Source organism: Cibotium barometz, chromosome 17 (assembly GCF_041138505.1).
Source record: "Cibotium barometz isolate CiBa-2024 chromosome 17, ASM4113850v1, whole genome shotgun sequence".
NCBI classification, from domain to species: Eukaryota; Viridiplantae; Streptophyta; class Polypodiopsida; order Cyatheales; family Cibotiaceae; genus Cibotium; species Cibotium barometz.
The window spans coordinates 22,283,237-22,355,325 of NC_141062.1; the positions used below are offsets into that span (position 1 = coordinate 22,283,237).

The window sequence follows — 72,089 nt, forward strand, 5'->3', positions numbered from 1 at the left end:
TCATCAACAAAGCCAATTGCTCCCCATCCCCTTCAACCTCAACCCAGTCACCAGCCCTCTTCTACAAGCATAATCCAGAGCCACAATCAAGGGGGGAGAAGCAATGGCAAATAGCAAGGGGACCACAGGACATCTTGCCTCACATATCTTTTAATTTCAAATCCCTCCAACTGAGTGAGAGTGTATATGCAGGTGGCCATCTTGCTTCCAAATCCCAACTTTTCCATGACCCTGGCTACAAAAGAGTTGTGAATCCTATCATAGGCTTTCTCTCCAAGTCCAACTGTAGAATTACACACTTCTGACATGTTCTCTGAGCCACTTCCTTACCCATCAAGGTAGAGAAAATGTTGTCATATATGGACCTTCCTTTGATAAACCCATACTGCTTCCTCGAAACCATCACTTGCAAAATAGGGATGATCCTCATAGCAATGACTTTTGCTAGAATCTCATAGACCACAATAAGAAGAGTGATAGTTTTCTAGTGGTTGAACCTCCAACAAGCAGCATGTTGAGGGATTAGCTTCATAATCCCCTCCTTTAGATCCTTATCCAACCTTCATGTGGTAAAGGCTTTCTTACATGTACTCTCCACACTAGGTCCTTAAGAGAGGGCCAAAAGGCAATGAAGAGTTCTATAGACAACCCATCCCACCCAGGAGACTTCTCCCTCCCAAGCTTCTGTAGAGCCAACCAACACTCCTCTATCTCCACCTCTCTCTCCAATCATCTAGCTCTATCAGTCTCCACACTCTTACACATGCCATGTTGAGTACTAAGAAAGTCTCGCTTGCACTTGTGGTGGTTTACTCTGCATTGGACAGCTTGTGTGATGCATGGTCGTTGCCCATATTTTTGCTTAGATATTGTATTCATTGGATGTCAATGTTTGTGAAGTTTGTGAAGGTACCTCATAGATTATTATTGTACCAGACAGATCTCATTTCAAGGGCATATGGTCAGATAAGGTAGTGCAAGAATCCACTTTAGAGAAGAAGGTATGGGGTAGCCAAGAGGCTTGATGATTGAAGAAGACTCTATCAATTCTTGATGATGATCCAAAGAATTGAAGACTAAAGTACATATGTCCAGGTTCAGATCCCCAAACTCCCAGCTCCCTCCCATCAACAAGACGCATCTTATATCTAAGACTTTCCCACTTCCTTTTTGCTTGACCCATCAACACCGTTCTCCCCCCAACACCTATCAACATGTTTCTCTACCATGTTAAAATCCCCCATAATGATGCAAGGGCTTTGAATGTCATGTTTAGTAATTCACTCCCATAATGATGCAAGGGCTTTGAATGTCATGTTTAGTAATTCACTCCCACATCTCACCTCTTATCTTATGGTTGTGAGCTCCATATACATTGACTATCCACACCCTCTCCTCATCCACTTGGATTTCAACTACCATAATTCTATCGTTGGGATGATTAGGTATAATGCTGCTAGGCTTTAAATCCTTCCTAACAATAGTTAAAACCCCACTAAAGCCTGATTTCACTAAACCATCCAATCCAAGAAACTATCTTTTCTCCAACACTTTGAGCCGAATAGAATATGTTTTCCTGAAGCACATCCCCCAAAAGGTTGAGGTCTTCTTCTTGTCTGTGTGTGAGGGTCAAAAAAAACCACGGGAGCCTTAAATGTGCTTTTCTACGTTTTAGATTTATTAGTCGTAATCTGTTATGGATGGCAAGCATGAGCATACCCGCCATAGCCACTGCTGTTGCAGCGGCGACGGCAGCAGCAGGTGGGGGGTGGGGGAAACTTTGAAGGAGCTAGATTTCCACAAGAGCCTGGCGGCAGCAGCGCAGTCCAATGATGTGCGCAGGATGCAGCAGCTCATGAGGCGAGGGAGCCCCGTGGACGGAGACGACCCAAGCGGCTACACTCCTCTTCACTACGCCGCCCGTAACGGCCACTTGGAGGTTTGCCTCCTCCTCCTCCAGGTCAAATCAGATCAAGCCCTTCTGTTCTTTTTTTGTTGATCCTTTGTTCTTGCTGTGGCTCACAAAAGGGTCGGCTGACAAGGATGAACCTGTGGTTACCTGGACGCCGGTGATGGTGTTAATCTGGGCCTAGCAGCCATAAGTGATGAGGAAACGGTGAACACGACGAGGTGGAGGACTACAGAAAGGACGCTGGGATGGCGTTTCCCAATGCCGGGAGCTTTTTCTTGAAAAACGGCGGTGGTTGTCTTTTCCGGGACGTCATGGCTGGAGGGATCGCCAGATATGAGTGCTGCTCTTGACACGTTACAAACTTAGATGCCAGAATCTCCATTTTTGGAATGCTAGTAGAGTCAGGCACGACAAGGAGCGTTGCCTCAGTCAACGTGCCACTTGCAGAGACTGTTGGCGCATAGGATTGGACGCTGACTGTGCCTCCACTGCTCACAAGCCGCCTGCAGAATGTGAGCTGGATTGCCAGCAAGAACCTTGTGTGAGGGCTCAGTTAGGGTTATCTGAGCAGGCCAAGATGGATCAATTCATTCGTGGATTAGATCCTAACATCCGGTTCATAGTTCGTAACTTTGAACCTAGCACATATGACCGGGTTTTGACTCTTGCTCAAAATGAAGAAATGAGAATGAACGGAGACAAGCCTAAACAACCGCAGTCTAGTACCAAACCCCAACGGGGGAAGGGTACTCTGTCTTCTAAAGACGCTAAGATAGACAACAGTCCTAGCTCTAGTTCAGGGGTTAAGGAACCTAAGCCTAAGAAAATCCTTGAGGAAAAGGCTAAAGCAGGCATCACTGGAGGATATCTTTCTGCAGAGGAGCAAAGGAAGTACCAGTCAGACAACAGATGTTTTTTTTGTCATACCATTGGGCATGGTAAGAAGGATTATCAAAAATGGCAAACGGAGCAAGTCTCCAAAGAGCCTTCTGCCACAGTTGTCTCGCAGTATCCCCCGCTCCTCTAGACCCGCATGCTACCACCAATGCGGTTTAGATCTTACCTTCTATGCATTGCATGCCATCCATGGTGCTTGATGCTAAGCAGGAGGGTGAGGCTACAACCACACAGAAAAGCCTGATCCGAGCTTATGGCTCTGCCAAGGGCCGCCAGCTCATAGTCCTTTTTGACACGGGCAGTTCTGAGGATGCCATCTCTTCCGAGTTGGCTACCAACATGAGCTGTATCTTAGTGTCCTATCATGTGGAAGTGGATGGGTTTACACCTGGTCTCCGCACCCACATATCTCAACGGGCACAACAATTTTCTTTTCAGGTTCAAAAGGCCTTATTCCAACGAGATTTCATTGTCTCTCCTCTTTTGGGGTGTGACATGATCTTAGGAATCTAGTGGTTTTGTCAGTATGAATCTATTCCCAATTGGGGACAGGTGTCACCAGCCTGGACATTTCCCAGTCTGAAAGGGGTCTGGTGGACTCCAGGATGTTTAAATATTTGGAAAGTACAAGCTTTGGGAATGGGGGATTATCCTAGAATACAAAGGACCACACTCCTAAAATTTAGGAGAGTTGCTATTTTTGGCCCGACTCGGAAATTCTGTTCGCGTCATTACATCTGGAATTGACAGATACCAAGAGTTGGCAAAGTGCCTATGACAGAATGTCTACCAGTTGGGATATTTTTAGAGGTAAAGATTATGGAAGGACCCATCTCTTAGATTGGGACATGTGGCAAGAAAGTGGACCAAAGTGAGACAAGTGGCCTGACACTTGTTAGAAAAAGGATCAAAGTGAGACAAGTGGCCTCACACTTGTCACTTCAGCTATTGTGTGGCTCTCCACTTGTCATCGTAACCTTCTCTTGCCATTTTAGCTCATGGGAGGCCCAAATCTATAAATTGGAGCCCTCTCTCTTCATTAATGGAGGCTCTCTTGCTCCACACTAGCCTCTACCACCGTTACAGGTTGCCCTAATGATGGCTACTCTCTTTCTCTCTCACTTGAAGGCTGCCCATGAAGAATACCGGCTGTTGGGGACTGTCTTGGAGGCTTCCATCGCGAAGAAATACTGAAGGCAAGGGTATTTAATCATTTATTATGATTTCTAGCCATTGTACTTGTTACACCAGCATTTGTACTTGCTGTACCTGCTGTACCAGCCATCGTACCGGCTGTACTAGCCACTATACCTGCTGTACCAGCCACCGTACCGGCTGGACCAGCCATCGTACCTGCTGTACTAGTCATTTTACTTGTTGTACCAGCATTTGTACTTGCTGTACCTGCTGTACCTGCTACCATACCGGTTGTACCAGCCACTATACCTGCTGTACCAGCCACTATACTTGTTGTACCAGCCATTGTACCTACTGTACCGGCTGAATGGAGAGTTGTACTTGCTGTACCAGCTCTATTGCATGAAGACCCGTGGTTTTTGGGGAAGAATCAGTACCCACACGGAGGTATATGGATTATATTGTTGGCTCGGCATTTCTACAACCTATGTTCCGGCTTGGTAGCCTTGTGTTGGGCTGTGTTATGGCATTTGTGTAGGGATAATCCGGCATCTCCCGTGGGGAGAGTAAGGCCCTCAAAGCTTGTACATGATATTATTCTCCTTGGGTAATAAAATACTCCAAGGGGGGGGTCGGCCCATTCCGGCCTCTATGCGGTGTCACACGTACAAGCTCCATTTTCAGCATTTGTGGATGTTTTGTCCAGCTTTATGTTTTATTCAAAGTGATGATGGATATGTGTTAAGGCTGTGGCCATGTTTAAATGTTTTAATATGCATTGATGGTATCAACAAGTGTGTCAAAGGCCCTAGTTCCCCGGGCACTCACCGCCGCGAGTTTCATTGGTATCAGAGCATAGGCTTTCTTGGAAGCGGAGGCTTCCTTCTATCAATAAGGAAGAGAAAAGATCTCAAGTGGGAACCACACTTACCATCATTGCTGTTAAGCATGGCTAGCCGCTTCATAGCTTATGAAGCAAGAGCATGAGCAGTAGACAGCTTGTTGATCTAAGGATTTATGAATTCACAAAATTTATCTTGGCAGTGTGGAGTTGGCTTTATGTGCACACGTTTAGCACTCTTTCCATATGGATATTGTGGATTATATTATCAAGCTTACAGGCAAGCTATATGGAGATACTCAGGATATCTTAAGGATATGGTGACGAGATATTTCTTTTGGCTTCATGATCAACTTGGCAAAGAAAAGCTAAGTATACTTTGAATTTGCAAAGTTGGTGCTTTTGCTATTTACTATGAAGTGTTGATGTTCACTAACCCTTGTATAGCCATGCAAGGAGAAAGGTGGTGTTGTTTGCCTTGAGATGGTTTCAGGGAAACATTGTTTATGGCTCCCTTTAATGGGATGAATTCTTTTCATGGCTCTCTTTATTGGGATGGAATATATCTATGGAGATTTCTTTCTTGGACGAGATTTATATAGATATTGGGCTTAACAGGCAATTTCTATGGACGAATCTGTCCGAGTTTATAGAGAAGAAATCTTTGGTTATCTCATGGATATGATGCTTTTATGGATAAAGTCCACCTCTACTCCAAGGTGTGTGGTTAGCACGGAGTATGTGGTAAGAGTTTTGGTATACAAAGATTATGGTATACAGGTGTATGGATTCCTGGACTTCTTTTCTAGGAATTTGGATCCATCCTCAGGTTTATGGATTATGTTTATGGCTCCCTTTTACTGGGATGGATTATTCTTTTTGGCTCCCTTTATTTGGGATGCATTGGACTTATGGAACTCATGATTCATATACCCTGTGCAGTGTTCTCTTGTCCTACGTGCTCTCTTGAAGATTGTTTCTATCATGTGTGGGTGGAACAATAGAGAGCAGATGGAAGGGAACATGGGCACTTGAGAGGGTAGTGTGAGTTGGTGGCCGAAATGCCTATAAACTATGTGTAGCAGAAATGCGTATGGAACACCAGGTTATCTATGCCTGCGAGTGATTGTTTTCAGGACTCCTTGTTTAGCCGCCCTGTGTAGTATTTCTCTTGACCTAAGTGCTCTTCAAGATGTTGCTACCTTGCTTGGTAGAACATAGAGCCAATGGTAGAGAATATGGGCACTGAAGTCGGGCCGGGCGTCAAGGCAGCTCCTTAGTGATCTACATCGACATACCATTGTTTTCTAAATGCTGAATTTCATATGCATTGGCATGGAGGATTTGGCAATGGATGCCCGTGAAGCTATCTATTGAATTTCTCCAATAGTAATACAATTTACTTAAGGGAGGGGTCGGCCGTTTTGGCTCATTGTGTGTCTCTTGTAAGCCCACCTCTCATCCAAGGTGTGTGGTCAGAGTACCAACACGGAGTGCAAGTGGTAAAGTGGACATGACGGGACATATATCTATGCCAAGGGTCATGTGGACCGATGTCTTGTTGGCAGGAGACTTATTTTGTCTCGCCCATTTACTTGGGACATGGATTATGATATCTGGACTTATGGGACTGATTTGTCTCGCCCATTTACTTGGGACATGGATTATGATATCTGGACTTATGGGACTGTTTGTTCTCGCCCATTTACTTGGGACATGATTATGATATCTGGACTTATGGGATTGTTTTTGTCTCGCCCATTTATTTTGGGACATGATTTTGATATTGGTATTATGGAGACTTATTTAGTCTCACCCATTTCTTTGGGACATGGATTCTTCAGTTATATTCGATTTTTGAGACTGTCCCGTCTCGCCTACTCGATGGGACATGATTATATCTTGAATATATCGCTTGAAGCTCAAAGTTGCGGACAACTTTTAAGAAGTTGGGGAGGATGTCACCAGCCTGGACATTTCCCAGTCTGAAAGGGGTCTGGTGGACTCCAGGATGTTTAAATATTTGGAAAGTACAAGCTTTGGGAATGGGAGATTATCCTAGAATACAAAGGACCTCACTCCTAAAATTTAGGAGAGTTGCTATTTTTGGCCCGACTCCGATGGAAATTCTGTTCGCGTCATTACATCTGGAATTGAGCAGATACCAAGAGTTGGCAAAGTGCCTATGACAGAATGTCTACCAGTTGGGATATTTTTAGAGGTAAAGATTATGGAAGGACCCATCTCTTAGATTGGGACATGTGGCAAGAAAGTGGACCAAAGTGAGACAAGTGGCCTGACACTTGTTAGAAAAAGGATCAAAGTGAGACAAGTGGCCTCACACTTGTCACTTCAGCTATTGTGTGGCTCTCCACTTGTCATCGTAACCTTCTCTTGCCATTTTAGCTCATGGGAGGCCCAAATCTATAAATTGGAGCCCTCTCTCTTCATTAATGGAGGCTCTCTTGCTCCACACTAGCCTCTACCACCGTTACAGGTTGCCCTAATGATGGCTACTCTCTTTCTCTCTCACTTGAAGGCTGCCCATGAAGAATACCGGCTGTTGGGGACTGTCTTGGAGGCTTCCATCGCGAAGAAATACTGAAGGCAAGGGTATTTAATCATTTATTATGATTTCTAGCCATTGTACTTGTTGCACCAGCATTTGTACTTGCTGTACCTGTTGTACCAGCCATCGTACCGGCTGTACTAGCCACTATACTTGATGTACTAGCCACCGTAACGGCTGGACCAGCCACCGTACCTGCTGTACTAGTCATTTTACTTGCTGTACCAGCATTTGTACTTGCTGTACTTGCTGTACCAGCCACCATACCGGCTGTACCAGCCACTGTACCTGCTGTACCAGCCACTATACTTGTTGTACCAGCCATTGTACCTACTGTACCGGCTGAATGGAGAGTTGTACTTGCTGTACCAGCTCTATTGCATGAAGACCCGTGGTTTTTGGGGAAGAATCAGTACCCACACGGAGGTATATGGATTATATTGTTGGCTCGGCATTTCTACAGCCTATGTTCCGGCTTGGTAGCCTTGTGTTGGGCTGTGTTATGGCATTTGTGTAGGGATAATCCGGCATCTCCCGTGGGGAGAGTAAGGCCCTCAAAGCTTGTACATGATATTATTCTCCTTGGGTAATAAAATACTCCAAGGGGGGGGTCGGCCCATTCCGGCCTCTATGCGGTGTCACACGTACAAGCTCCATTTTCAGCATTTGTGGATGTTTTGTCCAGCTTTATGTTTTATTCAAAGTGATGATGGATATGTGTTAAGGCTGTGGCCATGTTTAAATGTTTTAATATGCATTGATGGTATCAACAAGTGTGTCAAAGGCCCTAGTTCCCCGGGCACTCACCGCCGCGAGTTTCAGCAGGACATCTTTATTATCTCTAAAGGTTTTCCTGAGCCTATCATGATTCATGGGGATAGGCGCATTCTTGGCATTCCTATGATTTCTCATCTCTAGGCTTGACGAGTTGTCCGCAAGGGAGCAGAAGGAGCGTTGATTTATGCTCCGGCAGCTTCTATCTCATCGATAATAAATGTCTCATCTTCTTCTTCAGTCCCTCAGTTGGCATATCTCCTTTCTCATTTAGACATTTTGCTTAAGGATGATCTCCCACCCTCTTGTCTTGAGGATCATCGCCCAGCAAGTTTTCTTATCGTCTTTCCAATACTTTCAAGGGCAAGCTAGAACAACAGTTAGTACTCAAACATTTGAAACCTGTTCCTTATGGACACATTTTCATAGTCAACATAGACCACCAAGCACTTAAGTGGCTCCCGACGATGCCAAGTGCCCAGTGGAGTGATCGGCACACGAGATGGAGTCAACTCTTCCACCAGTTTGGAGGACTAAACAAGTACATCCTTGGTAAGCATTACCTAGTGGCCGATGCTCTTAGTAGAAAGACCTGCATCCAGACCATTCAGGAGTCTTACCATTCTTAACATCTTTGGAAAAGACTTGGAAGAGCAGTATATCGATTCCGCAGAGTTTGGCCCTCAATTTTGAGCATGGCTATTATTCAGTTCACAGATAGGCACATAAGCTAAACGAGATGTCCACTTCAAGGAAGGGGATAGGGTCTATTTGCATATCACGAAACAGAGATTGAAACAAGTGGATAAATGTTGTCCCAAGCTTTCTTTCCGTAGTTTTGGACCCTTTCCTATAGTTAAAAAGATAAGTGATGTCTCCATAAAGTTGAAGTTGCCTAACAGTTGGATGATGCATGATGTTTTCCATGTTTCTTGGCTAAAACCATATGTTGGCATAAGTTTTTGATGTTTCAGATGAATAGCAGCCGGATGTGGTAGACGAATCAGAAGTCATTGAGCTTGAGCAGATCCTTCTTCATCGTTGGAAGCATGGTTCCCATCAAAGACTCCGTCAGTTCTATAAGAAGTTTTGAGATCGAGGTATCTACGAAGCAGTTTGGCTAGACGAAGAGTTCTTTCAAGAGTACCCCCAAATGTTGGCGGATTACTTGGAAGCCATGAACTTGCCGCCAAGCTAAGCCACATGCACTCTGCACTGTAGTGGATGGTGACAAGATGGCTCATCATCAGTGCAACATTGTACAGCAGAAGAACCCTTTAGGATTTGATATTTGTCGTGCGTCGTGACCCCATTGTAATCCTCAGTTCCGGATATGTCAGTCGCGAGCTATGTAGGTCATTCCTCAGCCTTAGACAGTCAGTCAGTTAGTCGAAGTCCCTTAACCCACTTGGAGAGAATCATTCATGCATATAGAAGTCATAGAAGCCTTAGGGTTTGCATCAGGACATGTTGCATTTTGCATAGTATTCATCCCATGTGCATTTAGACCTCCTAGATCATTGCAGAAGCCTCAGATTATTATCCAGTATTTTTTTCATATTTTATATTATTTATATGGCATTTTTTCACATTATTATCACCATTATTTATTTTATGCAGGATATGAAGCAGTCGGCCAGCAGCTTTCAGGCAGCCGACTTGCGCATGAAGAGCATATGAATAGCATCACTTGCTCATCCCATCATTCATTCATATCTCATAATTCAGCCATCAAGCCTTCAAGCATTTGATCCTTCAGCACAAGAAGCATAAACGATTGAGCATCTAGCCCTCATCACCAAAAACGAAGCATCATTTAGCATTCAGTCCCTTAAGGGTTCAGGGTTTTCAGCATCTACACAGTTTTCAGCATCCATACACGCATCGTTTTGCTACAGCCCTTCCGGTGAAGGTAAAATGCATTCATATATTCATTTTCAGCATTAATTCACAGCCTAGAAACAGTCCCAATCAGCCCATATCTTAGCCTCAGATTTACAGTCTTCCTACATTCCATTGGAAGAGTGCATAGGCTTGGGATCGGTCATCATTGATGCTTCTACAGCTGTGTACAGCTCAACCCGACTCTTGGTCTTTCAGAGATCTTGCGTTTGGCTTATCTACAGTCCAAAGTCATTCTCTTCAAAGATAATAAAGCAAATACTCCTAGCAATAGGAGGGAGCCCTTCAGTGGGTAATTTGGGACCCAATCCGGTGTACAGTTCTCTCTCTCTCTCTCTCTCTCTCTCTCTCTCTCTCTCAGACACAGGGAGATCGATCTTCAGACACCCGCACATCGTAGCGGAGGAAGACAGTCCCAGTTGACTGACTTCTTCCAGAGATTGGCACCAGTAGCCCAGCCACACACATTGGGAGTGACATCTCAGCGGAGCGGAGGAGATTCGAGCTAGGCGATGACCTAGACTAGTCGGCTATCAGACACCACGGCTACACCACAGAGAGATCGCGGCCATCCGGTCCCGACACCAGCAGGAGGTCCAGGAGCAGCTGGCACATTTTCGCTCTGATCCAGGACGCATGTTCCAGACATTTACGGCATCCTCAGATCGGATGTATGACATATTGTACCCAGACTATGGGACTGGATGGAGTTAGGAGTAGATAACATATCATACTTGTATCACCCCTTCAGCATATAGAGATGCATTAGTAGCCCTAGTACTCCATCCACACCCTCTCGTTTGTACACCACCATTGAGTCCCCTATGGTTGTGTTGTCATACTTGTACATTTTATTCTCACTCCACATTTTCCTCTTGGTGACTGGAGGAACATCATTGTACTACTTGTTTGTCTCATAGGCCAATTTTGGCCTTTTACAGACGTAAATATATCTTTCTTTCTTTCTTTCTTTCTCTCTAATCTCTTAAGGTTTGAAGTGGATTGCTAAAGACTCGCGGAACTCAGGATAAAGAAGGCGGTGTGAGACTTGTGTGACAAAATCCCTGATCAGGCACAATTCCACTGTATGTTACACAGAGTATGGACTGGCACTGCTTCATGTGCAGGACAATGCACACCTGACCAAGACCGTGTATGGGACTCGTACACTTGACCTTGGAGGCTTAGAGTGGAATCTTGGCTGACTCGTCCCGGACTGGGGCAGAGCAGCCATCATCCTTGCCTCAATCTCCATCTTCAACAAGACCGATCGAGAGAGAGAGAGAGAGAGAGAGAGAGAGAGAGAGAGAGAAAAGAAAGGCTTCAGCCCTGTGCCTCCTTCCAAGGGAGAGAAGGCGTGAGAAAATCTTGCAACTGCTTTGTCTGCCTCCTGTAGCCCTCTGTGTGCCTGCGCATGAAAGAACCCTGCAGCCTGCCACTTGTGGGGAGAGAAAGCGAGAAAACAGCCCAGCCCTCGTGCCGTCCAGCCTGCCTCCTGTCCTGCAGCCCAACAGTCGCCAGACACAGAGAGAGAGAAAAGCACGTGTTGCTGCCAGTCCATCCCGCCTCCTGTCCTGCAGCCGCCGGCTTGCCCCTGTAGACTTGCGCAGCCTTTCACCGGGAGAGAGTCCCATGTGCAGTCCAGCCCTACGCTTTTCTGCAGCCCGCGAGTCGCCTACCTTCCCAGCCCGCCAAAAAGCACATACGCCTCCAGTTGCAGCCGACTACTACTCCAAAAAGAGTGTCCCCGCCAGTAATAGCGTAAACTCCCCTCAAAGGGCCACGATTCTATCCAAAGGGGTTCTTTGTTTTTATTGGTTTTAAAACCTTTGTCCTCTCAAAACATTTGTCCCCCTCCACATGGGGTAATAAAAAGAACCTTTAATAAGTGTCCCCAAGTGTGAACATATAACCAATGTCCTACACACTTGTGTCTTGCACATTGTCCACCATGCTCACGCCTACGCTGCAGAAATTCACAGGGTAATGACAGATGGTCTAGTAATGCCCTCGGCCTTCTCCTCAGGTGTCTTTTGAGGCTGGCCTTTCTGTTTTTCTTTCCACCCGAGTTTCTTTGAGACTCATTGTCCGAATTGTATTTATTGTTATGAGTACCCTTATCCGGCTGGGATGAAGACTGCTGCTGTTGCTAAGGTTTGGGACATGACTGGACTTGCTTGGGCTTACCTGCGCTCAATATCATTTCTTGATTTTGCGCTAGGGTCAAAGCCCAGTCATAAGACTGAGGCTCGAAATTCTTGACAAAAGACCTAATGTTCGTATCTAACCCCCTGGAAACTGTTTCAGCTTCTTGTCTTTTGACTTCCCCAGCTGCTAGTTTGAATAGGTGAGCACACGGGTGGTCCATACTTGGAGAGTTTGTAAAACTCATCCTTTGAATTGGTCATGTATTGGGGTGGAAGGAATCTTGCTTTGAGGCTAGACACAAAAGTCTCCTATACATAATGGGGGACCCCTTGGGCACTACGCGAAAAAATAGCGGGTGGCAACACACCGTACTGCCCATCCGGCATCCAATACCTGCCTTTAATCTGGGCTGTTTACTACCCCAAAACGTGCCTAGTCACAGCGTAAAACTGGGGATTAAGCATGTCTACATGTTGCGCATGTGACACCTTTAATCTTAAAACTAACAAAGCTGAAAATTTGAGGGGCGTTTACATGAAAAGCATGCAACATTGACTGGATTTTTTTCTCATCAATTGGGTCTCTGTGCTTACAACACAATTACTTTGCAACACTTAAGTTGAGCTTGTTTACCGATCTTGATACTCAACTAAACTTTGTGTGTGTAATTAAAGCAGAAACTATTGCTTTGGATGCATTAAGTGCATGCATCCAATTCACATCAGTCTTCGCATTATAAGGCTCTTTGATGTCAAGGCAGTCCTGGGCTGATGCTCTCCTGGTGATTTGCAGAATGGAGCCAAAGTTGATAAATGCACTAGAGCAGGCAAGGCAACGAGCCTTCATCGGGCTGCATATGCAGGCCACATTGAAGTGGTGAAAGCTCTTCTACGAGCAGGTGCTGATGCTGTTAAAGAAGATTCAGATGGTTGCACTCCATTACAGAAAGCAGGTACTTTTTTCACAATCATGCAGACTTGAGGATGTTTCTCTGAAGTATGGCTTCATTTGTTCAAACTTCACCTGATTCTATCTGCCCTCTGATGATGATCAACAGAAGCTCAAGGACATGCTGAAGTTGTGCAGTTGCTTGTAGATGCAGCTAGTAGACATGGTGACAATCAGGGAAATATTTAAGGATATATATGCATGAAATGCACATTCTCATAGTCACATCAGCTGATCAGAATTTTGATGTTTGTCCTCACACCTCAGATCTGTCGTGGGCCTTTGGCCAGTGTTCAAGGTAACCTTTATGCAGTCCTTGTCTTTCCCTTCTCCCTTCCTTCCCTTGGGTGCTGGGAAGCTCTTCTGCCTGCATCTGCGCTAAGCAGAGCACAAGGTGGCCTTCTAGCCATAGGTATGAACGAGGATGGCTACTGGGCTGATCCTTGTCAGTAGGCATTGCTGACCCTTTCTATGTTTACCTACATTAGCCTTTATGACGTTAGTGAAATCCTGCGAAAAGTATTACTATGACTTTAAGGTGTTTCCTGTCAGGAAGAGTTTTCGCATTCTTGAAGAGACTCCTTTGAAAATGGCTCTGATCACACTGACAACGATTCTATGGTTGGCATAATTCTTAGCACATTGATCGGATTTCTTCCATAACGAGTCTCGATGATGCTAGTATTGCCTTTTGACTGAATTCAAGACTTTTTTCCCCTCAAGGTGAGGACAATATTGCCCCTCCCTTTTGGCCGTCTTGGATCCTTTGATTTTTATTGTACCAATTATCTTCTTGCGGTTCATTGTTGTATTTGCAACATCAAATCCTTCCTACAAGAGAATTATCTATATTGGAGATATCATCTGTAAGTGCATTGGGGGGTTGGCTATCAGTGTCGGGGTGAGAACAATGGATGCAATTGAGCCCTAAATGTGGTAATTTGGTTTTTTTTTTCTTTCAATCTGGCCGAGCTTCTATTTTCATTCACCTAAACCTGCTTTAATCTCCAGCTCCGCATCTCAACCCAATTTGGTTCACTCAAGCAGTTCCACTTGGCTCTAGTTCAATGAGGTGTCAGCGCAGTTCTTACCCAGTTTTTAGACACTATGGGCCTGAACACTTCCTTTACAATATGACCCTTCAGCGACAACAAGAGAACTTGAGCTCAAATCATGGTGCAAGAGCTTGAAACTTAGTTTGGGTAAGTCAGCACTGGAGATTTATAAAGAGCTAAAAGCATAAGGAGCTTAAACAAGTGTGATTTTGTTTAACCTACTAAGAGTTATAAAGTCTCAGAAAGATTTTGAGAATCTAGGTAGGGCGATTTCAATAGTTGGCGTTATCACACGCAGCTTGAGAAGCAAAAGTAGAGGGAAGCACTTGCCTTAATAGATTTAAGGAGGGTTTTGTAGTGTGTGATTAAGTATACAATCAAGACTTGAGTAGTTAATACAACACTTGAAGTCACACCAACAATCACTCGGAATGCGAATGACATGTGTCATCACATGAATCGATATTTACAACTTATAGCCTCAAGATCGATAACATATATATAGTTACAGCTTATGGTCTCAAGATCAGAAGAGGAGACGATTGTGAGTTTTCAGGTTGCATTGCATATTCACCTTGCCAAAGGGTAGTATAATCTTCTGTTTTGGGAAATCGCTTGCTGTCAACGGAATCTCCTCTTGTTGGGCTGAAATATTGGGTGCTCTAGTGAAGTTAACAGTATCTGTAACTCGAACCGGGGTTTTACACACTCAACTATTAATGCAAATAAAACACTTATGGATATTGTTTGAGCCTTAGATTTTAGGAGTATAAGGTTGGGTTTGTAGTATGAAGTATCTATCTGGGTTCTCTTCTCATTGGTTCCTAGCTACTTGTCATGGATTCACAACTCACTGATCTGCTCTTTGGTATGAAGGCAAGTTTGGATTTAGAGTCTACCCAAGTTTGTGCTTCATCTCAGTAGGAACTAGATGACTCCAAGAATGAAGTGGCATGATATCGTGGTCTAGAGTTTTTTTTTTTGGAATATTTTTATGCCATAAACTTCTCTGAGTTACTTTGCGGAAAGTGTAACATCAGAAGGGCAAGAAGATTCCTAAAGAAGGAGCCATAGAGGATGACAATACTTATAGTGAAGGAGTATTGCGGACACGGCTCTCTCGGGAGTAGTTTCGAGCCAAGCAATTGGCCACTCAATGTGTTAAGTGTGACACCATCAAGAGCACATCATGAAGGATTGCTTAAGGACATTGAAGGCGTAGTTCAATGAGGAGGCTTTTTTGGGATCAAATAGTGTGGCTATTATGTACTTGAGGCAACCTTGAGGGTTTGATTGGCCAATCGATGGGTTAGGGGGGTCTCAAAGATTAGTAAGCAGGCTAATTATAGTGGCTAAAGCTCATAAAGTTAACAATCCCATAAGTTTATAACTCACAAGTGACTATATTAGTGGGGTGAGCCTATAGACTAGATATATTGTATTGTTAGGGGACAAGATGGTATGTACCTAGATCATGGGTCAAGATTGTGCATCCTTGACGTAGACACTCTACCTATGACTCCTCAAGGAAGGTCTTGTGGTATGGGACGTCAGGTGATTGGTGTGAGTCTGTATGGGTAGACCCTTAAACCTTGTATGCTCAAGGGATATCTTGTGTGTACAAGATTTATGGTTGGGTGGCGAGGTAGCCTACGGAACTCTTATCTGGATTAATCTTGTGCTTGTCTTGTGTTTAGGAGATTTTGGATGGATTATGTTGCAAGAATGTTGATAGTGAAGGAAATACGTGCACCCATCTCAGCTTTTTTCATTTCTCGCACCTAGGGTGTGACAAAGTGATAGCCCATAGTAGACCTCCGGGTATTTGGATCACCTGCCTAGTCAGAATCTGAATATCCAACCAAATGAAGACTAGAGCCATATGAAATCCCATGTGTCAAGGTGTGCTGTATATATTTGAGAACACGAACAACAGCCTGCCAATGAGAAGTATGTGGTGTAGAAAGAAATTGACTTCACGTTGTAAGCAAGATTAGGTCTAGTAATGGTGAGATAAGTGAGCCGACAAGCTCTTTGTACTGAGTAGGATCATGATGGGGTGGAGAGTCATCGTTTTTACTCAACTTTTGATTTGGGTCCATAGGGCAAGATAATGAGCGACAATCCTTCATACCAAACCTCTCCAAAATCTAAGAAGCGTTCTTTTGTTGAGAGAAATATCCTTGTGGGCATGGCCAAACCTCCATGCCAAGAAAGTAGTGAAGTAGACCAATAGCAGTCATCTCAAAGGTATAACTCAAAAGATCCATAATTGTAGAGCAGTGCGGTCGGGGCCTGATCCAGTGAGAATAAGATCATCAACATGCAAAATGATGATCACAATGTGATCCTCCTCTATCAAAACATAAAGGTTAATGTCTGCAGGAGTTCTCTCAAAGGAATGAGAGAGAAAGAAAGCATCAATCTTTTGGTACCACGCCTTGGGAGCCTTTTTAAGGCCATAAAGAGCTTTCCGTAGAAGATAAACATGGTCCTCAAACCCATTATTACGGATGAAGCCAGGGGGTTGTTCAACATATATTTCCTCCTGAAGGTCCCCATTGAGAAAGGTGGACTTGACGTCCATCTAAAAGATGGGCCAAGAGAAGTGAGTAGCAATGGCAAGAACAATGCGAATAGTGGTATACTTGGCGGTGGGAGCAAAAGTCTCCAATAAGTCCTTGCCTTCCTTTTGGGCATAGCCCTTAGCCACCAAGCGAGCTTTATATTTGTTGAGTGAACCATCGGCAAGAAACTTCACTATATAAGTACATTTGATGCTAATAACCTTCCTGTGAGAAGGGTGGGGAACAAGTTCCCATGTGTGATTTCTGTTAATAGCATCCATTTCTGCCTCCATCGCAAGCCGCCACTCAGGAATTTGTGGGGCCTCCTTTGGTGTAGAAGGCTATGCACGATGCATCAAGGAAGTCATCAATGCAAAATTAATTGCAAGCGTGCCGGCTCTCTAGGGTTGTAATCTGGCAGATCTCCTCAATCTGGATGGAGCAATCCCAGATTGATAAATGGTCAGAGAAGGGACTTGAGAATCCCACAATGTAGAGTGGGGCCACTGCGAAGGGAGAGAGGTACCCGGTAGAGGTGGAGGAGAGGTAAGAACCAATGGTGAGGGTGGAACCAAGGAAGGAGTGGATGACATTGTTGGTGATTCCAGAGATTTGGTAGTCTCAGGGGTTTCATCAAAGTGCACGTCTTGAGATAATGTAACTTCTCTTTGTCGGGATCCCAAAGTCGGAAGGCTTTGGACGAAGATCATTTTGGTGAATTTGGGGTCAAACTTCATCCGATGAGAGGTTGGGAGCACAAACATGAGTATCACACCCAAAGACATGGAAATGAGAAACTGATGGATTTCTCCCAGAATAGACCTTCTCTGGAGTCTTTCCATCGATTGCCTTTGTGGGGGAATGGTTGATGATGTACACATCAGTGTCAACTGCTTCAGTCCAAAACTTTTGAGGAAGCTGAGAATGAGAAAGAAGAGATTGAGCCATCTCAACCACGGTCTTGTTCTTCCGTTCTACTATCCCATTCTGCTTAGAAGTGTGGGGAGTAGAAAATTGTCTGTGTATGCCGTGAAAAGTATGAATGCTCAAGAAGTAAACTCACCACCATTGTCGGAGCGCAGTTTGACTACTTTGAGGCTAGTGTCAGTCTCCACCATGGCAACCCATTCTTTGAACTTTGTAAATGTCTGTGATTTTTGGGATAGGAAAAAGACCCAGACCTTCTTGGAAAAATCATCCACCAATAGGAAAAAGTATATGGCTCCTTCATGTGTGATCGTAGTCATAGGTCTGCTCAAATCCATATGGACAAGTTGAAGAGCGGTGGAAGTCCTAAAAGAGGCCTCCTATGGAAATGAATCTCGATGTTGCTTGCCTTGAAGACAAGCTTAGCAGATGCTAGACATCCGAGGTAGTCGAGGCAAGCCTTCCACCATGTGGTGGGAGACAAGAAGCTCTAGTGAAGAGAAGGGAAGATGCCCATAACGGGCATGCCAAAGAGTAGTACTGTTCTTTGTAAGAAGAGCCTGATGAGAGGCTAGAAGTTGGAACAGGTGAGAGTGATCAAGATTGGGTTCCTCCTGAAAACTGGTGATCTTGTAAAGACCACCCTCTTGAATTCCCCGAGTAATAATCCTTGAGAATCTCTGTGAATGATGTCCAAAACCTGATCATCGAAGTATAATCCATTTCCTTTCTAGGTTATGTTAGAGACAAAAAGTAAGTTTTTGGATAACTGTGGAACATAAAGAACATTCTCCAGGTACTGGGTCTCCCTGAGGGAGTAACTAGAGGAATATTACCCATAATTGGTGTATCAACAGGTTGATTGTTTGCAAGTCGGACCTGCATAGAGACAGAGTGAGAGTCCTCCAAGATATCCTTGTTGTGAGTCATGTGAGAAGTAGCCTCGGAATCCACAATCCAGTCCTCAAGAGAGGTAGTAGTCCGCGCCTCAGTGGAAAACTTGAATGTTTTGGAAGATGACAAATAGCATGATGGTAGAGACCTTGCTTTCGGCCCATGATGGTACAAGAAGAGTATGAAACATGGAAAACTTGAATGTTTTGGAAGATGACAAATAGCATGATGGTAGAGACCTTGCTTTCGGCCCAGGATCTTTTTGACCTCCAAGCACCACGAGTGGTTGCTGGCTTTAATCTCCCGAATCTCTCTTGTTGTCACCATCAAGAACTTAGCTGCACTTCCTTGCAAGGACTCACCTCTCTTACACTTGCTCACTCTTTGTTCAAGACAAGAGCTTACCTTAGCCTTACTGAAGCATGTGCCGTTGGGTCTTACCTTTGAGCTACAAATGCAACTTCCATTGTGGGTGTGCTAGCTCATCCATGGTGTCCTCACTTCATTGTCACACCAGAATGCTCCTTGCCAAATTATGTATTGCTTATTGTCAAAAATGACTTATATACAAGTGACTAGTTTTCACTCTAGGCTGAACAAACTAAAAAATAGTCCCACCTCTATCACTAATCTTAGGCAACTATGTACACTAAGTCCGTAGACTTTCCCTATTTAACATTAAGCGCATGTGGTAATGTTGCTTTATATGTTCTAGCCCCATCTTACATTTGCTATCTTACCTGTTTGTGCGGCGGGTAAGATGGCTAAGCGCCTTATGGTAGGTCAAGTGGACGAAACCATGTTAACCAATAAAGTGGTTAACACTCTCACACACATGTGCATGTACCAAGAATCATACACTCTACTCTCTACTCTCTCTCTCACACATGACTAGAGTACAAGAGAGCAAGTTGATAAGCAAGAATCAATTAGAACAAATGAGAGTAGCCCAATAAGTTCCATTATATTATGAGAAATTTACTTATATACAGTTAGTCCTTATTCAAAATTGGGTGCCTAAGCTTAAACCCCAACTTATTAAGCTTGGTAATTTGCTAGCTTTCTCATAATATGTAAAATGTTTATAGTGTCGTTACGTGACACTTATTGTGCTACTCTCGTTTATAACCTTTGTTGAGTCCAAAATGGGGTTAGCATCCCCCTCTACTTGATGTACGTTCCGCCCTTGGAAATTCTTTATGGCCTGAACGCCTTGTTGTCAAGCTTGAATTTGTATTGACTTCTGTGTGATTGTGGCTTCTGCAATGTTCTTCTGAAGTACGGATGTGGCGTCCAAAAGGATATATCATATCTTCAAAGGTTATGTGCATATATCCTGGCAAAAGCACCTAAGACAATGATAATAGTATGAAATTTGTTGCTCCTCTAGACCCCTGTTCATATCAAAACATAGAACATCCTTGTCAAAATTTTCAAGTGCTTTCTTTTTCTAGTCGAGTAATACCACGATCAACTTCATAAATCGACATGGCACTACTATTGTTGGATTAGGGTATCCTTCGCGAGGTTGTGATCCACAAAAGGAGGCCTTGTCTTTGACTGTTGATGGTGTGAAAATGAGCTAGATTAAATAATGGAAAGTTATAGCATGCATGAGAGTCTTTCCTTTGATCAGTTGTAAATTTCGCTAGGGTGAACCTCCTTTTGATTGGCATTGTTGCATTGCCAAAGCCCATATATAATTGTGCCCATACTCATGCATTGTAAGAACCTCCTTGCGCCATTTGGCACGTATATCAAAGTATTTGATCTTTGGGTTGGCCATTTGTCTGTATATTCAAATAGCCACCTCGTGTTTGCACGAGAAGCTCTTTCTTCGCACTTGTAACTCTATGCAATCATGTATGTACCAAGTCAAATCTCAAGCAAATCCTATAATTGAGGGTTTGTGAGCTTTGTACTTACGGCCACATTCTCCCACAGTTCCTTCTCCTACCATTGGCATGAGCTCTTCCCACTTCGGCATAGGTTCCCTTATTAGATAAGGTGTGTATGGGGGTTTTTCGGGAGCTATATTGTAAGCTTCAGGGACTAACTTTGGTGTTGGGTTAAAGGGTGTCACCTGCATCAACACCTTGTAAAAAATCTTGGGTCGCAACATTGGATTTACATAATCTTCTGGTAAAGCAACAGGTTGTGCTGTTACCTCAGTGTGGTGGTAGGCTTTGGTGCCAGCAGTGACTCCTTGGCGGTGAGAGTGTTAGTAAGAAAGTCAAATTGTAGAGAAGAAGCAGCTACATTAGTAGGGGGTTGATTGTTAGTTTTTGGGGGTAGGTTCATGAGATGGGATGAGTTTAGAAGTGAAAGGCCTATGAAGAAGTAAGTATAATGCTATACATTCTCACCCTCCCTATCCTCTTCAGATGTTGAGGGTGGTGGGGACTTTGTGCTATTAAACAACATATCTAGATTTGTTTGACCTTCTGGGGTAATAATACGTTCAATAAAAGAATCATATCTTCTAGGGTAATAATACGTTCAATAAAAGAATCATATTAATGTTTTCTCTAAATAATTCTAGATTTTTTGGTAGAGCTTAAGTATTCCGTAAGGATGCTAAATGTCCATATCTCTTTAATTTTAAATTTAAAAAATATCCCCCCTCCAAAAAGAAAAATTCGTATTTCCCACTACTAGACTAAAAAAAAAATCGAATTTAATTTTTCCATGAAGCGGATCTAGTTCACGCGTGAACCATTTCTGTAACTTCACGGCCTAAGGATTCACGCCCTTGGAACCCGTGTCAAAAAAAAGAATTTAATTTTTTCGTGAAGTTCGCGAAGTTCACGCGTGAATCATTTCTGTAACTTCATGGCCTAAGGGTTCATGCCCTCGGAACCTGTGCAAAAAAAAATCGAATTTACTTTTTTCGTGAAGTCTGGTTCATGCGTGAAACATTTCTACCACTTCGTGGCCTAAGGGTTCATGCCCTCGAAACCTGTGCCCAAAAATAATCGAATTTAATTTTTTCGTGAAGTCCGGTTCACGCGTGAACCATTTCTGCAACTTCACGGCCTAATGTTTCACGTTCTTGAAACCTGTGCAAAAAAATTAATTTTTTTTCGTGAAGTCTGGTTCACGCGCGTGAACCATTTCTGCAACTTCATGGCCTAAAGGTTCATACCCTCGGAACCCGTGCAAAAAAAAAACGAATTTAATTTTTTCGTGAAGTTCGATTCACGGTGAATCGATAAGGTTCACGACGTGAGACCCTTCATTCACGACGTGAGACCCTTCATTCACGTGTAAAAAAAGGAAGCAAATGTAACCTTTTCGTGAAGTCCGGTTCACGACGTGAACCGATAAGGCTTCACGGATTGAGACCCTTTGTTCATATCGGCAAAAAAAACTCTAGAAAACACTCCTGTTTGGAGACCCGTATCTTCTAAATCGTATATCCAATGAAGGCGCTCTAGGGCTCATCGAAAAGCTGACATCGAGCTCTTCGACTTTGGACGTGGTTGTCCGAAGTCAAAATCGATCATTTTGGCCTCTGACCAGAAGTCTCAAAATTCGACCCGAAAATTGAGAGGCAAAAAACGGTCCAAAAACTACGAAAAATCACAACAAACACTGCGAAAATGACGACGAGCCATATTCAGGCTACTTTTTGAGGGTCTAAATGACAAAATCACGGATGACTCAGGGAAACAAAGTTGTAGTACTCCAAAAATACTACAACTCTCTTATACAGAGTTTTTCAAAATTCCTTTTGAAACACCCTAGAAAATGTTACGGAACGGAAAAAATTTTCAGAAAATTTTATCGTCTTGAGAAAGTGATGGAAAATAGGTTTTAGGATCTCCTTTTCTATCTGGGAAGCTACTAGCATACTCTTTTTTCAAAAAATTATATCTAAGAGGTCGTTCGTATGTGTATACCGCCTAAGCTAATTAGGGCGAACGGACACCCGTTTGACCCAATGAAGAGAACGCTAAGCCTCTTGAGGCTGTAACGCGCTGTGAGAGAATATAAAAAGCAAAAAGAAAATACTGTGTTTACTCATTAAGGAGTATTTACGCAATCAGACATGGCCACGATAGAGGGATTGCTAGGGATGAAACAAGGACTGAACCCAATGGTGGCTGACATCTTCGAGCCATTGAGATCTATGCCGCAAATGCACCTCCTAATACCATTGGCTATGCTTATAACAAGCGTGTCATTGGGTTTTACACCCCTTATCACTTTGATCCCACCGGGCTTTGGTCCCTTACCTATTGTTCCCACAAATCCTATAGGTACCAACCCTTTCTTGGATGCCTACACCGTGGACATACTGACTAGTCTAGGAAGGGGGTTAGCCCAAGGACTCAGTGAGTCTCTCCCAACAAAAGCACTCACATACGGTCTCAGTGTGATTGATATAGAAATACGGCCGTACAAATTTCTAAAATTATGGGCAAATACGACGGAACAACAGACCCTGTTCAATTCATTTAAATGTTTGAATAGAGATGTGAAGCCTTTGGAAATCCTAACTGCCCCACTAAGGTACATGCGTTGAACCTATGCTTAGAGGAAAAATATAGTCGATGGTTCATCACATTGATGCCAACGATCAAGACCAGCTTCAAAACCTTGAAATCAGCCTTTGGCTTTTCCAGACAAGGTGATCGGTGGAGTGCAGCAACATAACTCTATTCAATTGAGCGTCAACCAAATGAATCCATTAGAGATTTTATCCTTCGGATAAAACTCTTGGACTCACGATGTGAGTCATGGGAAAATTTAAACGATTCTTAATTGAAGAGATGTTTCATGATGGGCTTGATGAATAACAGCTTACACAACTTGATCATTGTATCCAATCCACCAAAAACATTCGATCAATGTTGTAAAGAAGCAATACGTTTAGATGACAACATGCTAGAAGATGATCATGCTACGAGGTGTTCCTCATCTAAACCAAGTGAAGCAATGGCAAAAGAAAGATCAATCTCAGAATTGACATTCCCCGAATTCTATGCAGCCTTGCTTAAAATCTTCCAATCGACATCTCTAAGAGAGGATGAGAACCTTAAAAACCAGACATCCTTAATGCCTCTACAACTAAGGAACGAAATGCCTTGTGTTGAGTGCAATCACTACGACCATCCCAATTCCCATTGTGCATACAAGGCACTTGTTCTTCTATACTATATATATTGTAAAACTTTTGACCATGATACTAAAAAGTGTCCCGCTTCATTTACAATAGACTTAAGACCTCCATCTCCCGTGCACCAAATAGAAATAGTCCAAAGGGTAGAAACTGCTCAGGAAGCAGTTAATCGAACACTTCAGTGTTTCTATTGTCGTGGACCTCACAAGGTGGTAGACTGCATAGTTTGGAATACTTCCATGCCCATAGTCACAGACACCTTGCGACCCATGTGTGAACAATGTGGCATTGATCACATGTTCCAAGATTAGCCAAGGCGAGTTGCTTCAATGTAACATGCCTCACAAAATACAACTCTTAATATCTTAAGTGTACAAAACAGGCAATTGTCCACGGTACCCTTGAATGTCCTTACACGTTTACAAGCCAAGGCACAAGAAATAATAAAAAAGAATGCAAAAGACAATACCTTAACATGGGTAGAAGAACATGCTTTAAATCAGAATCCAAAATAGAAAACAAAACCTTCTAAACCCAAGAAAGATAAGGAGCTACAAACTATCAAAACCAAGGTGGAATTAAAAGACAGGGAAAAGAAGCCTGTAGAGGACATAAACCCAAAAGGGAAGATAAACCCAAAAGGGAAAAGAAGCCTGTAGAGGACATAAACCCAAAAGGGAAGATAAACCCAAAAGAGCCAAAAACTATACATGATGTAGTAGCATCCACATCAAAGGCCACCACACAAATTATAAAACCCATATGTGCGACACAGGGCACAAAAGCCCAAAAGAAAATTCGTTCTCGTCGCATGGGCAAACATAATGAAAAACTGACAATCGAAAGAAAGTCAAAAAATGAAATAAGTTCTAGTACGTCACTAAGTGAGGATGAAACAAGTTCTAATTCGTCACTCAATACACCTCATAGACCAATCAAGAAACTAGAACCCACCCAACCACCCCAAATTGAGAATAATGATTATATGACATATGCGGATCGCAAAAAGCAAGCTTAGGAGAGCATGCTTAGCTTGGTTGAATGTCTTACAGGATCACCGGTTGTGATTGAGCCTCATAATGCCAATCCCAAGAAAGCAACAAAAAAAAGCCCAGAGGAGTACCGCTTCCCCTTTTTCAAGAGGAAGACATACTCTCTATAGAAGAGTCATTTGAGGACAGATTCCACGAATTATACACTTGAGAAAGCACGTGAGGAATTTGCTTACGAGACTAAAACAGTCCCTCAAAACCTCATTTGGAGGAATGCTCTTCTCTCTTGATGAAGCCACTGGCATCACATCAGCACTTGCACCTTTAAGGGCTCAACATGAGTTATACCAAGACATAAAGAACTCCGTAAAACAGGACTGTGAGGATTCACAAGTTTCCAAACAGACCTCATTAAGAATTGTCAGAGGGCCAAGTGTGCCAGTGTATGCATTGGGTACTCTTGAAAAAGCTGAGAGAGCCAAACACCAGAGGATGAAAGTGAATGGGAATATGAAATAAAAATAGGATCTGAAGCTGAAACATCCATGGTTCCTTTGGAAGATTATATCATGGTATGGTTGGATTTCCCTATAGGCAATGATGTTAAGTGCAAATGCGCATTGATTAGCCCTCGAGCTAGTCATAACATCATGATAGTAGACACTTGGGTGTCATTGGGACAACCTAAACTCATCCCTATAGACAATAGTCTTGCAAGAGGAGCCAATGGACAAAACATTGAAGTTCCAAGTTACTTTAACTACACTACTTAAACAATCGGTGTGGAGATATGAAATTTACATTCCATGTTACCCTAGATTCCCTTGAGTATGATGTCGTTCTTGGTGGAACTTGGATAGGTGAATCATTGTATTTAATAGATGAATCCATGCAAATAGTCACCTTGAACACTCCTGCTTAGGCAATGTACAATTGCTATTATGGGAGGAAGAGACCTTGGAGAGGAGCTGGAATTTTCAACATATCTTATTGAAAAGATTCATAGGATTTTGGTTGGATTGGAAATTTCAAATAAAATCACCACAGCTCAAGCACAGCTTTATCCAAACACGAGAACACAATCTCATGACCCTTGAGCTTGTTAGTATACACTCAATGCCCACCTCTCAGCATGTATCTCACTTTGATATATAATGCACATTTGTTAGGCCTCCATTATGAGGAGTAGCCATGGTGCATATGTCTTTAGTGGGAACCCGGCTTAAACGCTGATGGGGTCATTATTGTGACTTGGTGGGGGTTCGGGGAGCGGGAGCCCCCGAGGCGACGGTATGAGGAATATTTCCTAAAATATTCCCTCAGATACTAGGTGTCAGTAGTGGGCATGGGGGCAACACCTCGTACATACTCCATCCAGAGTCTGTCTAGATCGCCCATCTAAGCTCTACTTGAGAGCGCACGGGGAGACAACACCCACTTGCACCTCTTTGGTATAATCAGAATTTTAAATTCTCTCCATTGTGTATCTATTGCATTGTCTATTGTGCTTTGTCTTGCTATCTCTTTTTGCTGTGCCATATTCTTATATGGTATCAAAGCTTAGGTGTTCTTAGCAGGAATAGTGTATAAAGTTTAGTCTTTCTTTGCATAGAATCCTAGAAGTGATGGCTTCTACCTCTACTGCTGCTGTTATTGCTGCACCTATCTTGCACATTCGTCCACCTGCCTTCATGGAAGGCAAGCTTGATGGCATGAACTATGCTCTTTGGAAATTCAAAATTAATGCCATTCTAGACTCTTATGAGCTCCTAGAAACTGTTCTGGGAATGGATGCAGAACCAGTTTGGGAAGTCTCGACCCCAACAACCCTACAAACATGCTTCCGCCAAATGCTACACTTCTTCGGGCATGGAGAAGGCACAATGCTTACGCACTTTGTGCCATCGTCACCAGCGTAAGTGATTCTGTTCTCACTCTGATTCAACATACTACCAAGGCTACAAAGGCTTGGATCATATTGAGAAATTAGTATGAGACTCATAATCAGACCAAGATTTTGAACTTGGAGAATCATCTTGTTGCTGAAAAGTTTGCTGAAGGAGAAGCTGCTGAAGCATTTATCTCGCGGATCAAAAATCTTATTGCTGAAAAGTTTGCTGAAGGAGAAACTGCTGAAGCATTTATCTCGCGGATCAAAAATCTGCGAGATCAAATGGCTGTTGTAGGGATTACACACACTAGTGAGGAGTTGGCCCCGGAGGTGCATCTGAATTCTTCCACAGAAGTATGACGGCTTGGCTACATCACTAAACACTCAGGTTAGAGTACCATCTTTATTATTTGGCTATGCTACTTGAGGAGAAGATGCGGCTGAAGACCCGGTGGTAGTGATGCTGTATTTTCGGCCAATGCTAAAGGTAAAGGCACGACATCTTCTGATGAGAAGAAGAAGAAGCCAAAAAAGAAGAAGTTTCAAGGGAGCTATTATTACTATGACAAGAAGGGTCACACTGTCAAAGACTGTAGAAAGAAGCAGGTTGATGAGAAGAACATCACCTTGAAGTCTTCATGGAAGGGAAAGGAGTCAGTCAACAAAGGACTGAGCTTGAACTTTGGGTTGCCATTGAAGAGGTATGTTCATCTGCTCAGGCTCCAGTTGATGATTCATCGATGTTGGATAGTGGAGTATCCCGACACATGACTAGTAAGAAGGGCTGGTATAGTTCTTGGAAGCCTCTACAGGAACCCATCAGTGTTGTTGGGAATAATGCTAAATGTCCAGCCAAAGGGTTTGGAACCATATCTTTTGTGGCAGCTATAGGTGAAGAGAAGAAGCTATCAAATGTGCTCTATGTACCCGAGATAAAGAGAAATCTACTATCAATTGCTGCGATGTGACGGATCATGAGCTTGAAGTACGCTTCAAGAAAACTGAAGCAAAAATTCTAGATGCTGTTGGCAAGGTAGTTGGCACAGGAGTAAGGCACAACAATCTCTACGAGCTGATGAGTGCCCTTACAATGTCTGCAGATAAGAGTACAAGGAAGCTTTGGCATGAGCGATTTGGTCACATTGGATTTGTCGTGCTAAAGGAGATGTAGAAAAAGGGTATGGTAGCTAATTTGCCTGCATTTTTAGAATTTCAAGAACCATATGAAGCTTATATGATGGGCAAGCAACAACGCAAGGCATTTCCACAGGAAAGCAGCAATCGGGCAGACTCCTCTAGAGCTGGTACATGCTGATCTTTGTGGTAAAATTCTACTACTGCGTTAGGGGGATCTTCTTACTTTATGCTGTTAGTCGATGATCACAGTAGGAAGATGGGGTTTATTTCCTTTGGGATAAGGCTGAAGCTTTTGGCAAGTTCAAACAGTGGCATAAGCTTGTGGTGGAAAATGAGACAGGAAAGAAGGTGAAGAAGTTTCATACAGATCGAGGAGGAGAATTCGACAGCTATACTGCAAGGAGAATGGCATCAAGTGCCAACTCACCATTGCTTACACACCTCAGTAAAATGGTATTGTAGAACGTTGTAATCGAACTGTCATGGAGATGGCTCGATGCATGTTGAAGGCAAAGGGTTTGCCCAATACATTTTGGGCTCAAGCAGTCAACATAGCAGTGTATGTCCTCAATCGGAGATACACAAAGGCACTCAAGGATGTTACACCTCAAGAGGCCTACTAAGAAACCTTCAGTTTCTCATTTCAGAACATTTGGCTGTGAATGTTATGTGCATATTCCAGATGCATCCAAGACCAAACTAGATGCCAAAAGCAAGAAGTGTATCTTTCTTGGATATAGTCAAGAGTCGAAGGCATATCGGCTCTATGATACAGAGGCAAAGAAGATTGTGGCGAGCCGAGATGTGGTATTTGCAGAACAACCACACTCAGTGGAGGAAGGAGGTCCATCCACTCTATCGTCAGCAGCAGCCGGAGAAATAGTCCAACCATGAGCCCAACCCACCAGTCAGATTTCCTCTCAAGGAGGAGTTTTTAGATGATGAAGACTCACACATCACAACAGCCTGCTGCTACACCACAAGGAAAGCCACTTCCAAAGTGGGCACAGTAGCTCTTTGATGTGGGTAATCCAGTACCTGAGAAGCCAGAATCTTCAGCAGATGGACCACGTAGATCATAGAGAATAGAGGAGCAGAGAAGAGCATCTGATCTCATTGTCAATATGGCCTTGATGCTGAGATATGGGAACAGTGAAGGAGCCAACCACCTTGGATGAAGCCTTAGCAAATCCAAAGTGGAAAGCTGTGATGCAATCTGAGTATGATAGCATCATAAAGAACAACACTTGAGAGCTAGTTGACCGACCCCACCAGGTCCGGTTTTTTCTCTTAGACCAGCAAAAAGCAACCTATAGTGGCACTTTCTTCCATAGAGACTGAGTATAAGGCAACTTGCTTTGTTGCATATGAGGTAGTATGGTTGAGGAGAATCTTGGTTGACATGTGAGTTCAGATCAGGGGGCGGCTACAGTCTTGAGGTGCGATAATCAGAGTTGCATGGCTATCTACAAGAACCTTGTGTTTCATGCTCGCACGAAGCACATTGAGATTTAGTATCATTATGTGCGGGAGCTTATAGAGGATGAGATAGTGGAGCTGGAGTATTGCTCTACAGAGAAAAACTGCGACATCTTCACCAAGGCTCTTGGGAAGGACCAGCTCATTCGGCATCTTCATCGACTTGGCGTTGGACCAAAAACCTAGTTCATCTTTGGGTGGACATTGAGGGGGGGTGTTAGTATACACTCAATGCCCACCTCTCAGCATGTATCTCACTTTGATGTATAATGCACATTTGTTAGGCCCCCATTATGAGGAGTATCCATGGTGCATATGTCTTTAGTAGGAACCCCGACTTAGATGCCAATAGGGTCATTATTATGACCATTGATGACGGTTTGGAGATGGTAAGAGGTACGAGCGTTAGATAGGGTCCACGGAATATCCCCTAGAATATTCCATCGGATACTAGGTCCATCATCGCGTTCTTGATACGCGGGCGGTGACCGTGTCTATGCAGTGTAACCGCCCTCGTTGTATACACATCTACCCCACCGGTTACAATACTATATATGGACATGGTTACCATGAGCTAAGGTATCCAATGCTTGTGAGTATCCACCCCCTTCTACACCTCGTACATACTCCATCCAGAGTCTGTCTAGATTGCCATCTAAGCTCTACTTGAGAGCGCACGGGTGGACAGCACCATCACTTGTACCTCTTTGGTATAATCAAAATTTGAAATTCTCTCCATTGTGTATCTATTGCATTGTTTATTGTGCTTTGTCTTGCTATCTCTTTCTGTTGTGCCATATTCTTATAGAGCTATGGGATTTGTTAGGTCAACCAACACTCACAGCACATCATCCTGAAAGAATTCCCTTACACCAGACTTGAACATGCCATGTTTGGGGTACTTTGAACATATAATGTATATTGAAACTAACCCCCTTACATGCAAGTTTTTTGTGGTTGAGTATGTGTTGGAAGCAGATTTGATCTCTTGGGGCATAAATGGACTATTGCTGCCCAAACACCACTCTGCTTTGCTGATGTTAGAGTCATCATGATGGTCAACGATAAAAATTTGACAATACCATACTGCAAGGAAGAGGATCCAACTTTAATGGATTTCTATGATGCTGAACGCAAAAGGTTACAAGCCTCTTCCACATAAGCCCCTCTACACAATGACCTACCAAGACAACAACAATCAAGGTGTCTTAATAGTATCAAGATGTGGGTGGAGAAGCAGCTACTTGTAGCTCAAGGCTACTATAAAGGTGCCAATCAAATTTGGGTGCCCCGACAGTCAAAGCCTCTTCCTCAATGCAGCACTCAGAGGCCAAGGAAAAAGAAAAGTACTCAAAGGCCAAGGAAAAAGTACTCCACAACACCGTCCACAAAAGCCTATGCGAGTTCCTCAAGAACTCCACCAAGTCAACAAATGTGGGTACCAAAAACACTACTGCAAGCACAAGGGTACTACCAAAGAAATACCAAAGCTTGGATCCCCAAGCGCATCACAAAGTCCCCTAAGCTTGCACAAAGAAGGAAGCCTCAGCACTAAGCACATCTGCCACCTGTTTATAATGTTCATCAAAGATGGGTGCCTCTGCATGTGCTTCAACAACAAGGATACTATGATGGTAATCCTATCATATGGTTGCCAAAATCAAACAATGTGAAGAAAGCCTCACCCCCACTGACTTCAACCTCAACAGCTTCACTTAAAGTTCGATGAGAATGGAGGCCCAAGCAACAACAAGCAAAATCACTCAACCACTCCCATGCATTCAACACATACACAAGAGCTTGTGTGTTCAAGCAAGCAACCAGCAGTCTTACCTACTGCCTTGACAACAATTAAGCAACAAATTCAAGAATCAATACCCACGTCTGCAACACGGACTTTTGAGCGCATTAAGGACAAAATAACAATGCTCTTCCCCTCTCTGGATGTGAGAAATAAGTGCACAAGAACTTGTTGCTCACAAGTCATGACCTAGCTGACCCATAAAATCAATTAAAATAAAAAAACCATCGAGGTCATAAAAAAAACATATGGATAGAAGAAACCAGGAACAGGTTCTACTCGACAACATTTGACAAGAATCCTGCCACACAAAGGGACATCATCGAAGGCCAATTTCTTCAAATGATGAATGTGGCTTCAATGAATCAAATGAGGAACTGAGAATCACTATCTCGTTTTGATGATTAAGTCTACGTTCCTCCAGATCCTTCCCTCTCTTCTCTCCCATTATTAACATCTCTTAGTGTCCCCACTAACACCGACCACATGTAACATTGCTTATGATTGCCAAAAGCAAAGTGAGCAAACAAAAAAAAAAAAAAGACTCACATAAATATAAAAATGCAATCATTCGCAAAAAACCCCACCCTCCGCCCCGTTAGGAATTCCCAATAAACCACTAACCTTTTCATTCACTAACTAGCTTTTCTTATTCCTTCTGGAGAAACAAAGACCATTGAACGTCACTCAACATCAAAGCTATTGACAAAGCTTGTTCATTCTCCCCACACAAAGGTCTTCAACGCAATCACGAGGACGCGATTGCCATCAGGAAGGGGGAGATGTTAATCCAATTCTAGGGTTAACAAGAGCTACCGCCATTATCTTATATCAAGGAGTCATGATAGATACACCAAAGGGTCATACATTCAAGATATGAAGCAATAGTGTCCAAAGCTACAACTTGGACAGGCACCCGTAATGGTGTGACGGAGTATTTATGGCGATTTCCACTTCAAGAGTGTGCAGTAGCAAGTTAGGATGAAGTCCTAAGTGATGTACTTCATGGATATATTATGAGAGTAGTCATTGTAATAGCATTAGGCCTCTTATGAGCCTAAAGTGTTTCGACCGGCCATAGTTTAAGTGAGTATGAACACTTATGGCCATGTATATAAGTGAATTTCTCTCATTATACAACATACTCTTCTATTATGCAATTGAGTCTTGCTCTTGCTAATCTCTCTCCCCTAATGCATGCTAGTGAGTGTGTGTGAGTGAAGTGAGATGAGAGGAGGGACGAGTACCCGTAGTGCAACTTGGCGGTGTGACAACACTCGCGGGAGGCGCAGTGGAATTGCTTCTCAAGGAGTTGTCGAGCTTAGAGACCTCAAGGGTTACGAGCTTGGCCATTGGAAAGATCCTCCCACGACAGTTGTGGTTCACCAAGTAATCTCTTTTTGGATGTGTTTCAAAGAGGGTTAGGGTGAGCCTTAACAACATCTATGTTATATTGAAAGAATGACAGGGTTAGTGATAGAATAGGTTAAGAGCTTGTGGAGGGGCCCTTGGAATACTGGCAAGGCATGCTCCATCAATTTCTTTATTTCATTAGTGGGCTCCTATGCTTGGGGATTTTTCTCTCGATTCAATGGTTTCTCTAATTTTGCAATTTGTGCATCTTTCCGAATGAGTATTGCTGTGATGGAGACTTCATGTGTTTCTCTTGCTTATAAGAGTTGGGCATACCTCTTGGCATCATAAGCTTATTTTGTCAAGTCTTCGAGCTATGATATGGCTTGTTGAACTAGCTCCTTCTTTGATTGCATTTCTACTTTCACCTCCTAGAGGGAGTTTGTTAAATGGGTTACAACTTATCGGTGGCTATGGATAGTTAACTCTAGCTTCTCCTTTCTTGATTAGATATCTGCATTTAATGAGCGGATAGTGTGTGCATGTGTTCTATTCATTTTCTCTCTTTCCTTCTCCAGATGGTCTATATCCATTGCTTTTTGATCTCCTCAGCCTTGTGTAGCTCTATTATTTGGTCCTCAACCAATTTCTTACTAGCTTAAAAATCTGCTTCAGTTTGGTGAAGCTGTGCCTTTAGCTCACTAGAGTGATCTGTGTCCTTTTGCAATTTCTTTTCATAATCCTCTTTGATGTCTTGCATTTTCTTTTCATTCTAGCTTACCTATTCTTGTAGCCTTCTAGATTCTGTCCTCTTTCCTTGTAGGGCTTTTAGAGTGGCATCAAAACTTGATTCATTACATTGAGATGGACATTTATCTCATTCAATCAACTTTTTTCTTCCTCTTTACAAGCCGCGAGCCTTTTCTTGTGTAAGAACTGATTGTGATCCAGTATGTAACTGGTCAATATGTGGCAATTAGAAACTAAATCTTCATTGTCATCATCCTCGTTTGTTGGAGTTGCAATGTAGGTGCCTGCATTTCGGTATTTCTTACCAAGCCAGTGCTCTATTATAGTAATATAGTTCACAAAGGTTGGCATGGATATAATAATGGAAGTTGTGTAAGACAACCCAGTTCCGGTATTTGCATGCTGAGATCTTTCAGTAGTAGGAACCTTCTCTTGCTTGGCCACTCCTCTGAGCCTTTTGCATCGTTATCTCTCTCATGCTTCCCGGATGGCCCTGTTGTATCGACTTCAGATAGAGTGCGAGAGTAAGGGAGCAAGATAGAGTGCAAGGAAAGCTAAATAGTGGGGAAAGCAAGTGAAGGTAATGTGAAAATGAATGAACTCACTAGTACTTATACTCATACTTATATCTATATTATTACTTATGCTTATATTTATACATATAGTTATAGCTATACTTATATTTATACTTACACATATTTTATACCTAAACTTATATATAAAGTAACTAACTTATATATACAAATACTTATATATAATAACAACTCTCATGTCACGAATATATACTTATATTTATACTTACACATATTTATGCCTAAACTTATATATAAAGTAACTAACTTATATATACAAATACTTATATATAATAACAACTCTCATGTCACGAATATGGATTTGACTTCTACTCATTTTTGATGAACTTAAAAATAAAAAATAAACACAAATACAAATTCATATTTTATTTTCAAAAACTAGTAAACACAAATTTGAGAGAAAGCTGAAATATTTTTCATTAATTTGAGGTGGTGAATGTTACAATGACTCCACAATCTCCAAGATTTGGGGGGCAGGGGGGGTTAATAAATTGCTTGCAGGTTATAGAACTTTAACATATAGTTGTAACCTTTCTACCATCTAGCTTGAAATAGAAGTTTGAAGGAGGATCATTTAATATTAGAGAAATATCTTGCCTAAGAAAGACAAGAGACCAATCACTCTCTATGTTAGGCTGTAACTGCTGTGTCATGACCTTCCCAAAGGACAACCACATCCATCATAGTAGAATATGTGGGATCCCATATATCTTGATCCAAGCTAAGCCAATCACTTCATAAGAGCCTCTATCTTCTATACTTGAAACGCATACACGACATTTGCTGAGAAATGAAGTACTTGTTCATTAAATCAAATAGCTTTATACTCATCATGTTTTTGGTAGTCACATTATTTGCAATCATAATATTTGTAGTCACGTTCGTTTGTCATTTGAAGTTAACATCTGACTTTGACTTTATACCTCGGTACTCAATTGTATCATCATGATTGGTTCTCTTTATATCCCATTGTTCACCCAAGAAATGGGTCATCCAATTCTCATTTAGACTTTTGTTGGCATAGGTGAATCCGTCCCTACCTCCTACAAAGAGCATATTCCACTCGACTTGATTGAACGTGATATTGCTTTTGTAATTTAGAGTTCATCATATAGAGACATTCATGTAGAGCGCTTGACAATGATGATCCTATCATCACAAAGATTCCGTGCATATGCTTGACATAGCCAGATCAAGAGCTCTCCCCCTTATGGCCCACCACTTGCATCCGTGACTCCTATCATCATAGTACCTGCTCTTTGCAAGACGTCTTGGAGATTTTAGAGATCTTTTGCATAGCAACAACCTTAGAGCATCGTTAGAGGTAAATTTATAATATTTTTTAATAAAACTTATATTTTTTTTTAAAAAAATCGAACACAAAACTTGACGCGCGGGCTCTCTGGGGCCTATAAATTTAGGCCCCACACGTGAACCTTCAGCTCTGGGCCCTGTAGGGCTCTGATCAGCCCTGAAATTTATATGGGGTCTCCACAAGCCCCAGAGAGCCCGTATGTCAAGCTTGGTTGCATCATGATAAAAAAGTTTGCCTATCCTTTTTTTTTTTTGCATGTAACTGTTATTTCTTCATGTGCATGCATTTGTTCTTGCATATGTTATCATATATGGTTTGTAGTATGTTCTGTACCTTGATGAGTTCTCATCTAGGCAAGTCAATAGATTTGGAAGGAAAGGAAGAGTTCAAGACTCGGCCCTAAAAGAGTATATTGGTTGGATGGTGGACAATGGATGGTGGACAACATTGTTGTATTCGACAAGGTATGCTCCCCGGTTGGCTCCGACAATTTTTTGAAGCTAAAGGCACTAACCAAGGTTGTTGCCTTCAAGACTATCCCCATAACAACTCGCTTGGAGAAGGTTATACTCATGTGGTGCTCTAAGGTATTATATCTCTTCTCAAAGCAGCGGGGAGGTGCTTTACAAACACTTGTGGTAGTTGGCCAGATTGTCGGGATAGATGATCCCTATGTTATGGAGCTTGAGGGTGAGATAATTTTGCTTCATGCTAATCAAAGCCCCTCCTCCATCTTCTAGCGAGTCAAGTAGCAAGAGGTGTAGGACATAGCCTCTTTGATGTACTTAGCAAGTTGGGATTTCATGTGATTTTTGATGTAATAAAAATCTTACTTCTTGATTTTCTTTGTATTATATGCTTAGATGTATTTATTCAGCATTATGATTGTTTGAATCAATTTTTCATGTGTTCAAAAATCCACTTGTGCACTTGATGTGTTTGTTTCACAATTGATAAAGTACCATTTAATTCAACACAATTTGAAAAAACAATTAAAACAAAGTAAGTAAACAACATAATTAAAATATTAAAATAAACTTATTAAAAAACACAATCAAAATAAATAATTAAGGAGTAGATAAGAGATTTTTATATTCATCATAATCACGGATATACATATCATTTTTTACATAGGTACATAATTACATATACGTGATGTATCTACTACATGCCGGTGTCATCTCCTCCTGGAGTATCCCTCTATCTTCACATACATCAAACCAATTGTATGTCCTTGTCAAAGATGGTCACCCTGTTTGCATGGATAGTAGCTATAACAAACTGTCACTAAACATATCCGCTAAGTATGCTTGTGCTGCTACTTGTAAAGCCTCAAATGCTTGTGCGGACCAACGATATGGCAGTTTTGGCAGTTGTTGTTGGCAGTCGGCCTAGCAAGAGCTTGAAATATCATGTTCCTTCTCAACCTAACATCATCATTGACCTCTCGTCATACAAGTCGGTGGAATGGGGTTGTAGGGATAAGATTGTGTACTGTCTTCTGATAAAACCTTATCTAGCACAAGCCTACAATGCCTGGTCTCCACTGGCACTTACGATGTCGCTGTGGCTAGGGCTCGGGCTCGAGCTAGGGCACGCTCGACCTCATCTTTAGGAGCTGGTGAAGGCATTAGTCTTCTCACCTTTGGAGGTATCATCCTCTTTGCCATTTGCTTTGTGCAAGTCGTACTTAAAAATGAAAAATGAGAAATGAATTGAAATGAGGCTAGCTTTTGTTTATAATGTTTGTAAAGTCAACTTAAGAAATTTTAATTGCTTTAATTAAATGCCAAATTAAGTCTAAATTTTTTGAAGTTCTTAGAATTGCATGGAACTTGAGGTGTGGGTGTAGACCAGACACTAAAGAACCCCCAAACAAGGGTTGACCTAAGGCCTATGAGGCCCCCCAATTGGCTGCTATTGTGTAGGCTCGCATGTGGGAGCCTATATCTAAGCCCCCACACGCATGCCTTCGACTGGGGGCCTCAAAGGCCTCACATCAGCTCAATTTATTTTATGGGTTGTCTCTAGGTCTTGGTCTACTCACATGTCAAGTTCATTGCATTCTAGCAACGTTTGAATTCTAGGATATTCTGGTGCCTGATCAGATGTCCACATGCAATTTTGGCTATGCAAGTGATAATTTTTTGAAAAATTTACATAATGTTCAAGTGTGTCAAGTTTTGGTAATATAGATGCCTAGATCTATTACTAAAGATAAACTTAGAAGCATTATAGGCAGATTAGCATACTTTAAATCTTTTATAAAGAATTTCTCATGACATTTGGTAGCTTTGTTAAATTAAGGAAAACCTTCAATATCTCATGGTATTCTTTTGGCACCTCAAATGTAACAAGACACCATGTTTCATTCTAAGATTGTACACTAGCATAATCTAGATGATTCGAGCATATATTAGAATTCAATGCTCTATTCATGAGAGGCAAGCTAACTCGTTCTAGTTTCCGACCCTTAACAATTTCACTTTCATCTAGCTTAAATGTTTTTTTTTAGCACACCACCACATTCTCTAACTGTACCATTGCAGATTGTACACCTCACACATCTATACAAAGTTATTGTTTGCATTTCATGTGAATATTATCTCCTTTGAGCCTAATTTATAAATGTGCATGTGACATAAATGCATAGGTCACCGACGATGAGCTCTAAGATCTTTCCATTCAATAATTTTTGTGCTTGTGATACATGTTAGGGTCTTGGGAGAGGAAAAACCCTTTTTCTCTTTAAGAGTGTCTTAAATCCTTTATCCAAATGCTTGTAGATTATAGCATATGTACACCTTAAGCATCACTAAGCATCACTAAGTGTGAAAGCCTTATTCATGATATAACAAACAATCTCTTGCTATATCCTCAAAGAGTGATTTAAAATTTGAAGATTGGAGTGCAGACTTTACTATGTATATTGTGAGAATTCTTGCAATTATGCTATCCACTTTGTTATTTGGATTGGTGAATATTTCTTTGATACTTTTGCATGCTCTGATTCGACACTTCCATTGTCCACCTCCAATGACTAGCTTATCGATTTTTTAATCTCCTTGAGGCGGAATCCTTAGGCGCTTGCGCGGAAAGAAGACAACAACAAGCAACAAAACAAGTTCCTTTGTAATAGCAAGCCACAGGAGGAGGTAAGACAATATGACATATGGGAGGATATGAAGGGCTAACACTGGACATATCCCTTGATTAACTCCTGTCATTAGTGCCCAACTATAGGAGGAAATTGCTAAGCAAACTGCTTGCTTGTGAAAAGAAGACAATAGCAAGCAACAAAACAAGTTCCTCCGTAAAACAGCAAGCCACAGGAGGAGGTAGGACAATATGACATATGGGAGGATATGAAGGGCTAACACTGGACATATCCCTTGATTAACTCCTGTCATTAGTGCCCAACTACAGGAGGAAATTGCTAAGCAATCTGCTTGGTCCCAAGGAAGAACACAGAGCAGCTTGTCTGATTCCTCCAGCAATGAGTTAGAAGCCGACTGCAAGTTAGTTGAAACAACAAAAATCACAGTTAAATAGACAATGATGTACCCTAGATAACAGTAATGGTAAAAGGGAAGCAGATCCATGGAGCGATACTGGATGGAGGCTCAGTAGTGAACATACTTTCAAAATCCATAGCAAAAGAACTTGGCCTCACAAACTATGACCATGCTCCTTTTGCTGTGAAGATCAACGTAAATTCCAAACCTTAGGATTAGTCCGAGGGGAACACATTCAAATCACTGGATATGATTTCCCTATCATTTTTCTTGTTCTCTAAATGGAAAATGAGGGATCGTACGCAATGCTACTAGGAAGACCATGGCTCTGACAAGGCAAGATCAAACACGATTGGCACAAGGAACAAATCACAATCAGAAAAGGGAAAAAGAAGGTGAAGACCTCCACAAATCCCAAGAGGGAAGCCAATCTTGCTATCATGTCATTGTATACAAAAGGACTAAACTTGCTGGAAGTCAATCTTGCTTTGCTTCACCACCACTCTCGAGAGTACGTGGAAGCTCAATTGAGAAACCAATATACCGTGGTCTAACATGCAATACACCGTGGTCAGGGTGTGTCACTCACCTTGTGAATGCTTGTGGCACATTGATCCTTGTAGGTAGCGTCACGTAAGAAGCACTCGAGAGCTCGACCTTCATTGTCGCACACCAATGGAAGCTCTAACCTCCTCACAGCTTCATCTCACACACTCACTCTCTCACATACATGCAAGCAAGCACACAAGAGCTCAAACAAGCAAGAGGCAAGCAAGAAAGCAATAGCATAGCATAGGAGAGTAGAGGAGAAGAGCACTCTATTGAATTAGCATAAGAGAATACAAGATACTGAGAGGTTGGCTTTCCTTTTGCCTTATCTCCTTCATTTCTAGAGTTTACACCATTTGGGCAGATAAACTAAAAAATAAGGTTCTCGGGCTCTCTAGCCTACCTAGGCTAGTGTTAAACACTTATCCAAAGGTAGTAACCTAAACTCCTCGATCCTATGGTGTGCCTTTCATAGAGAAGCGGTGGAGCACACACAAAAAATATACAATACACGGCTTTTAAGTGAATTCTGAGCATTCCGACGCTTGTGGCCCAAAGAAGGTGAAAATGATACGGTGGTTGGCCGACATCGATGCCATAAGGCACAACCTACAGAGACTAAGGAATGGTCGAGAGATCTCTACCAAGAGTATCTAAGGACCACTAGGAATCTCTTGATTATGGGCGATGGCTTAGCCTTTTCCTTTTTTTTAGCTTATTGGCCACACGAGGTCCTATCCCATGAGAACCAAGAGTAGATAATTATCTTCTTGGCCTCTTTTGTTTCTTTTTTTAATATTGTTATTTTTTAAACCTACAACTCACTCACTAAAGATTGAGTGGGAGTACTTGGCATAATCCATCGGCATATTATAATGTCAGTTATTGTTAGATAAGCATATTACTAAGTCTAATAAATAATATGGCCTTATAAAGAAGTTCATTCTAGTCTCAGAAGGTCATATCAATTCCATAAATGCAAGTTTGTGACGTAAAGAAATAATTTTGAAGTTGAAGTTAAGGTAGGGTACACCTAAGGAAGTGGAAGAACTTGTCCCATATCGAGGTTGCACGTCTACTACATGGGTTCTTCAAGTTATAAAATCTGAAACTACATCTCAATAACCTGTAAAACAATTCTATTTGGAAATATCATTATTAGACTACCATAGTGAATAAGCAAGCTCTCATTCAACGCCACTAGGTTGAACTTCCCTCTCATTTGATTTCCTAAGACATAACCTTCTCTTGGATGAGTAGGCAATGGTCTTAGTGTATCATGGCTATGGAAGGGCATAGATACTACAGGTAAGTTGGTCAAGCATCTCACTCTCTAAAAATCATGGATGAACTCACCTACTGCTACCCATAATGGACATGGTGTGGGTAATAGCATCTGTTAAAGTGGTGGGGTGAGTGCAAGGTAACGCTCTTGCATCCATTGCTTAACTGCCTCCTCATGGGGTGTTCTTACTTGGTTAGGTCCATTGACTATGTAATGAACATTTAGGTCCTCATGCCTTTGAGGCATCACACTCCTACCATGGATTGGAGTAATGTAGTTCCATAGCATCAAAAATATGTTCTACATTGTCAACAAAGATGGGACGCGACAAAGAACATACATCGATTACATGCATGGCATGGAGCAACGGGATGGAATTGCAATAAAAATAAATTAATGAAAGTATTGCCACACAATAAGTCGCTCCTAAAGATGCATAAAAGTAGGTCTGGAAAGGTGGTATAGTGGGACATTTCCTTATAATACCATTCTTAATAGTTTGGATCCAGAATGGGTGCACTGGTGGTGTTGTGCCAAGTGAAAATCATTGCTCAAGTCCTAAAGGTCATACAAAGAAGTTATGAAAACTTCATTTGCCATATTTTAAGCATTCTTTTTTTGTGCTCAGCTTCTTGCCTCTTTTATGGTTTTTTTAAAAGTTCATTAAATGTTATTTATTTGTTGGTATAAGTTTATTTTAGTATACATGTGGGAAATTAAGTTGTTAGGGAACAAAATAGTATTGGGGGTATAAATATAGAAGTTGGTTGTACACCCCCCTTCTTGCTTCCCATCATCCATGGATTTCTCAAAGGGTATTGTATGCCTTTTGAAGCCAAATTTTACATTTTTCTTGATGATGAGGTAGGTGCGATGAAGAACAATTTAGCACCATAGGAATGTTGACATCGAGTCGTAAGGGATTCTCATAATACCGAATTGGGCTTATTGGTTCTTCCTTCAAGGGAGATGTGGGAAGTGTAATTTTGGGTGAGACATCAAGCAGCTCCAACATAGCCAGCTTGTTGAGATAAGGGTGATCTTGATGAAGAAACTCCATGAAAAGCCTCTTTTATTGAAGTTGAAGCGAGTGAAGTACAAGTGTGCTATGTTTCCCTCCTTGCGGTAGTGTGAAGTATAAGTGTGCTCTATTTCCCCCCTTCCTGAGGTAGAGTCCAATGTTCGAAGGTTTTTGGGCATCAAAAATTTTTGAGGGAGGGATGAAAAACATTCCATCATGACCTACTTTCCCTTGTTTTCTTTTGAAATGTTGGCTTTGGTAGCTAATGGCGAGGCTTGTACATTGGAGTCTCTTGGAATGACTGGATTGAAAATGCATTTTGGGCGAAGAACTTTTAGCCTCTTGGTGTATTGGGAAATTTATTCGGTAGGATTACTCCCTTGCTAATGCAAGTGGAGAATGTTTCTCAGCATCATCACTTTTATCTCTTTGGTATAATTAGAATTTTAAATTCTCTCCATTGTGTATCTATTGCATTGTCTATTGTGCTTTGTCTTGCTATCTCTTTCTGCTGATACCATATTCTTATATGGTATCAGAGCTTAGGTGCTCTTAGGGGATGGTATAAGAAATATTCCCTAGAATATTGCATCGGATACCAGATCCATCATTAGCGGGTAGTGGTTGGTAGTCGGTGGGCCGCGTTCTTGATACGTAGTCGATGACCGTGTCTATGCAGTGTAACCACCCTCATTGTATACGCATCTACCACACCGCCTACAGTACTATATATGGATATGGTTGCCATGAGATAAGGCATCCAATGCTTGTGTGAAAGATCCCTACCCCCTCCGCGCAACGGATTCGAGGGTGCTAGCAGCGAAAGTAGTACTTCTTGCAGGGGGCAGGATCCCTCACTTGGGGCCTCGCCCACCACGGATATCGGACAAGAGACTAATCCCTTGGTTCTTCAAAAATCGAACCCGAAAAAACTTCCCCCTACCAGAAAGCACAGGCGATTCCTCCAGGATATTTGTACTCTAACATAGTCAGGGTCATTACTGACCAAACTGATCCGACCAACATGTGAGTCACTTGATCAGATCAAGGAAGAAACTTGCACTTGGATCATAGAAACCAACGCTTTTTTCCCCATCGAGAGAGGCACAGCCGTTGATTCTTTTTCCATAGAACAATTACTATCTGGGATTTATTTCATCTATCGTACTATAACAGAATTGAGTCTCATTTTATGGATCCATCAGTCTAGCCTAACCCCATCCAGTCCCCCATGGGTTAGCCAACCACCCAACCACTGTAGTGATGGGATCCAATTAGGAATTTGGTTAGGTTTTGTCCCGAGTACCAGGAAAAAGAGTTCCCAGGCTCTCTAGCCGGATATTCATGCAAATTTAACGCCCGTCAGCTGTTGCAACTTTATTAGTTAGGTCTCCACGACCTCATTCTCAAGACGGTCAAAATGCTTCCCCAACATTATTGACATAAAACGGTCATTTAAAAACAGGTCATAAATACAGTTTCTATAATGAACTCTCGTCTTTCACATTGTTCCACATCTGTCCACACTACTTAATCCATATCCAATTCATATGTATTCCTATTCTCATCCAATCACATCATTTTTCATCTCATCACATCTTTCCTCATTTATCCTCATCACATCTCATCCACTCGCATCTACCCATATTCACATCCCATCACACCTCATCCACTCCCATCTACCCATATTCACATCCCATCACACCTCATTCATTTACATCACATATCATTCATTCACATCTATCGCAATTTACATCACATCGCATCACATTCATTTCACATCTCATCTCATTCATTCTTATCCCGATTCACATCACATCATATCTCATCCATTCACATCCCATATCATTCATTTATTGTTCGTAAAACTCTTCATAGATCACAGCCTGGACCTTTCAAGGAGGGTGAAGAGAAAAACTTGGGCGAGACTATGGAGAAGTGGATCAAAGTAATGGAAGTGTACTTCGATGTCACCGGGTACAATGAGAAGAGCAAAATGGCTCTTGCAAGGTTGAAGATAGTAGAAACAGCCAGAGTAGCATGGAGAAACCACTATCGAAACACTCAGACATGGAATGATCTCAAAATTTACCTAAGGAAGAGATTTTGTCCTCTCGGCTTTTTGGAAACAAAGATGAACGAATTCTTAGAGTTAACCTAGGGGAGCAGAACTATTGAAGTATATCACCAAGTGTTCGCTCTCCTCCTCAAATACTCGCCACCGTTGGATGAAGAACAGCTGATGGCTAGGTTCATTTGGGGGCTGAACAAACCTTTGAATATCCTAGTGAAAAATGCCAAGCCAGTTTCTATGGCCGAAGCAGTGTGGATAGCGAAGGATTTCGCCAAGGCCTTTGATGTCAAGGTCCTGCCAAAGCCAACACCATGACTTTTCAAAAGGTTTTTAGCTCCAGAAGGTGATTCCAACCTTCCACCGTCTAAGAGATACAAGGGTCAAGCCCAAGATATGGGAAGTTCCAAAATGGAAGAAATGTCATTTTCTCGAAACTCAATCCCTTGGAATTCAACTTCAGAAGTTCCACCCTTGAACAAGGGAGTGAAATGCTATAATTGTCAAGGATTTGGACATCGCAGTATGGATTGCCCAACTTCTTTTGGAACAAGGTTTTCAGGGCGAGAAAATCAAGGATCAAGATTCCAGACTCTAGCTCCTTCCTTCTAGAGTAATCAGGTTTCTTTTCGCCAAAATCAGAGAAATTCTAGAGGTAGACCCTCTAACCAACCCACAGTTTTAATCCAAAGTAATGCAAGACCTCCGCCTCAGAATAGGGGAAGTCAATGAGAGATGTTCCCAAATCGGCCGTCCACTTCCAAGGCAATAACGCTGGAAGTGATTAAAGAAGAAGAAGAAGATGAAAGAGATCATACTCCACCTACGAGATAAGGACATCTCGCGTTTTTTAAGTAGGGTAGGATGTAAGATTCCTCCCTCCACCTTTTAAGGTGTATAGGTGTAAGAACCTCCCCTTCTGATCTTGTAATTATTCCCCTCTTTGAAATAAAAGAAATATTCTGTTTTACCCTGTTTTGACCTAGAGAGAGAAAATATCTAGAGAGAGGTAATCCAAAATTGAGATATTTTTGGATATAAAAATCCTCCTAGTGTCTAAAATGGTTTCCCCTGAAACAGAAATTCAAAAATAACTTTCCAATGTGCATTTGGAATTAATTGAAAATAAGTATAAAGGACCTTAGCCTAAGGGTCTAGATTTTCAGAAATTTTTGGATTATGGTCCAATTAAGGTTCCTATGGGGCCAATAGGATCAATCCAAGTGTGGGGAGGAGATAAATCCAATTTATAAAAGAAAAATACCCAAAAATGAGTAAATGCCCACTTAAGATGAAGAGTTGACTGGGTACAAGGTTTATTAGTAAAAAACTATGAATATTACTTTAAAAAAATGAGATATTTTGGGTATAATGATTCAATTTTAACACCTTGGTAAGAAGAAGGGGGCTCTTCAAGGAGGCGCCTATTTCACATGTGTGGTGGAGTTTTAAACTAAAAAATATTCTGATATTTTTATCTCTCCTCTCTCCTGGATCAAACCAAATCAAAAGGGAGCCAAACTAGGTCCAAATCTTGTCCAAATTCAGCCAAACTGAACCTGAAAAATTCTAGAAACTAGTTGGACTTGAATAGAGGCCTCCCTCACCTATAAATAGACCCTTAGCCCTTTGTAAAAATATATGAGAACTATACCATGCCAGTATTATACTGAAATAAAAATCCTCTACAAATTGGAGAGATTGGAGTTTCTCTCTCTCTTCAATCTTCCTTGGAGTCTTCCATCAACATACCAAACCAATTGATTGGTTGGGGGCCTCTACATTGATTAAAGAATCAAGCAATCTAGGAGGTAAAGTGTGGTTTATGGTCTTTTTTTCAAATCTCCAAATGTTCTCTCTTCACAACCCCTCTCAAGCTTAAGAAGCATTCAATTGAATGGCTTTTTAATACAATTGAAGTTCTTTAATGAATTGTAATGATAAAACACATAAATTTTCATTTATGCTTAAATTAAATGTTTTTTTAAAAGCATGTCTCTCTCTCCCCCAAAGAATGGTCATTCCTACAACCTATCCTATATTCAAATGAACCTTCTCATGAAGCAATTCTCTAATCTAAAAGTAATTTCTATGCTTGACAAATTGAGGCCAAGTAAGTGGCTTTTTAATGCTTTTATGCTATTTAATTCATGGAAAAATTAGGAATCAAGCCCATAATTGGATATTGATCCAATTAATGGTTATTTTATCATATGATATTACTAAACTTTATGTTTTTAAAATAATTGAGAATTATCAGTAATAGCAGCGAAGCTATGGTAAAATTTTTGAAAAATTAACACATAAATCATTTTCATTCATAATATTAAAAGAGGACTTCCTACCATATTCTAGGATTAACCATCCTAGATTAATTGAATGATTCTCATTATAATCATGAAAAATTTAATTTTATGTTTATGCATAAATAGTTAATTAGAAAAAAGAGGAATTTCTAGTAATTTATTTTTATGTTAAAAGTGTAATTTCCATGACAATGGAAATCCATGTATTCCAATGAAGTAAGAGAAAAATTGGGATGCTAAAATAATGTATATTTTATTTAAAAATTAAAGAAGAATTTTAGTTAAATTTATCTCTTTGCATATATAAATTTAAATGATGAAAGAGGAATTTCCACCATATTGGAATTCAAATATTTAAATGAGAAAAGTGTACTTTTTAGCATATTTAAATTAATAAAAATTTTATTTAAATTCAAAGATAAATTTGAGATAAATTGATTTTATCTATGAGAAATATTTAAATGATAAAAGAGGAATTCCTATGACATTTGGAATTCCATCATTTAGATGGGAAAAGAAAAATTCCTAGCATATTGAAATTAATGGGTATTTTATTTAAATCAAAGATAAATTTTAGATAAATTTATTTTATCTATGAGAAATATTTAAATGGTAAAAGAGGATTTCCTATGACATTTGGAATTCTATCATTTAGATGGGAAAAGAGAAATTCCTAGCATATTCAAATTAATGTATATTTTATTTAAATTCAAAAATAAATTTAAGATAAATTTATTTTATCTATGAGAAATATTTGAATGGTAAAAGAGGAATTCCTATGACATTTGGAATTCCATCATTTAGATGGGAAAGGAGAAATTCCTAGCATATTGAATTAATAGGTATTTTATTATGAGAAATATTGATGATAAAAGAGAAATTTCCATGACATTTGGAATGCAAATAATTAAATGCAAAAAAGAGAAATTCCTAGCATATTGAATTAATGGGTATTTTATTATGAAAAATATTGATGATAAAAGAGAAATTCCCATGACATTGGAATGCAAATAATTAAATGCAAAAAAGAGAAATTCCCATGGTATTTGAGATCCAAGAAATTAAATGAAAAGAAGAGAAATTTTTAGTATAATTCAATTTATGATTATTTATCAAAAGTGAAAATATAGGTAGAATTGATTTCTGTAAATCCCATGAATTCTTTTATTCAAAAGAGGAATATTGAATATAATTCAATTGAGGAATTGAGAAGGAATATAGAAATAGTCATTTGAGAAAAGGAACCTTTAATTAGGCCAAGAAATTGGTAGAAATTTAGAAAAAGTCCCATTATCGGAATTAAACTAGAAAAAGCTACTAAATGGGAATATCATGTGAAATGGATGTGATACGATGTAAATAGGATACGATAAGATGTGAATGGATGCAAAAAGGTGAAAATAGAATGTGATAAGATGTAAATAGGATGTAAAAAGGTGAAAATAGAATGTGATAAGATGTAAATAGGATGTGAAAAGGTGAAAATAGAATGTGATAAGATGTAAATAGGATGTGATAAGATGTAAATAGAATGTGATAAGATGAAAATAGAATGTGATAAGATGTAAATAGAATGTGATAAGATGTAAATGGGATGCGATAAGATGTGTATGAGATGTGATAGGATGTGAATGGATGTGATAAGATGAAAATAAGATGTGATAAGATGTGATGTAATGGAAATGGATGTAGATGTGTATGTGAAAGAATGGATGTGGATGTGTATGTGGAAGAATGGATGTGGTTGTGTATATGAAAGAATGGATGTGGATGTGTATGTGGAAGAATGGATGTGGATGTGTATGTGGAAGAATGGATCTGAATGTGTATGTGAAAGGATGTGATGTTGATGTGAGTGAATGGATGAGATGTAATGTGATGTGAATCAGGATGTGAATGAATGAGATGTGATGTCATGTGAATCGGATGTAAATGAATGATATGGGGGATGAGTGGATGGATGTGGATGTGTATGTGTATGTGAAAAAAATGATAATGAAAATGGATGTGGATGTGTATATGAAAAAAATGGATGTGGATGTGTATGTGAAAGAATGGATGTGGATGTGTATGTGGAAGAATGGATGTGAATGTGAATGTGAAAGGATGTGATGTCGATGTGAGTGAATGGATGAGATGTAATGTGATGTGAATCAGGATGTGAATGAATGAGATGTGATATCATGTGAATCGGATGTAAATGAATGATATGGGATGTGAATGGATGAGATGTGATGTGATGTGAATCGGGATAAGAATGAATGAGATGAGATGTGAAATGAATGTGATGTAAATTTAGATAGATGTGAATGAATGATATGTGATGTAAATGAATGAGGTGTGATGGGATGTGAATATGGGTAGATGAGAGTGGATGAGATGAGTCACTTGATCAGATCAAGGAAGAAACTTGCACTTGGATCATAGAAACCAATGCTTTTTTCCCCATCGAGAGGCATAACCGTTGATTCTTTTTCCATAGAACAATTACTATCCGAGATTTACTTCATCTATCGTACTATAATAGAATTGAGTCTCATTTTACGGATCCATCAGTCCAGCCTAGTCCCATGGGTTAGCCAACCACCCAACCACTGTAGTGATGGGATCCAATTAGGAATTTGGTTAGGTTTTGTCCCGGGTACCAGGGAAAAGAGTTCCCAGGCTCCCTAGCTGGATATTCATGCAAATTTAATGCCAGTCACACCACTTACACACTCAATATGAAATTGCCTTTTTCACAGATTCAACTATCTTTAAAATAATCATTTAATGAAACCATAGTGTCACTGATCATAATCCTCCAAAATATCTGGTTGAATCCTAATTTCCAATCATTTCTTCATCGGTGTACCTATGGCATCATTGGCAACCAGAACGCTCACCACCTGTCCCTCAAGGGCCTTTTCGATAGTTCTTAGCTCATAGTACCCGACAATATATTCACTTATAAAAATCAAGATGGAATCTCCGTTGAAGATTAGCGAGATCAACCAACAGATCCATATAAAAGAGCCACGGACTCATTCGTTGAGGACCAGCAAGGTCAATCAACCAGATCCATGCCCGGTTCCAGAAAACAACTCTTACTCCTTGTTCCAATATCGTCCGCGATGCACGTGTGGGTATCTTTGGCGACCCAGAGCCCGAGCACCGTATGGTCAGCACCCTCTAGGATCCTTTGCAGGTCACCTAGCGCTTCACTCATAGGCCGCTTCCTTGGTCCCTCATCCACCGTACAGGAAGCTCACCATTTAAATTGAACCAAGGCTGGTCAAGACCTCGACCGACCTTGCTATACGAGACGTCCTCCGTTGACTCTCCGTCAGCTGTTGCAACTTTATCAGTTAGGTCTCCACGATCTCATTCTCAAGACGAACAAAATGCTTCCCCAGCATTATTGACATAAAAAAGTCATTTAAAAATAGGTCATAAATACAGTTTCTATAATGAACTCTCGTCTTTCACATTGTTCCACATCTGTCCACACTACTTAATCCATATCCAATTCATATGTATTCTCATCCAATCACATCATTTTTCATCTCATCCAATCACACCATTTTTCATCTCATCACATCTTTCCTCATTTATCCTCATCACATCTCATCCACTCCCATCTACCCATATTCACATCCCATCATACCTCATTCATTTACATCACATATCATTCATTCACATCTATCTCAATTTACATCACATCTCATCACATTCATTTCACATCTCATCTCATTCATTCTAATCCCGATTCACATCACATCACATCTCATCCATTCACATCCCATATCATTCATTTACATCCGATTCACATGACATCACATCTCATTCATTCACATCCTGATTCACATCGACATCACATCCTTTCACATACACATTCACATCCATTCTTCCACATACACATCCACATCCATTCTTTCACATACACATCCACATCCATTCTTTCACATACACATCCACATCCATTCTTCTCTCTTTCACATATACATCCACATCTATTTTTTCACATACACATCCACATCCATTTCCATTACATCACATCGTATCACATCTTATTTTCATCTTATCACATCCATTCACATCCTATCACATCTCATACACATCTTATCGCATCCCATTTACATCTTATCACATTCTATTTTCATCTTATTACATCCATTCACATCTTATCGCATCCTATTTACATCTTATCACATTCTATTTTCATCTTATTACATCCATTAACATCTTATCGCATCCTATTTACATCTTATCACATCCATTTCACATGCTATTCCCATTTAGTAGCTTTTTCTAGTTTAATTCCGATATAATGGGACTTTTTCTAAATTTCTACCAATTGCTTGGTCTAATTAAAGGTTCCTTTTCTCGAACGACTATTTCTATATTCCTTCTCAATTCCTCAATTGAATTATATCCAATATTCCTCTTTTGAATAAAAGAATTCATGGGATTTACAGAAATCAATTCTACTCATATTTCCACTTTTGATAAATAATCATAAATTGAATTATACTAAAAATTTCTCTTCTTTCCATTTAATTTCTTGGATCTCAAATACCATGGAATTTTCTCTTTTTTGCATTTAATTATTTGCATTCCAATGTCACGAAAATTTCTCTTTTATCATCAATATTTCTCATAATAAAAATACCCATTAATTCAATATGCTAGGAATTTCTCTTTTTTCATCTAAATGATGGAATTCAAAATGTCATAGGAATTCCTCTTTTACCATTTAAATATTTCTCATAGATAGAATTCCTCTTTTACCATTTAAATATTTCTCATAGATAAAATAATTTTATCTAAAATTCATCTTTGAATTTAAATAAAATACCCATTAGTTTCAATATGCTAGGAATATCTCTTTTTCCATCTAAATGATGGAATTCCAAATGTTAAAGGAATTCCTCTTTTACCATTTAAATATTTATCATAGATAAAATTTTTATATCTACTAAAACTGATCTTTGAATTTAAATAAAATACCCATTAATTTCAATATGCTAGGAATTTCTCTTTTCCCATCTAAATGATGGAATTCCCAATGTCATAGGAATTCCTCTTTTACCATTTAAATATTTCTCATAGATAAAATAAAATTATCTAAAATTTATCTTTGAATTTAAATAAAATTTCCATTAATTTAAATATGCTAAAAATTACACTTTTCTCATTTAAATATTTGAATTCCAATATGGTGAGAATTCCTCTTTCATCATTTAAATTTATCTATGTAAAAAGATAAATTTAACTAAAATCCTTCTTTAATTTTTAAATAAAATATACGTTATTTTAGCATCCCAATTTTTCTCTTACTTCATTGGAATACATGGATTTCCATTGTCATGGGGATTACTCTTTTAACATAAAAATGAATTACTAGAAATTTTTCTCTTACTTCATTGGAATACATGGATTTCCATTGTCATGGGGATTACTCTTTTAACATAAAAATGAATTACTAGAAATTTCTCTTTTTTGCAATTAACTATTTATGCATAAACATAAAAATCAAATTTTCCATGATTATAATGAGAATCATTCAATTAATCTAGGATGGTTAATCCTAGAATATGGTAGGAAGTCCTCTTTTTATATTATGAATGAAAATGATTTATGTGTTAATTTTTTAAAAATTTTGCCATAGCTTCGCTGCTATTACTGATATTTCTCAATAATTTTGAAAACATGAAGTTTAGTAATATCATATGATAGAATAACCATTAATTGGATCAATATCCAATTATGGACTTGATTCCTAATTTTTCCATGAATTAAATAGCATAAAAGCATTAAAAAGCCACTTATTTGGCCTCAATTTGTCAAGCATAGAAATTACTTTTAGATTAGAGAATTGCTTCATGAGAATCTTCATTTGAATATAGAATAGGTCATAGGAATGACCATTCTTTGGGGGAGAGAGAGATGTGCTTTAAAAAAATATTTAATTTAAGCATAAATGAAAATTTATGTGTTTTATCACTATAATTCATTAAAGAGCTTCAATTGTATTAAAAAGCCATTCAATTGAATGCTTCTCAAGCTTGAGAGGGGTTGAGAACATTTGGAGATTTAAAAAAAGACCATAAACCACACTTTACCTCCTAGATTGCTTGATTCTTTAATCAATGTAGAGGCCCCCAACCAATCAATTGGTTTGGTATGTTGATGAAGACTCCAAGGAAGATTGAAGAGAGAGAGAGAAACTCCAATCTCTTCAATTTGTAGAGGATTTTTAGAGGATAATAGAAAATATCATTATTTCAATATAATACTAGCATGGTATAGTTCTCATATTTTTTTACAAAGGGCTAAGGATCTATTTATAGGTGAGGGAGGCCTCTAACCAAGTCCAACTAGTTTTTAGAATTTTCCAAGTTCAGTTTGGTTGAATTTGGACAAGATGTGGACCTAGTTTGGCTCCCTTTTGATTTGGTTTGATCCAGGAGAGAGGAGAGATAAAAATATCACGATATTTTTGAGTTTAAAACTCCACCACACATGTGAAATAGGCGCCTCCTTGAAGAGCCCCCTTATGCTTACCAAGGTGTCAAAATTGAATCATTATACCCAAAATATCTCTTTTTTTTTGTAATATTCATAGTTTTTTACTAATAAACCTTGTACTTAGTCAACTCTTCATCTTAAGTGGGCATTTACTCATTTTTGGGTGTTTTTCTTTTATAAATTGTATTTATCTCCTCCCCACACTTGGATTGATCCTATTGGCCCATAGGAACCTTAATTGGACATAATCCAAAAATTTCTAAAAATCTAGACCCTTAGGCTAAGGTCCTTTATATTTATTTTCAACTAATTCCAAATGCACATTGGAAAGTTCTTTTTGAATTTCTGTTTTAGGGGAAACCATTTTAGACACTAGGAGGATTTTTATATCCAAAAATATCTCAATTTTAGATTACCTCTCTCTAGACATTTTCTCTCTAGGTCAAAACAAGGTAAAACAGAATCTTTCTTTTATTTCAAAGAGGAGAATAATTACAAGATCAGAAGGGGAGGTTCTTACACCTGTACACCTCAAAAGCTAGAGGGAGGAATCTTACATCCTACCCTACTTAAAAAACGCGAGATGTCTCATAGGTGGAGTATGATCTCTTTCATACTCTTCTTCTTCTTTAATCACTTCCAGCATTACTGCCTTGGAAGTGGACGGCCGATTTGGGAACATCTCTCTTTGACTTCCCCTATTTTGAGGCGGAGGTCTTGCATTACTTTGGATTAAAACTGTGGGTTGGTTAGAGGGTCTACCTCTCGGATTTCTCTGTTTTTGTCGGAAAGAAACCTGATTACTCTGGAAAGAAACCTGATTACTCTGAAAGGAAGGAGCTGGAGTCTGGAATCTTGATCCCTAATTTTCCTACCCTGAAAACCTTGTTCCAAAAGGAGTTGGGCAATCCATACTGCGATGTCCAAATCCTTGACAGTTATAGCATCTCACTCCCTTGTTCAAGGGTGGAACTTCTGAAGTTGAATTCCAAGGGATTGAGTTCCGGGAAAATGACATTTCTTCCATTCTGGAACTTCCCATATCTTGGGCTTGACCCTTATATCTCTTAGACGGTGGAAGGTTGGAATCACCTTCTAGAGCTAAAAACCTTTTGAAAGGTGATGGTGCTGGCTTTGGCGGGACCTTGACATCAAAGGCCTTGGTGAAATCCTTCGCCATCCGCACTACTTCGGCCATGGAAATTGGCTTGGCATTCTTCACACTAGGATATTCAAAGATTCGTTCAGTCCCCGAATTAACCTGGCTATCAGCTGTTCTTTATCCAGCGGTGGTGAGTATTTGAGGAGGAGAGCGAACGCTTGGTGATATACTTCAATAGTTCTGCTCCCCTGGGTTAACTCTAAGAATTCGTTCATCTTTGTTTCCAAAAAGTCGAGAGGACAGAATCTCTTTCTTAGGTAAATTTTGAGATCATTTCATGTCTGAGTGTTTCGATCAACACGATTTGTCTCCCAATCATTTCTCCATGCTACTCTGGCTGTTTCTACTATCTTCAGCCTGGCAAGAGCCATTTTGCTCTTCTCATTGTACCCGGTGACATCGAAGTACACTTCCATTGCTTTGATCCACTTCTCCATAGTCCCCCCCAAGTTTTTCCCTTCACCCTTGAAAGGTCCACACTGCGATCTATGAAGAGTTTTACAAACATTCAAGTCGAACTCTTCCTCATCGAGTTGGGGGTTATCATTCCTACCACGACGACCTCGATCCATGATCCTATCAATACGAAAATTCTTGTTAAGTCCTTTTATTTACAATTCAAATTCGACTTTAGATCCAACTGATTCTGGGGTTCTTTAGATTGGTAAGCTCTCCACAAAATCATGGAATAAAGATTCCTTATATAGAACTCATTATTAGATAACAATTCATTCAGAACATATCATTCATATTCTTAACACAATAATGGTCCATCAGACCGAAAATTCCATCTGAACATTCCTCCATGGAAGTTTCATGCAGGTTTTTAATTTGTCATCCCTTAACTGGATCCACTAGGTTGTGTTAACACTAGCAATCTGTCAGCACAATCCACTAATCTTGTAGTGATTTGCTGAAGTCATTATCATCATTCCAGTTACGAACATCATCATAGGGACTCGTCCCATTCATCCTCATTGTGGCTTTGTTCAACTGATCGCTTTTCAACCAAAATTCAGGAATCATTTTTTTTAATTTTTCAATCAGAATCCAAATCAACTCATCAATTCTCAACCAGAATTTTAAAATCATATTAACCACATTTCAATTCATCATCTAGATAGCATTTTTACTCATAATTTCAAGGTCTTAGATTTACTCATATATATACTGCCAGTAAAGAGCTACAGTTATACCCTCGGTATATACGGGTAGTCACGGTCCTTGGAATTATAAGGTAAATACCATCATGACTAGGCCTCAAGCAAGTCAGGGATTTTCATACAATTGCGGTACTTCATCTGAAGACCCACTTTCAATTTTATGAATCTTCATTCTGAATATCAATTTGTATGAATTTTATCACACAATTACAACCTTTTACTGTTACTTCACGAATTTTTGACATTTTTGGCTTTTCAATTGATCCACTTTAGTCAATTCGCTTTGATACCAGCTGAAAGATCCCTGCCCCCTCCGCGTAACGGATTCGGGGGTGCTAGCAGCGGAAGTAGCACTTCTTGCATGCGGGCCAGGATCCCTCACTCAGGGCCTCGCCCACGGATATCCGGAGGACAAGAGACTAATCCCTTGGTTCTTCAAAAACCGAACCCGAAAAAACTTTCCCCTACCGGAAAGCACAGGCGATTCCTCCAGGATATTTATACTCTAACGTAGTCAAGGTCATTACTAACCAAACTGATCTGACCAAACCTGTGAGTCACTTGATCATATTAAGGAAGAAACTTGCACTTAGATCATAGAAACCAACGCTTTTTTCCCCATCCGAGAGGACGCACAACCGTTGATTCTTTTTCCATAGAACAATTACTATTCGGGATTTACTTCATCTATCGTACTATAGTAGAATTGAGTCTCATTATTTTACGGATCCATTAGTCTAGCCAGTCCCATGGGTTAGCCAACCACTTTAGTGATGGGATCCAATTAGGAATTTGGTTAGGTTTTGTCCCGGGTACCAGGAAAAAGAGTTCCCAGGCCCCCTAGCTAGATATTCATGCAAATTTAACGCGCCAGTCACACCACCAATATGAAATTACCTTTTTTCACAGATTCAGCTATCTTTAAAATAATCATTTAATGAAACCATAGTGTCACTGATCATAATCCTCCAAAATATCCGATTGAATCCTAATTTCTAATCATTCCTTCATCGGTGTACCTATGGCATCATTGGCAACCAAAACGCTCACCACCTGTCCCTCAGGGGCCTTTTTGATAGTTCTTAGCTCATAGTATCCGACAATATATTCACTTATAAAAATCAAGATGGAATCTCTGTTGAAGATCAGCAAGATCAACCAACAGATCCATATAAAAGAGCCATGGACTCATCCATTGAGGACCAGCAAGGTCAATCAACCAGATCCATGCCCGGTTTTAAAAAACAACTCTTACTCCTTGTTATAATATCTTCCTCGACGCATGTGTGGGTATCTTCGATGACCCAGAGCCCGTATGGTCAGCACCCTCTAGGATCCTTCGTAGGTCACCTAGCGCTTCAATCATAGGCCGCTTCCTTGGTCCCTCATCCACCGTACCGGAAGCTCACCATTTAAATCGAACCAAGGTTGGTCAAGACCTCGGCTGACCTTGCTACGTGAGATGTCCTCTGTTGACTCTTCGTCAACTGTTGCAACTTTATCAGCAGCAGTTAGGTCTCCATGACCTCATTCTCAAGAAGGTCAAAATGCTTCCCCAACATTATTGACATAAAATAGTCACTTAAAAACAGGTCATAAATACAGTTTCTATAATGAACTCTCGTCTTTCACATTGTTCCACATCTATCCATACTACTTAATCCATATCCAATTCATATGTATTCCTATTCTCATCCAATCACATCATTTTTCATCTAATCACATCTTTCCTCATCACATCTCATTCACTCGCATCTATCCATATTCACATCCCATCACACCTCATTCATTTACATCACATATCATTCATTCACATCTATCTCAATTTACATCACATCTCATCACATTCATCTCACATCTCATCTCATTCATTCTTATCCCGATTCACATCTCATCTCATTCATTCTTATCCTGATTCACATCGTGATTCACATCACATTACATCTTATCCATTCACATTACATCTTATCCATTCACGCACATCAACATCACATCCTTTCACATACACATTCACATACATTCTTCCACATACACATCCACATCCATTTTTCCACATACACATCCACATCCATTCTTTCACATACACATCCACATCCATTCGTCCACATACACATCCACATCCATTCTTTCACATACACATCCACATCCATTTTTTTCACATACATATCCACATCCATTTCCATTATATCACATCTTATTTTCATCTTATCACATCCATTCACATCCTATCACATCTCATTCACATCTTATCGTATCCCATTTACATCTTATCACATTCTATTTTCATCTTATTACATCCATTCACATCTTATCGCATCCTATTTACATCTTATCGCATCCTATTTACATCTTATCACATTCTATTTTCATCTTATTACATCCATTCACATCTTATCGCATCCTATTTACATCTTATCACATCCATTTCACATGCTATTCCCATTTAGTAGCTTTTTCTAGTTTGATTTCGATAATGGGACTTTTTCTAAATTTCTACCAATTGCTTGGCCTAATTAAAGGTTTCTTTTCTCGAACGACTATTTCTATATTCCTTCTCAATTCCTCAATTGAAGTATATTTAATATTCCTCTTTTGAATAAAAGAATTCATGGGATTTACAGAAATCAATTCTACCCATATTTCCACTTTTGATAAATAATCATAAATTAAATTATACTAAAAATTCCTCTTCTTTCCATTTAATTTCTTGGATCTCAAATACCATGAAAATTTCTCTTTTTTGCATTTAACTATTTGCATTTCAATGTCATGGGAATTTCTCTTTTATCATCAATATTTCTTATTCCTCTTTTACCATTTAAATATTTCTCATAGATAAAATAAATTTATCTAAAATTTATCTTTGAATTTAAATAAAATACCCATTGATTTCAATATGCTAGGAATTTCTCTTTTCCCATTTAAATGATGAAATTCCAAATGTCATAGGAATTTATCTTTTACCATTTAAATATTTCTCATAGATAAAATAAATTTATCTAAAATTTATCTTTGAATTTAAATAAAATATCCATTAATTTCAATATGCTAGAAATTTCTCTTTTTCCATCTAAATGATGGAATACCAAATGTCATAGGAATTCCTCTTTTACCATTTAAATATTTCTCATAGATAAAATAAATTTATCTAAAATTTATCTTTGAATTTAAATAAAATTTTTATTAATTTAAATATGCTAAAAATTACACTTTCCTCATTTAAATATTTGAATTCCAATATGGTGGGAATTTCTCTTTCATCATTTAAATTTATCTATGCAAAAAGATAAATTTAACTAAACTCTTTCTTTAATTTTTAAATAGAATATACATTATTTTAGCATTCTAATTTTTCTCTTACTTCATTGGAATACATGGATTTCTATTGTCATGGGGATTACTCTTTTAACATAAAAATGAATTACTAGAAACTCTTTTTTTTCTAATTAAATATTTATGCATAAACATAAAAATCAAATTTTCCATGATTATAATGAGAATCATTCAATTAATCTAGGATGGTTAATCCTAGAATATGGTAGGAAGTCCTCTTTTCATATTATGAATGAAAATGATTTATGTGTTAGTTTTTCAGAAATTTTGCCATAGCTTCGCTGCTATTACTGATAATTCTCAATAATTTTGAAAACATGAAGTTTAGTAATATCATATGATAGAATAACCATTAATTGGATCAATATCCAATTATGGACTTGATTCCTAATTTTTCCATGAATAAATAGCATAAATGCATTAAAAAGCCACTTATTTGGCCTCAATTTGTCAAGCATAGAAATTACTTTTAGATTAGAGAATTGCTTCATGAGAAGGTTCATTTGAATATAGGATAGGTCGTAGGAATGACCATTCTTTGGGGGAGAGAGAGACATGCTTTTAAAAAAACATTTAATTTAAGCATAAATGAAAATTTATGTGTTTTATCATTACAATTCATTAAAGAACTTCAATTGTATTAAAGAGCCATTCAATTGAATGCTTCTCAAGCTTGAGAGGGGTTGAGAAGAGAGGACATTTGGAGATTTAAAAAAAAGACCATAAACCACACTTTACCTCCTAGATTGCTTGATTCTTTAATCAATGTAGAGGCTCCCAACCAATCAATTGGTTTGGTATGTTGATGAAGACTCCAAGGAAGATTGAAGAGAGAGAGAGAAACTCCAATCTCTCCAATTTGTAGAGGATTTTTAGAGGATAATAGAAAATATCATTATTTCAATATAATACTCGCATGGTATAGTTCTCATATTTTTTTACAAAGGGCTAAGGATCTATTTATAGGTGAGGGAGGCCTCTAACTAAGTCCAACTAGTTTTTAGAATTTTCCAAGTTCAGTTTGGTTGAATTTGGATAAGATGTGGACCTAGTTTGGCTCCCTTTTGATTTGGTTTGATCCAGGAGAGAGGAGAGATAAAAATATTAAAATATTTTTGAGTTTAAAACTCCACCACACATGTGAAATAGGCGCCTCCTTGAAGAGCCCCCTTCTCCTTAACCAAGGTGTCAAAATTGATTCATTATACCCAAAATATCTCATTTCTTAAAGTAATATTCATAGTTTTTTACTAATAAACCTTGTACTCAATCAACTCTTCATCTTAAGTGGACATTTACTAATTTTTGGGTATTTTTCTTTTATAAATTGTATTTATCTCCTCCCCACACTTGGATTGATCCTATTGGCCCATAGGAACCTTAATTGGACCATAATCCAAAAAATTTTGAAAGTCTAAACCCTTAGGCTAAGGTCCTTTATACTTATTTTCAATTAATTCCAAATGCACATTGAAAAGTTATTTTTGAATTTTTGTTTCAGGGGAAACCATTTTAGACACTAGGAGGATTTTTATATCCAAAAATATCTCAATTTTGGATTACCTCTCTCTAGATATTTTCTCTCTCTAGGTCAAAACAGGGTAAAACAGAATCTTTCTTTTATTTCAAAGAGGGGAATAATTACAAGATCAAAAGGGGAGGTTCTTACACCTGTACACCTCAAAAGCTAGAGGGAGGAATCTCACATTGTGAGTATCCACCCCCTACGACACTTTGTACATCCTCCATCGTATGGGGTGGACTTGGATGCTACCTCACATTTTGCAGAAGACTCCACGTAACTCTCCTAAGTACTATGTGGTTGATGCCCAATGGGGAGTCAAACTTTTGTACTAACTTGCTGTTGCCTCTCTAGGCAAAGGTTGTGATATTAACGCCACTGCTAGAAAAATGCCTCTTCAATGTTATCACTGCCAAGGACTGCATAGAATCTTTGAATGTCCTCTTAAGTATCCATAGCACAGCCACAAACCACTCAAGGTGCATCTTTTACACCACCATCTGCCACTTGTAGTTGTTATGAGATAGATCATATGATCAAGGATTGCCCTATGAAACATGTTGGTAACTAATCTGTAGAGTGGTCAGCCACCATCACACCACTTAATATGGTTGGTGTAAGTGACAAACCAAAAGAAAACTCAGTAATTCTTCCTCTCAATGCCATAATTAGACTTATGGCTAAAAACCAACCAATTTTGGAAAGAAAAATAGAGACTCCAACTTCTTCAGTGGGAGAATCTAAGAATAAGAAAGCCGTAGAAGAAAGAAATCTATGAACGGGGATAAGTCTCATAAGAAAAAAAGAGAAAACTTGGGAATAGTTGAAGAGCCACCATACATGAATGAAACAGATGGACTTTGATTCAATTGGCATGTGAGCTGATTCCAAACAACATCAATAAATTCCTCTAAAGTCTAATGAGACCCAAAAAGAGATTCCAAAAAAGGTATCATCAGAGGAAGCACCAACTAAGGGAAAACCTAGGTCTTACCCTAGTTACTCGATAAAAGAAGTTGAGGAGGTGCATGAACTCCGAGATTTGGTTGTTAAGACCCAATAGGAGCAAGATCCAAAACTGAGACATGTAAGAATATCAGACATGGTACACCCAGATAATCTCTGGCCCATGGTGGCACACAAACCGTTAGATATTCCTAGTGTCATGTTGGAGGAAAAAGAAAACTCCCCAGCTCCAAGTATGGAGCCTGAAATATTTATGAGAATGTTTAAGTTTGAAAACCCTGACCCCATAGAAGAAGTGGAGGTTCCAATCTCCCCAGTGCCTTTGTATGGTAGAGAGGTGTCAGGAACTCCTCTCAACGTCCCTAAATTGTTGGAGTTCATGTCTTCTAAAAAACAAAGACCATGATGACTACGTGCTTGTGTGGAGATCCTGAACTCTTTAGAGCATTGAAAGCTCTTTTAAATGGAGAACTCAACTTAGAACTACCACCATTTGCAGAAACCCACAAGACTCAACCCTAGTATGGGATTTTACCGACTCAAGTCATAGAAGATCCAAGAACTCAAGTAGAGGATGAGTATGCTAGATCAATGGTCAAAATTAAATAAATTGGGTCAATACTTTGAGTTTATCAATCCAACGCATTACTACCAGTCACCACCAAGGGCATCATAGTAATGGGAGTCCTAGATGGTGGCGTAGGAGTGAACATAATCACTGAGATATATTGGGAGAAGATGGCCAAGCCGTGTCTAGAAGTCTCAAACATTATTGTCAAGATGGCTGAAGGAACTATTGCGAAACCTATTGGGATGCTACAAGATCTAAACATCAAGGTTCTTAAACATCGACCTTCATGTACTTTTCCAAATACCGAATCATATAAAATGATCTTATGATACCCCTCATGAGTACCAAATGTTAGACCAATCCAACAATGACTCTATCCAATTAATTCTAAATATGCCAAAATTGTGAAGCTTCGAAGAAATTGACAAGCGTATTGAATACGGATTCATTTATGAGTGGGTTTCACCTATTGTGGTTGTGACCCCAAGAAAAATGGAAAACTTAGAGTATGTGTTGATCTCAAGAAGGTGAATGCTACCACCCATAGGAATCACTACCCCTTGACTTATTCTAAACATGTGCTAGAGCAAGTTGTAGGCAAGGAAGCTTATAGATTTTTAGATAGATACTCAAGCTATAATCAAATTTCCATTGCACTTGAGGATCAAGATAAAATTGTGTTATGCCATTTGGCCTAACCAATTCACTAGCCACATTCCAAAGACTGATGATGAACACTACCTTTAAGGAATTAAGAGAGATTGTTGAATCTTTCTTAGATTATTTTTACATTCATTTATCTTGGAAAGAACATTTAACATGATTAAGAAAGATCTTTGAAAGGTGGAGGATTTATCACATATCAACCCTTTCAAATGCCAATTTTTGGTCAAGCATGGAGTGATCGTGGGGTATATAGTGTCTAAAAATGGTATTTCTATAGATGAGGGAAAAATCAAAGTCATTTTGGACTTACCATCGCGTAAAAACTACAAGGGAGTTCAAATATTAGGGGGACATTGGCTACTATCAATTGTTCTTATTATTCTGTGCTAAGATAGCTAGCTAGACCTTTGTATAAGCTACTAATTGCATTTCTGTGGACCGCGGAGTGTTAAGTAGCCTAAAATCTATTGAAGCAAGCCTTGTCTAGTGCTCCAATCCTACGAGTGCCAAATTGGGATGTCATATTCCATGTGCATATTGATGCATCAAACTTTGCCATATTGGATGAGTACCAACCTAGCCAGGTGATTAGAATTATATTGGACTACCCTATTAGTCTCACAAGTCGTTGATTGAATAATGCTAAACTAATTATATCGCCATAGAGTGTGAGGATCTAGAAATGATTTATGTTGTTATTAATAAATTTAGGTATTACCTTCTTGCTAATAAATTTATTTTTTATGTTGATCATCAAGTCCTCTTGTACCTTGTTAACAACCCATGCTCTATAGGGAGAATCACAAGGTGGTTATTGATTTTTCTTGAATTCGATTTCACCATAGTTGTGAGGCCTAGCAAAAAACATGTCATGGTAGATCATCTATTACGCGTACCTAATGGTGAAGCACCAATTGAAATGATGAAGATATACATGATACTACACTATTCAAGGTTGAAGCTATACCACCAAAGTGGAGTGAGAGAATTGTTAACTTTCTCACTAATGGATTTTCAACACTAAAAAAGTTAAGGCACGATCTAGCAAGGAAATTGCTGAAAGAAGCGGAGCCTTACCAATTGATTAACAGAAGGGAAGTCAGAAAAGAAAACCCCTTAGATCAGACAAGGTGTAGGGGGAATAGAGGAATGCTTGGAGGAGGCAAAATAAGAAAAGATGCAAGAAGATAAGCCTCGCAAGGAGTCAAATGAAGAAGTGTCGTGAGAAGATAATCCTCACATGATGGCGGAATAAGGAAAGCTGTGTGGGAAGATAGGCCTCACAAGGTACAAGGGTTAGCTGATGAAGTGAAGGGACAAGAGGAGCCCATGAAGTTAGTAGAAGAAAGTGTTCTTAAGAAGCAGGTACAACCTACCAAAAAGCAATCAAAAGGTGCGTGGTTGGAAAAATCCACGAAAAGAGCTGAATAAGCAACAAGACGTAGCAATGAGGCAAAGTCCTCAGGCTCAGAGCGAAAAAGAGACAGCAGTAAAAGACAAAAGAAGTTTCTCAATGGAACAACAAGCGACAAAAAAAGGTGAAAAAATACAACATATGGGAGGATTTGAAAGGTTTAAAAATGGACATATTACTTGATTAACTCATGTCCATAGTGCCTAACAACAAGAGGAAGTTGTTGAGCAATCTGCTCGGTCCCAAGAAATAGGACACAACGGCTTGTCTGATTCTTCTTGGAGTGAGTCGGAAGTTGACTCCAAGTCAGTCAAGACAATAGAAATACCAATAATGGATGTTGATGTAGCCCACATAATAGTGATAATAAAGGGGAAGTAGATCCAAGGAGAAATACTAGATAGTAGCTCACGAGTTAATTTACTGTCAGAATCTATAGCAATGGAACTAGGCCTCACAAAATATAACCCAGCTCCATTTGTTATGAAGATGGCATTCGACCCCTAGGATTGGTCAGGTTGCTAGCTATGAATTCCAGATTATATTTCTAGTTCTCTGAATGGAGAACGAGGGATAATATCCGATGCTACTAGGAAGACCTTGATGACTAAGGCAAGGAAAGATCAAGCATGACTGGCACAGGAATTAGATCATGATGAGAAAGGGGAAGAAGTAAGTCAGGATCTCCACAAACCCCAAAAGGAAAGTGAAACCCTCTATTAGACCATTATATGTAGAAGGATTAAACATGCTGGAAGGGATTGAAGAGGATGAGGAGGAAAGAATCCTTAGAGAAAATCTGGAGCTCATATCCTTGTTCCAGCTAGATGTAGAAAAAATTATGTCTAAGTACTCAATAGAGGTACTAAATGTGCAACTTGTAGAAGAAAATTTGGCAGAAGCCAGAATGGACATAGGAGTGTTGGACGAGTAGATAGAAAAAAATGGCTCCTTAGAGAATGAAGAACTTCAACCAAAGGGCTAAGAGAATGGATGGAGGTAATGCACTGCAAGACAAGGAGCTACAGCAATCCATCAGAGTGTAAGAGCTCATTAGAAACTGAGGAGCATAGTCAGATGTTAAAGATCAACGCAAAGCTAGAAATAACAATGAAAGAGAAACTTGAAGAACTTCTAACCTAGTACAAAGATGTATATTACTTGGAGCTATACAGCTATGCCTGGCATTGACCCAAGTTTCTACCAGCACAAGATAAATTTGAAGGAAGATGCAATCCCAATCAAGCAGCAAAGGTACATAATGAATCCTAACTATGCCAAGCAAGTCAAGGAGGAGATTGAAAAATTGTTGGCAGTAGGATTCATCCATCCAATTGAGAAGGCAACTTGGGTGAGTCCAATAGTGATTGTGCCAAAGAAAAATGGGAAGCTAAGAGTTTGTGTAGATTACAAAAAGTTGAATGCAGCTACCATAGCACATCCATTTCCATTGCCTTGCCTTTCACAGACTCAATGCTGGATACTGTAGCCAGCCATGAGATGTATTCCTTCCTAGATGGATTCAGTGGATATAATAAGGTCAGGATGGCACGCGAGGACAAGGAGAAAATTGCATTCATACAAAATGGGGAGCATTCGCTTCAAATGTCATGACCTTCAGACTTTGGAATGCACTCGCAACATTCCAATGCATAGTATAAGAGATTTTTATGATTATCTAACAGAATTCATGTGTGTGTTTGTGGATGACTTCAGTGCCTTCAGGAAGTGCATGGAGCATCTACATCAGCTACTCTTATGTTTAGAAAGATACAAATAAACCAAGCTAAAGCTGAACCTAATGAATTGTACATTTTCTTTTAAGATTTTCTTTTAAGAGCGGATTACTGCTCGAACACATGGTGTCCAAAGATGGAATTGTTGCCTGCTGTGCTGATATGACAAAGGTTAGGATAATAGTCAAGTTGGGTCCAAAAAAAAGGAGCTTAGCAAAAATCTAACCAATGTTTTTTGCATGCTAGAAGAGGGCACCCTCCGCCAAGTATTGCCCCCCGCCCGAGGTTAGAGACAGAGCCATTGAAAAAAATTTGTAGGACTTCAGAGGATTTTTTCAGAGTTTATGGTCTCAATCTTAAGGGGGAGGATGCAAGGCATCTGAGGTGCCACCAAATCATTGGCTAAGAGTGTTTCAAAGCTCCCTGAGAAAGACAAGAAGGTGATATTGCAAACGGCAAAGCAGGAGCACTACCTATCCTTGTATACATTATATAAACAGGTTTACCAAACTACACCCTCAAACTATTCTATGGGCCTTCAATTTTCCCGAAGCTACATCTACAAGGTTTGCACCGGTCCTATGAAGTGGGCCGTATTTGCTGAGCAGGTTGTTAAGAAGAAAAGTGTCGATGGGTAATCGCACAAAAAAAATAACTCAATGGATGTGCGAGGCAGGTGTACAGTCGATGTCATCTATGAGCTATGGTGTAACACTATCTCAGGATGCATGCACTCCGTTGGCATAAGGTAGCCTATATGAGGCAAAGGTGGAGGTCTCAGTTCAGATGTAGACATTGGTGGTGTGGATGACATTTTACTGAATACTGAGTGCAGTAAAGAAGCTGCATTAGTGGCTCTTCGTACAATGACAATGAGGGTAGAGGAGGAAAAGTGCAGCTTGCATCATATTGAAGGTGCAATTGAATACCACACCATGATGCGTCCATCAAATAACATGCCCCCTGATGCACAAGAACAAGTAGAGCGGTAGATTCAAGATAAACTTTGTGTCACTACTAGGAGAAACTCTAGAAAAAGCAAAAGTATGTATATTTATTTTCTATAAATGAAAAAAGTTATAAATTGGTTTTAACCATTGGGTTGTAGATCCTCACAACCTATTCAACCGGTTGGAAACCTGTGGTTAAAAACCCTTTAGGGGTGCCTCAACTTATAAACTCGGAATCCACTGGTTGGACAAACCATCAACCGGTTGCAAATCACAAGCTTTTCTCCCAACCTCAAAATTCATAGATGAATTACCATATGTTAAAGCAATTTGTGTATGTCTTCTTCTAATCATTTGAAAGATGTGCTACTACTAATGAATTTCAAAATGTGTAGGCTACACTTCAGCACCGTCTTTTAGTAGGAAAGGAGGGGCAGAAGTAAGACATGAATATGTTGATGTGAGTGAAGTTGTGGAGCATGGGCTTCTCCTTCCTTTAGCAGAGGAAACCCAAGAGCAAATGTCTCGTGTGGGAAGAACGCCTGGTGAGTGTTTTTCGACCTCCATCATCATGCTTTCACATGATGAGACCAGACTATTGATTCAATAAGTGTTATCGTTGTTGGCTTCGAAGAAGGGGAGGGCGATGTCAACAAGAAACCAAAGAGCACCACTCCGAAAGTTGAGTGTAGGAGGAGAGTTGTCACCCGTGAGGCATGATGGAAGAATCTCTCCAAGTGGGCACAATCACACTGCAAGTGCAGAACTGGGGCAAGTATGTACTAATCACGTGACTCATTCTAGGATGCCAAAGAACAAGGTTTTGATGATCAGGGTGTGCTAAATGATCAATTGTCACCCGTGAGGCAAGAAGGAAGATCTCCAAACAGACAAGCTTGTACTAACCGTGTGACACATTCTAGGACACCAAAAAGGAAGAGTTCTGATGATCAAGGTGAGCATTATTTATGAGTCATCTGAAAAGACCTAACCATTGTACCTAGTGCTGGCCACTTATATTTTCTTGTTCTTGTACATAGTTGAAGAAGCTTCACCAGATGTGACCTTACACCAACTAGCAAAGAGGAAGAAGAAGAAGAAGAAGAAGAAGAGAAAGATTGATGTTTTGCCGCTCTCAAGGGGTGTGCACTCGAAAGAAGATGTTATGCTGATCGAGAAATCAGCAAACAACTGCAATATTTGGGTTTGTAGAGGGTGAGAATAGTGAATTCAAAGTTGCAGATGAGCAAGCATCATGTGAGAAGGAGAACGAAGTTACTACTGGGCTAAAAGAAGCCAAAGATTTAGTCTGTCGAACCTCAAAACCTAAAGGGTGCAAGTTATGCTTGTAGCCATCTGTAGAACACTCCTCCTTTATACTCAGATGATCTCCCACGATTAATATATTTCAAGTTTCATTTTTCTATTATCCCTCTACATTCCTCTTTCAAGTTTCAACATAGACATGGATACAAGAAGGAAACAACGCACAGATAGAATTATAGAAGAGACAATGTAAGATTCCTCCCTCCATCTTTTGAGGTGTGTAGGTGTAAGAACCTCCCCTTCTGATCTTATAATTATTCCCCTCTCTGAAATAAGGAGTTTTAAACTAAAAAATAATGAGATATTTTTCATCTCTCCTCTCTCGTGTTTCAACTAGATCCAAAAAGTAAGCTGAACTGACCCAAAAATGGTCAAAAATTGACCAAACTGATCTGAAAAATTCTAGAGTTTGCTTGGTTAGAGGCTCACTTTTTCCTATAAATAGAAGCCTCCCCCTTTGTAAAAGCTGAATGGTGTTTATACATTGTTACTCTGCTCCTGTCCTGAGAGCCATTTACATTGAATTTTTTTAATAATTCAATTGTTTTTGGCCTAATCCTCTCTAAAGTGAATTGGTGGCCACTCTTGCTTCAAACAAGAGTAGAACCCTCAATCCCTCAAGCCAAAGGAGAGCTTACAAGCTCTATGTAAGTTAATTTTCTTACTTGTTTAATTTTAAATATATGGTTTTCTTGATTTTCATGTTTTACAGTTGATTGAATTAAATTCAAATGCTATGCCTTGATGAAAAGGCCACCCCCTTCTCTTCTTTACATTCCAGCCTTTCTTAATCCTAGAAAGATTAACTAAGGGATTAATCAAACTCTTCTTATTGTTTACTCTCTTGAATTTAGAAAATTGTGTAGATTAGAGTTCTATGAATCTAATTTGGGTTAATTTAAGTCAATTAAAGAATGATAAAAATGAGAAATGGTCAGCCATACAAAGGAGGTTATGGCAAAATTTTCCAGAATTTTGTGGAAAAGAAAGTTTGTTTTTATATTATTCCAAAAGAGTAATTCTTCTGATTACTCCATAAAATTGATTTTTATGCATAGAAAGATGCATAAAGGAATTTTTTTTTATTTCAAAAGTGTTATTCTCGTTAAAATTGATTTTTATGCATAGAAAGATGCATAAAGGAATTATTTTTATTTCAAAAGTGTTATTCTCGTTAAAATTGATTTTTATGCATAGAAAGATGCATAAAGGAATTATTTTTATTTCAAAAGTGTTATTCCCATAAAAATTGATTTTTATGCATAAATAATTTTTATATCAAAATTAGAATTCTCTTAAATTCTATGTTTAAATTCTATGAATAGATGTGATGTGAATCAGATAGATGTGAATGAATGGATGGATGGATGTGATGTGAATAGAGGTGATGAGATACACACACACACACACACACACACACACAACATACAGAAAGAAAAAAACTCTTCTTCGTCTCCAATAACCTTACAAAAACGAAAATGTTATGATGTTTTAATGAACAATAGCTTGCTAAACTATGATGCATGCTCATTTTTGCAGGCAAGGGATGAAAATTTAATTTGAAGGTTTACTTCTATTATGCCATTCTTTCCTAGGCATTACAAGGGGATATTGGCCTTATATATCAAGGGTAAAATGGCTTATAAATGCATGAGACCTTATAATACCACTTATGAATAGGACACACCACACATGTGGTGCTAAGACAACCACGTGGATCTAAAACGGCCAGAATCTCCTTGGGGACATCAAGCTTTCTGCCCATCCTAAACTCTTCCTAAACCCTTGGCGTCGAGCTCTTTGCCCTTTGTGTCATCCCTCTGCATCACCATCGTCTAACCTGTGCCTTACCATTGCCGTGGTGTCAAGCTCCCCTGCTACCATCGTCGTCGCCATCGCCAAAGAAAGTATTCTTGTAGTGCCTTATAGCTTGTTCTTACTGACCCCCTTTACTTTAATTTTGTTATCTCGGTCATCATTATTACAAAGCGAGGGCTCGTGGACATCCCGTAATCCCCCTACCGCTTGGTACTGACCCCATGATCCATACGGCCTCGTGTTTGCCCCCATGTCTATCCTTTTTATAGAAGGGGTCAGTACCAAGTGCTAGGGAACTCGCAGGCCCAGTGCATAAGTCCGTAATCACTTGATACTGACTCTCTTTTGTTTTTTTTCTTTTGGGATCTTCCATTTTGTTATCTGGGTTAGTACGAAGCAGTAAGGGACTCTCGCGGACATCGCGTAATCCCCCTACTGCTTGGTAGTGACCCCATGATCCGTATGGCCTCGTGTTTGCCCCCATGTCTAACCTTTTGTATAGAAGGGGTCAGTACCAAGCGATAGGAAACTTGTAAGCCCCCATGTCTAACCTTTTGTATAGAAGGGGTCAGTACCAAGCGATAGGAAACTTGTAAGCCCCTAATCGCTTGATATTGACCCTCTTTTTTTTTTCTTTTAGGATCTTCCATTTTGTTATCTGGGTCAATACAAAGTGATAATGGGCTCGCGGCGGACATCGCACAACCACCCCCCTCTATCGCTTGGTACTAACCCCATGATCCATATGGCCTCGTGTTTACCCCCATGTCTATCCTTTTATACAGAAGGGGTTAGTACCAAGCGGTGGGAACTCTCAGGCATCGTGTAAGCCCCTAATCGTTTGATACTTACCCTATGATGTGCTATTGAATGTTGAGAAAGTGGTGCTGGTGTGGAGAAACAGTTTGCTTTACGGGTGTTTGGTCAAGGGCATGGGTGTCAAGCACTAAGATGCCCCTACTACCTATCATACACAACCCAGGCTCTTGCAACGAACAGGAATAAATGAACCAGATTCATTGCCTCCTTATGGCAAAAGATATCTACTGAGGACAAGAAAGAGATGGTGTGTTCCTCCAGAACTGTTGCCTCCAGAGGTGCAACTGCCAAGAATAGATCTCCCAGCAGATGACGTTCAAGAAGAAGACGAAGGAGAAGGAAGACCACCGAAGAATATGAAGACCACATCAAGCCCACTTCCTCCCAATGCAAATCAACTGTAAAGTATTGTGTATGATTACACAATATATGTTGCAGTCATAAACAGAACAAAATCGGATGTATGTATAAATTAGACTTGAAGTATTGAGATTGTTTTAAGCCATCTTCTTCTTCTTTGTGTGTCATTTCTACTACTGTTATTGATTACTTGAGTGTCTCCATGTGTCGATGTTGTATTAATTGGAATCCCCAATTTAGGATCAATTTTCTCATTTGCAAAGCAAGTGTTCTCTGCATTTTTTAACAATATCAAGTTGAAAAGGAAATCAACACGATTATAAGGACGTTTTTTTAAAACAAACCCCCACGGGCACAAAATTCTTTTTGGCAGATGGATCATTAAAGCTTCTATACATAATTATCTCAAATCATCAGAATATTCATTTTGACATGGTTTACTTGTATCCAATCAAATATTCACAAGAATTGAATCATCAAAGCTACATAATACATAGTCCCCAAGCACTAAATTTCATGAGCACAGAATAGAAACATGTCAAGTATGCACACAATTGGATGGCATACTATTTTACATAGTTTTGTATGTACCAACTATGCTAAAAATTGAATGGTATGCTATTGTACACAGCTTCATGTACCTCAGGGGATAGGACAAATAGATTTTTGTTAACTGGGTGTGGGTCCATTGGAAATTTGATTGCTCATACAAGATACGTTGCTATCAAGGTCTCCAATTTGTAATCCCACAACTCGTAGGTTTGCTTGTCTTTAGGTGCATAGAAGAACCCTTTCACAGTAAAACAACCTCGTGCAATGGCATTCCCCCAACCATCTATCCTTTGTAGGTCTCTTGATGAAGAGCTCTTTCTCCTTTGTGCATTTCAGAATGTAGAAGTCCACATTCTCTAGATTTCCTTTTTTAGCTGTCACTGCGAAATTGTCTCTTATACAAGGACATCACTAAGGGTATCATGGTGTCCTTCGTAGGTGGCCTCCTCAATGTTTGCGATGTTAACATCAATGCCAACATTGTCTTCTTCAGTGCCATCCACCAATGGTTCAAGGGCAATGTAGTCCCAGCTATGAATATGAGACTGATTGCTGCACCTATGCCATAAGTGTTCCATACAATTACTACAATAACATGATAACTGACGCACCCTCAATGCTTCTGTATTGTGCTGAGAGTATGCAGAGATGAATGTAGGGATATTGTGTTTGTTATAGCCTTGACATTCCATGCCTCATCTCTATCTATATCACCTAACTTTATCTCCCAAAAGACTCTACTAACATACCGAGCATGCGATTCATATGTGGGACTCGGCTCTAGTGGTGAGCATTTCTTGCAAAAACTTTACATCAGTTGCACATTGGAGCTTAGCACCATTAAGCTTGAGTTGTTCATGAGTTAGTGCTCTCTTCACCACAACCCCTGCACCATTGTGCTCTCCCTTTCCCATGACCAGAGCTAAAGAAGTTCCAAGTCATTTGCAAACCTATGATGGTTGTGTACCTAGAAACAAAGTAGAAAGGCCTTTTTACTTTGAATTGAGACAAAGCACCATCAGACCAAACCCAATGACGTTGTAGGGAAATACCATAGGGTAATACCCAATTATAATGTAGCATGAAACAATGTTGCACAAAATGGGTATCATGCTTCTTATCATCATTAGAGATATAAAAGTGAATCGTTTTGTGGATGTCACCTGCAATGCGAAAGTATGTAATATGCACAAATATGGACACTTGGCTTGAATACCAGTGCATTGACTATATCTCATTTTTCTCCTTTAAAAGAGTAATTCTCAGCAAAGTCTACAATAGATATTACCACATCTTCGAAAAAATTGGACAGGCATTCTTTTTATTGCTCAGCTTGCCACTTGTTCACAAAATTATGTTTGATAAACTTTCTGGGCTGGTCTCATTAAACATTTGATTCAGTGCCTTCTTGCATGACATTTCCTTATGTATTAACTCTTTCCTCTTCTTTGTCTTGCCATCATCAGT

At 39.8% G+C, this 72,089-nt stretch overlaps 1 protein-coding gene across 2 annotated transcripts; it reads left to right on the top strand.

Annotated features, from left to right (window-relative positions):
* Positions 1–1,622: 1,622 nt before the first annotated feature.
* Positions 1,623–13,986, top strand: LOC147629788 (putative E3 ubiquitin-protein ligase XBOS36). Of its 2 annotated transcripts, none has more exons than XR_015267749.1 (3): positions 1,623–1,960; positions 4,991–5,405; positions 12,973–13,109. XR_015267749.1 is itself a non-coding variant. In XM_086811313.1 (3 exons), the coding sequence occupies exons 1-3, from the start codon at positions 1,697–1,699 to the stop codon at positions 13,315–13,317; spliced, it is 504 nt and encodes a 167-aa protein (XP_086667439.1). In that variant the 5' UTR covers positions 1,623–1,696; the 3' UTR covers positions 13,318–13,986. The 2 variants fall into 2 exon arrangements, 1 of the variants encoding a protein (XP_086667439.1); XM_086811313.1 differs by lacking the exon at positions 4,991–5,405 and adding an exon at positions 13,238–13,986 and having other exon boundaries at positions 12,973–13,132.
* Positions 13,987–72,089: the final 58,103 nt, after the last annotated feature.

Coding starts and splice junctions, on each gene's coding strand:
- LOC147629788 (XM_086811313.1), top strand. CDS start 1,697: ATGGATGGCAAGCATGAGCATACCCGCCATAGCCACTGCTGTTGCAGC. Junction 1,961..12,972: donor TTTGCCTCCTCCTCCTCCAG/GTCAAATCAGAT, acceptor GGTGATTTGCAG/AATGGAGCCAAAGTTGATAA. Junction 13,133..13,237: donor CACTCCATTACAGAAAGCAG/GTACTTTTTTCA, acceptor GATGATCAACAG/AAGCTCAAGGACATGCTGAA.